Source organism: Lathyrus oleraceus, chromosome 3 (assembly GCF_024323335.1).
Source record: "Lathyrus oleraceus cultivar Zhongwan6 chromosome 3, CAAS_Psat_ZW6_1.0, whole genome shotgun sequence".
In the NCBI taxonomy this organism is placed as follows: Eukaryota; Viridiplantae; Streptophyta; class Magnoliopsida; order Fabales; family Fabaceae; genus Lathyrus; species Lathyrus oleraceus.
Genome location: NC_066581.1, coordinates 270,889,598 through 270,961,686, shown reverse-complemented (window position 1 = coordinate 270,961,686; position 72,089 = coordinate 270,889,598). Strand labels below are relative to the sequence as shown.

Sequence of the window (72,089 nt, the reverse complement as noted above, 5' to 3'; positions counted from 1 at the left end):
TGCTCAATCTTTGACTTCTGACAAGTCAAACAGGAATAAACAAAACTCGCAATTTCTTTCTTCATTCCCGGCCACCAAAATAACTTTTTCAAATCATGATACATCTTCGTAGCTCCAGGATGAATACTCAAGCCACTACGATGTCCTTCCTCAAGAATACTCTTCTTAAGCTCAGTAACATCCGGAATACACACCCGACTACCAAATTTCAAAATACCATTCTCATCAACTCTGAATTCACCACCTTGACCTTGATTCACTAAAGTCAACTTATCAACCAAAAGCATATCGGACTTCTGACCCTCTCTGATCTCATCCAGAATATTACTCGTTAATTTCAACATTCCCAATTTAACACTATTGTGAGTACTCTCACACACCAAACTCAAGTCTCTAAACTGCTCAATTAAATCCAATTCCTTAACCATTAACATAGATATATGCAATGATTTCCGACTCAACGCATCAGCTACTACATTTGCTTTACCCGAATGGTAATTCAAACCAAAATCATAATCCTTCAGAAATTCTAACCATCTCCTCTGTCTCATATTCAGCTCTTTCTGATCAAACAAATACTTTAAACTTTTATGGTCACTGAAAACCTCAAATCTTGATCCATACAAGTAATGCCTCCATAACTTCAGGACAAATACCACAGCTGCCAACTCTAAATCATGCGTCGGATAGTTCCTTTCATGAACTCTCAGTTGTCTCGAAGCATAAGCTATAACCTGCTTATTCTGCATCAACACACCACCCAAACCCAACAATGAAGCATCACAGTAAACCTCAAATGGTTCCGACGAACTCGGTAATATCAGAATAGGAGCAGTAGTCAACCTCCTCTTTAACTCTTGGAAACCCTCTTCACATTTTGAGTCCCAAACAAACGCTTGCCCCTTTCTAGTCAACATCGTCAACGGTAACGCCAACTTAGAAAATCCCTCAACGAACTTCCTATAATAACCTGCCAAACCAAGGAAACTTCGAATCTCAGCAACAGACTTAGGAGCTTCCCACTTAGATACCGCTTCTATCTTAGAAGGATCAACAACAATACCACCTCTTGAAATCACATGACCAAGAAAACTAACCTCTTCTAACCAAAATTCACATTTAGAGAGTTTAGCAAATAACTTCTTTTCTCGTAGAACTTCTAAAACCACTCTCAAATGCTCAGCATGCTCTTCTTCAGATTTCGAATACACCAAAATGTCATCAATAAACACCACAACAAACTTATCTAGGTACGGATGGAAAATCCTATTCATATACTCCATAAATACTCCAGGCGCATTAGTCACACCAAAAGGCATTACAGAATACTCATAATGTCCATACCTTGTTCTGAAAGCAGTCTTCTGAATATCCTCAGTTTTCACACGTATCTGATGATACCCCGATCTCAAATCTATCTTGCTGAACACACTCGCACCAACCAACTGATCCATCAAATCATCAATCCTCGGCAAAGGATACCGATTCTTGATCGTCACTTTATTCAGTTGTCTGTAGTCCACGCACAACCTCATAGTACCTTCTTTCTTCTTAACCAACAACACTGGTGCACCCCACGGTGACACACTCGGACGAATAAACTTCTTATCCAACAGATCTTCCAGCTGACTCTTCAATTCAGCTAACTCAACAGCAGACATACGATACGGAGCCATCGATATCGGTCTAGTACCAGGTACCAAATCAATCGAGAACTCAATTTCACGCTCTGGCGGCAATTCATTCACTTCTTCAGGAAACACATCAGGAAAATCACACACCACGGCTAGATCGCCAATCACCAGTTTATCTTTGGCCTCTAAAGTCGCTAGCAGCATAAACAACTCTGCCCCATCTACTACTGCCTCATTCACCTGCCTCGCTGATAGAAACAAACTTTTTCCTTCCTCAACCTCAGGAAATATCACAGTCTTATCAAAACAATTGATATAGACTCGGTTAGACACCAACCAGTTCATACCCAAGATAACATCAATCTGCACTAGTGGAAGACACACAAGGTCTATCCCAAAGTCTCTACCCAAAATACTCAAAGGACAATTCAAACAAACTGAAGTAGTAGTCACTGAACCCTTCGCAGGAGTATCAATCACCATACTTCCAAGCATCTCAGATATCTCTAACTTAAGTTTCACAGCACAATCCAAAGATATAAAGGAATGAGTAGCACCGGTGTCAATAATAGCTACAAGAGGAAAGCCATTAATATAACACGTACCTCGGATCAAACGATCATCTGCAGAAGTCTCAGAACCCGATAAAGCAAAGACCTTGCCTCCTGACTGATTCTCCTTCTTTGGCTTAGGACACTGTGGACTGATATGACCCACCTCTCCACAGTTGAAGCAAGTCAGAGTCTTCAACCGACACTCTGCAGCCAAATGACCACCTTTGCCACACTTGAAACACTTCATCTCAGCACTGGTACACTCATGGACACGATGTCCAGCCCGACCACATCTATAACACTTAGCAGGAGCACTAGAGTCTCCCCCACTAGGCCTCTTCATCCCACTCTGCTTCTGGAAACCTTTGTCAGTTGCATACGGTTTTCCACGATCATTCTGATTCTTGCCTTTCCTATCAACTCTCTGTTGATAGCTCTCTGCTCTGGCTTTGGAATCCTGTTCAAAAATCCTGCAACAGTCAACCAAGTCAGAAAACACTCTGATCCACTGATATCCAATAGCCTGTTTGATCTCGGGACGCAACCCGTTCTCAAACTTCACACATTTCGAAAATTCTCCAGCAGCCTCATTATAGGGAGTGTAATACTTAGACAGCTCTGTGAACTTAGCAGCATACTCGATAACAGACCTGTTACCCTGCTTCAATTCCAAAAACTCTATCTCTTTCTTTCCTCTTACATCCTCTGGAAAGTACTTCCTCAGGAATCTCTCTCTGAACACCGCCCAAGTGATCTCAGCATTCCCAGCAGATTCCAACTCAGTGCGGGTAGCAACCCACCAATCATCAGCTTCCTCTGACAGCATATGTGTACCGAACCTGACCTTCTGGTTATCGGCACACTCAGTCACTCGGAAGATTCTCTCTATCTCCTTCAACCACTTCTGAGCACCATCTGGATCGTATGCTCCCTTGAACATTGGAGGATTGTTCTTCTGGAACTCACTCAGTTGACGAGCAGCTCCCATTCCCACAACATTCGGGTTTCCTCCAAGTACTCCAGCTAGCATACCCAGAGCCTCAGCAATTGCAGCATCGTCTCTACCTCTTCCAGCCATCTCTATTCTGAAAACCCAAACAAACTGAACAATAAGGACTGATAGGGTTACACAACACCTATCCCGTACAGGGAAAACAGAATAATTACGACTCGACTCGACCGACTATGCTTTGATACCACTAATGTAACACCCTTCTAAAATACCCCAAAATTTAATTAAAATAATAAACATATAACAATCAGAGTAATTATGCCATTCAAGGGTGTCACACAATTATTCAAATTATTCACCAATTATAAATGTCATGCTCTTTATTAATTCAAACATAAGCATTTGCATAAAACGCAACGGATAGAGGTCTCATCAATCATGTACAACATGTAACATTCACATGTAAATTATTCAACAAAATAAAACGTCCCATCCCGATGTTACATCTATCAGAGCACGACCCACTAAGGAGACTACACTAGACTCCAATCATTCGCTCCTACTCAACTCAGTTCTCGTTACCTGAAAAACAGTTGTAAGGGTGAGTTCCTCAATCGATATAATAAGCATTATAAAATATCATGCAATGTTAAGTAATTTAACACATTAATCACCCTAATCACAACATACAATCAGTAACAGCACATCAGCTCACATCATATTCAACATTCCATCACACACAAGTATAATCTCAAATCATACTCTACAACAACACAAACACACGTATAATATTGGAATACATCCATTCATATTATACGCCATACATACATTATGCAATGAGACTCAACACATGCGGTACCGACTATTCTTGAACATATAGTTCAAGCTCACCGATCAAATCCAGATACGGCTACTAAGCTCACTAGTCCCACTCATTTGAGATCTAATGACTCACTCACCAATTCCTCACCATGGGAATTAGCTACAGCCCCAAAGGCTATGCTATGCACACTAATCATCTAGTATGCAAACATCAACAACAAATCCACAATGATTCACTCACTAATTCCTCACCATGGGAATTAGCTACAGCCCCAGAGGCTATGCCATGCACGCTAATCATCTAGCAATGCAACATCAACAACAATTCAAGAATAGACATATGCTCATACTCTAAGCCATACAACAGCCCATTCACACATACATGCATAATATATACATTCACGTCAGTATGCATATCATCATACATCATCAACACATGTATCAACACATCATTATCATGTAAATCAATTAAACACAGTATTAGCACACTCTACTAATACCGATACTGCTCAAAACAGCGGGATATAATCCCTATTACATCATACGCCAACATAGGCCACTCTCAATTATGTACACAACATTAAAAGCCAATTTTTCCACTCTGCAACAGTGTTAACCGGTTAACGCAGCATAACACGCCTCCTGTCCTAAAACTTAACAGTGTTAACCGGTTAACGCCCTGGGTTAACCGGTTAACGCAGCACAAACAGCAATATTTCAGCAATCATAACAGTGTTAACCGGTTAACGCCCTGGGTTAACCGGTTAACGCAAGCAAAACAGCACATTTTCACAATTCCAAACAGTGTTAACCGGTTAACACCCTGGGTTAACCGGTTAACGCAAGACAGAAACTGTTCCTGCGCTAACTCAAGACAGAATGCAGAATTTTCCGCATTTCCCGCCGTTGGAGGACTTCCGGACCTCCGATTCCAATTCCGTAAAAAGCTACACTTTCGGAATTTTACAACCAACCCAAACACAGACTCAATTACAGTCTAATACAACTTATTCATCAAAATTCCTCAGCATTTCAAAATCCCAATTAGGGTCAATTCACGGTTTATCACTACCCATTACATGCTAACCCATAATACCCATTAAACGACGATAAACCCCCCTTACCTGAGTTAATCGACGAATCTCAAGCTCCAAGCTTTTCTCTCTTCAACCTTCAGCCCTTGCTCTGCCTCTTTGCCCTTTTCCTCTTTCACGATCGCTTCTTCTTCTGTTTCACGTGAAAAGTTTCTTTTCCAAATGAGACTCTTTTCCTTATTCCAACTTTATATATTTTCCAAATTATATTATTCCAATAATAATAATAATTCAATAATTCCAAAATAATAATAATAATAATCCAATTATCTAATTAAATTAATAAATATATTATTAACTTAATTTAAATAATTATCATATTATTATCGGGGTGTTACACTCTGGGTATGCTAGCTGGAGTACTTGGAGGGAATCCGAATGTTGTGGGGATGGGAGCTGCTCGTCAACTGAGTGAGTTCCAGAAGAACAACCCTCCAATGTTCAAGGGAGCATACGATCCAGATGGTGCTCAGAAGTGGTTGAAGGAGATCGAGAGGATCTTCCGAGTGACTGAGTGTGCCGATAACCAGAAGGTCAGGTTCGGTACGCATATGCTGTCAGAGGAAGCAGATGATTGGTGGGTTGCTGCCCGCACTGAGTTGGAAGCTGCTGGGAGTGCTGAGATCACTTGGGCGGTGTTCAGAGAGAGATTCCTGAGGAAGTACTTTCCAGAGGATGTCAGAGGAAAGAAAGAAATAGAGTTCTTAGAATTGAAGCAGGGCAATCGGTCTGTTACTGAGTATGCTGCTAAGTTCACAAAGCTGTCGAAGTATTACACTCCCTATGATGAGGCTACTGGGGAATTTTCAAAATGTGTGAAGTTTGAGAACGGGTTACGTCCCGAGATCAAGCAGGCCATTGGGTATCAACGAATTAGAGTGTTTTCTGACTTGGTGGACTGTTGCAGGATTTTTGAACAGGATACCAAGGCCAGAGCGGAGAGCTATCAGCAGAGGGTTGATAGGAAAGGCAAGAATCAGAATGATCGTGGGAAACCGTATGCAGCTGGCAAAGGTTTCCAGAGACAGAGTGGGATGAGGAGACCTAGTGGGGGAGACTCCAGTGCCCCTGCTAAGTGTTACAGATGTGGTCAGGCTGGACATCGTATCCATGAGTGTACCAGTACTGAGAAGAAGTGTTTCAAGTGTGGAAAAGGTGGTCACTTGGCTGCAGAGTGCCGGTTGAAGACTATGACTTGTTTCAACTGTGGAGAGGTGGGTCATATCAGTCCACAGTGTCCTAAGCCGAAGAAAGAGAACCAGTCGGGAGGCTAGGTCTTTGCTTTATCGGGTTCTGAGACTTCTGCAGATGATCGTTTGATCCGAGGTACGTGTTATATTAATGGCTTTCCTCTTGTAGCTATTATTGACACAGGTGCGACTCATTCCTTTATATCTTTGGATTGTGCTGTGAAACTTAAATTAGAGATATCTGAGATGCATGGGAGTATGGTGATTGATACTCCTGCGAAGGGTTCAGTGACTACTACTTCAGTTTGTTTAAATTGTCCTTTGAGTATTTTTGGTAGAGACTTTGGGATGGACCTTGTGTGTCTTCCACTAGTGCAGATTGATGTTATCTTGGGTATGAACTGGTTGGTGTTTAACCGAGTTTATATCAACTGTTTTGATAAGACTGTGATCTTTCCTGAGATTGAGGAAGGAAAGAGTTTGTTTCTATCAGCAAGGCAGGTGAATGAGGCAGTAGCAGATGGGGCAGAGTTGTTTATGCTGTTAGCGACTTTGGAGGCTAAAGATAAACTGGTGATTGGCGATCTAGCCGTGGTGTGTGATTTTCCTGATGTGTTTCCTGAAGAAGTGCATGAATTACCGCCAGAGCGTGAAGTTGAGTTCTCGATTGATTTGGTACCTGGTACTAGGCCGATATCGATGGCTCCGTACCGTATGTCTGCTGTTGAGTTAACTGAATTGAAGAGTCAGTTGGAAGATCTGTTGGATAAGAAATTTATTCGTCCGAGTGTGTCACCGTGGGGCGCACCAGTGTTATTGGTTAGGAAGAAAGAAGGTACTATGAGGTTGTGTGTGGACTACAGGCAACTGAATAAAGTGACGATCAAGAATCGGTATCCTTTGCCGAGGATTGATGATTTGATGGATCAGTTGGTTGGTGCGAGTGTGTTCAGCAAAATAGATTTGAGATCGGGGTATCATCAGATACGTGTGAAAACTGAGGATATTCAGAAGACTGCTTTCAGAACAAGGTATGGACATTATGAGTATTCTATAATGCCTTTTGGTGTGACTAATGCGCCTGGGGTATTTATGGAGTATATGAATAGGATTTTCCATCCGTACCTAGACAAGTTTGTTGTGGTGTTTATTGACGATATTTTGGTGTATTCAAAATCTGAAGAAGAACATGCTGAACATTTGAGAGTGGTTTTAGGAGTTCTACGAGAAAAGAAGTTATTTGCTAAACTGTCTAAGTGTGAATTTTGGTTAGAAGAGGTTAGTTTTCTTGGTCATGTTGTTTCAAGAGGTGGTGTTGCTGTTGATCCTTCTAAGATAGAAGCGGTATCTAAGTGGGAAGCTCCGAAGTCAGTTTCTGAGATAAGGAGTTTTCTTGGACTTGCAGGTTATTATAGGAAATTCATTGAGGGATTTTCTAAGTTGGCGTTACCGTTGACGATGTTGACTAGAAAGGGGCAAGCGTTTGTTTGGGACTCAAAATTGGAAGAAGGTTTCCAAGAGTTAAAGAGAAGGTTAACTACTGCTCCTATTCTGATATTACCAAGTCCGTCGGAACCATTTGAGGTTTACTGTGATGCTTCATTGTTGGGTTTGGGTGGTGTTTTGATACAGAATAAGCAGGTTGTAGCTTATGCTTCGAGACAACTGAAGGTTCATGAGAGGAACTATCCGACACACGATTTAGAGTTGGCAGCTGTGGTATTTGTTCTGAAGTTATGGAGGCATTACTTGTACGGGTCAAGATTTGAGGTTTTCAGTGACCATAAAAGTTTAAAGTATTTGTTTGATCAGAAAGAGCTGAATATGAGACAGAGGAGATGGTTAGAGTTTCTGAAAGATTATGACTTTGGTTTGAATTACCATCCGGGTAAAGCAAACGTAGTGGCTGATGCATTGAGTCGGAAATCATTGCATATGTCTATGTTAATGGTTAAGGAATTGGATTTAATTGAGCAGTTTAGAGACTTGAGTTTGGTGTGTGAGAGTACTCACAATAGTGTTAGATTGGGAATGTTGAAGTTAACGAGTGGTATTCTGGATGAGATTAGAGAGGGTCAGAAATCCGATGTGCTTTTGGTTGATAAGTTGACTCTAGTGAATCAAGGTCAAGGTGGTGAATTCAGAGTTGATGAGAATGGTATTTTGAAATTTGGTAATCGGGTGTGTATTCCGGATGTTACCGAACTTAAGAAGAGTATTCTGGAGGAAGTACATCGTAGTGGCCTGAGTATTCATCCTGGGGCTACGAAGATGTATCATGATTTGAAAAAGTTATTTTGGTGGCCGGGAATGAAAAGAGAAATTGCGAGTTTTGTTTATTCTTGTTTGACTTGTCAGAAGTCAAAGATTGAGCATCAGAAGTCGTCTGGGCTAATGCAACCGTTGGCTATTCCAGAGTGGAAGTGGGATAGTATCAGTATGGATTTTGTTTCTGGTTTACCGAGGACAATTAGGAATTTTGAAGCTATTTGGGTGATTGTTGACAGATTAACAAAATCGGCTCATTTCATTCCGATCAGAATGGATTATCCGTTAGAGAGATTAACTGAGTTGTATATTGAGAAAATTGTAAGTTTGCATGGTATTCCGTCGAGTATTGTTTCGGACAGAGATCCTAGATTTACATCGAAGTTCTGGGAAGGTTTGCAGAGGGCTTTGGGAACTAAGCTGAGATTGAGTTCTGCATATCATCCGCAGACTGATGGTCAGACTGAGAGGACGATTCAGTCACTGGAGGATCTTTTGAGGGCTTGTGTTTTGGAAAAGGGAGGTGCTTGGGATTGTTATTTACCTTTGATTGAGTTTACCTACAACAATAGTTTTCATTCGAGCATTGGTATGGCACCGTTTGAAGCTTTATATGGTAGGAGATGTCGGACACCTTTATGTTGGTATGAGTCCGGTGAGAGTGTTGTGGTTGGACCGGAGATTGTTCAACAAACTACGGAAAAGATTAAGATGATTCAGGAGAAGATGAGGATTGCTCAGAGTCGTCAGAAGAGTTATCACGACAAGAGAAGGAAGTCATTTGAGTTTCAAGAGGGAGATCATGTGTTTCTTCGTGTTACTCCGATAACTGGGGTTGGTCGAGCTTTGAAGTCGAAGAAGTTGACACCTCGATTTATTGGTCCTTATCAGATTTTGGAGAGGATAGGGGAGGTAGCCTATCGTATCGCTTTACCGCCGTCACTTGCGAATTTGCATGAGGTTTTTCATGTGTCTCAGTTGAGGAGGTACATTCTTGATCCGTCGCATGTGGTCCAAGTAGATGATGTACAAGTGAGAGATAACCTGACTGTTGAAACATCACCTATGAGGATCGAGGATCGAGGATTGAAGCAGTTGCGGGGTAAAGAGATTGCTTTGGTAAAGGTAGCTTGGGGAGGACCAGCAGGTGGCAATGTGACTTGGGAACTTGAGAGTCAGATGAAGGAGTCTTATCCAGAGTTATTCGCTTGAGGTATGTTTTCGAGGACGAAAACTCTTTTAGTGGGGGAGAGTTGTAACACCCCGATAAAATATGATAATTATTTAATTTAAGTTAATAGTATATTTATTAATTTAATTAAATAATTGGAATATTATTGGATTATTATTATTGGAATAATAAAGTTGGAATATATATAAAGGGTTCCATTTGGTAAAAAAGGTTTTTCACGTGAAAGCAGAGAACACGTAACAATTGGGAGAAAAGAGAAGAAACTGAGAAAGGGAGAAGAAGAGGCTAGGGCTCAAGAGGAGAATTCACGATTGTTGAAGGTCAAAGAAGGATTTGCCGGATTAACTCAAGTAAGGGGGATTTATCGTCGTTTAATGGGTATTATGGATTAACATGTGATGGGTAGTAATAAGCCATTGATTGACTCTAATTAGGTTTTGAGAAGTACCTTTGAATTGGGATGAATGATTTGCGTTAAAACTGTGAATGAACCTATGTTTGGATGAGTTGTGATTTCCTGGACGTGTAGCTTTTTACGGAATCGAAATCGGAGGTCCGGAAGGCCTCCAACGGCGAAAAATGTGGGTAATCCTGCATTCTGTTTTCGTGTTAGCGCAGGAACAGCTTTCTGTCTTGCGTTAACCGGTTAACCCAGGGTGTTAACCGGTTAACACTGTTATGATTTAGAAAAATTAATTTCTGTTCTGCGTTAACCGGTTAACCCAGGGTGTTAACCGGTTAACACTGTTAAAAATTGCCAGAAAGCGTGTTCTGTGTTGCGTTAACCGGTTAACCCAGGGCGTTAACCGGTTAACACTGTTTGGAAAGTGGAAAATTGATATTCAAATATTGTGTACATATTTGACGTTTGGCCTATATTGGTGTATGATATAGTAGGGATCATTTCCCGTTGTTTTGAGCAGTATAGGTATTAGTAGAGTGTGCTAATACTGTGATTTATTATTTGGCATGATATGAATATGATTCTGTGATAAATATGCTGATGATGTATGATGGTATGCATAATGCTGTGAATGTATCTGTTATGTATGCAATTGTGAATGGACTGTTTATGGCTTAGAGTGTGAGCATATGTCTATCTTGGATTGTTGTTGATGTTTGCATGCTAGGTGATTTAGCGTGCATAGCATGGCCTTTATGGTGGTAGCTAATTCCCATGGTGAGGAATTAGTGAGTGAGTTGTTGTGGATTGTTGTTGATGTTTGCATGCTAGGTGATTTAGCGTGCATAGCATGGCCTTTATGGTGGTAGCTAATTCCCATGGTGAGGAATTAGTGAGTGAGTCACTAGGTCTCAAATGAGTGGGACTAGTGAGCTTGGTAGCCGTATCTGGGTTTGATCGGTGAGGTTGAACTATGTGTTCACGAATAGTCGGTACCGCATGCATGGAGTCTCATTGCATAATGTATGTATGGCGTATAATATGAATGGATGTATTCCAATATTATACGTGTGTTTTGTGTTGGGTTGAGTATGATTATGATTTTAAGTTGATGTTGCCGTTGCTGAATGTGTGATCTGATTTGGGTGATGAAATGTGTTAAATTACTTAGCATTACATGATATTTTATAATGCTTATTATAACGATTGAGGAACTCACCCTTACAACTATGTTTCAGGTAACGAGCAGTGATTGAGTAGAAGCTAGTGCTTGAAGTCTAGTGTAGTTCCTTAGTGGGTCATGCTCTGGTCTATGTAACATCGGGACGGGATGTTTACTTTGTTTTCATTTGTGGTTGTTGAACAACTTTACATGTAATGTGTTACATGGTTTGCATGTTGTTAGATTTCTATCCGCTGTGTATTGTGCAATGTTTTATTTTGATTAATAAATGAGCATGACCAGTTATTTTGGTGAACGGTGTGAAGTGTCAAGTGTGACACCCTGAAATTGCATATCTACTCTGATTTATATTATGTTGTTTTAATTAATTATTGGGGTATTTTAGAAGGGTGTTACATTAGTGGTATCAGAGCATAGTCGGTCGAGTCGAGTCGTAATTATTCTGTTTCCCTGTATGTGATAGGTGTTGTGTAACCCTATCAGTACTTATTGTTTTAGCTTGTTGGATTAACTCAGAATAGAGATGGCTGGAAGAGGTAGAGACGATGCTGCGATTGCTGAGGCTCTGGGTATGCTAGCTGGAGTACCTTGAGGGAATCCGAATGTTGTGGGGATGGGAGCTGCTCGTCAACTGAGTGAGTTCCAGAAGAACAACCCTCCAATATGTTCAAGGGAGCATACGATCCAGATGGTGCTCAGAAGTGGTTGAAGGAGATCGAGAGGATCTTCCGAGTGACTGAGTGTGCCGATAACCAGAAGGTCAGGTTCGGTACGCATATGCTGTCAGAGGAAGCAGATGATTGGTGGGTTGCTGCCCGCACTGAGTTGGAAGCTGCTGGGAGTGCTGAGATCACTTGGGCGGTGTTCAGAGAGAGATTCCTGAGGAAGTACTTTCCAGAGGATGTCAGAGGAAAGAAAGAAATAGAGTTCTTAGAATTGAAGCAGGGCAATCGGTCTGTTACTGAGTATGCTGCTAAGTTCACAAAGCTGTCGAAGTATTACACTCCCTATGATGAGGCTACTGGGGAATTTTCAAAATGTGTGAAGTTTGAGAACGGGTTACGTCCCGAGATCAAGCAGGCCATTGGGTATCAACGGATTAGAGTGTTTTCTGACTTGGTGGACTGTTGCAGGATTTTTGAACAGGATACCAAGGCCAGAGCGGAGAGCTATCAGCAGAGGGTTGATAGGAAAGGCAAGAATCAGAATGATCGTGGGAAACCGTATGCAGCTGGCAAAGGTTTCCAGAGACAGAGTGGGATGAGGAGACCTAATGGGGGAGACTCCAGTGCCCCTGCTAAGTGTTACAGATGTGGTCAGGCTGGACATCGTATCCATGAGTGTACCAGTACTGAGAAGAAGTGTTTCAAGTGTGGAAAAGGTGGTCACTTGGCTGCAGAGTGCCGGTTGAAGACTATGACTTGTTTCAACTGTGGAGAGGTGGGTCATATCAGTCCACAGTGTCCTAAGCCGAAGAAAGAGAACCAGTCGGGAGGCAAGGTCTTTGCTTTATCGGGTTCTGAGACTTCTGCAGATGATCGTTTGATCCGAGGTACGTGTTATATTAATGACTTTCCTCTTGTAGCTATTATTGACACAGGTGCGACTCATTCCTTTATATCTTTGGATTGTGCTGTGAAACTTAAATTAGAGATATCTGAGATGCATGGGAGTATGGTGATTGATACTCCTGCGAAGGGTTCAGTGACTACTACTTCAGTTTGTTTAAATTGTCCTTTGAGTATTTTTGGTAGAGACTTTGGGATGGACCTTGTGTGTCTTCCACTAGTGCAGATTGATGTTATCTTGGGTATGAACTGGTTGGTGTTTAACCGAGTTTATATCAACTGTTTTGATAAGACTGTGATCTTTCCTGAGATTGAGGAAGGAAAGAGTTTGTTTCTATCAGCAAGGCAGGTGAATGAGGCAGTAGCAGATGGGGCAGAGTTGTTTATGCTGTTAGCGACTTTGGAGGCTAAAGATAAACTGGTGATTGACGATCTAGCCGTGGTGTGTGATTTTCCTGATGTGTTTCCTGAAGAAGTGCATGAATTACCGCCAGAGCGTGAAGTTGAGTTCTCGATTGATTTGGTACCTGGTACTAGGTCGATATCGATGGCTCCGTACCGTATGTCTGCTGTTGAGTTAACTGAATTGAAGAGTCAGTTGGAAGATCTGTTGGATAAGAAATTTATTCGTCCGAGTGTGTCACCGTGGGGCGCACCAGTGTTATTGGTTAGTGTAGCACCTCAAATTTGCACCTATCATTGTACATACATTTTCATATTAGGTCATAGCATATCATGGTCCATTGCATAGCATTTGCATAATCCTCAGTTGCCTCAAGAGCAAGCAATCAAGAAATTAGGTCAAACTGATCAGGAGATCAGTCAACCAAGCAAGCAAGTGCAATTCTCAAGGAGCCAAGGCCCTAGGGTTTGTCCAACAAGTTCACATGACTTGGAGGTCCATTTGAAGTGTTAAAGTCAAGGTTTGAAGGCTCAGAGGTCATCAGTTCATACACAGACAGTCAAAAAACCCTAGACAGTCAACAGTCAGTCAAAGCAGTGGATGGTGGCCATTCTTGTGGAATTTGGGCACCATGCTCATTAATCAAGAGTTCATATGTCTTGGGACATCATTTGAAGTCAAGGTCTCAAGGAATTAGGGTTTGGAATTCACCAGAAGAGGTTCAGTCATCCAAAACCCTAGAAAAGTCAACTGTTGGTCAACTGTTCATTTAATCAGTGATTTGTTGATGGAAAATGGTTTGAGAGATCTTATTCATGTCCAAATAGTCTTCATATATCATGTCAAACACCATCATGGAAGAATTTGAAGCCAAATCAGAAATTTCCAAAAATGGAAACTGGACCTGTAACTGAAACTTACCAAAAATGGAAAGTCTTGATCCTCAAAATTACATCATGATACAAGCTTCAAATGAATTTTTGCCCAACATGAAAGTTGAAGATCTTGTTCTCCCATTTCCAAAAAGTCCAAGAACTCTCAATTCCCATGTGTGGTTGGCAAGTTATGATCGAATCGATTTCAGAAATTCTTGAACTTCAAAAGGCCATATCTCTCAAACCGTTTGGCCAATTTTGGTGGGGTTTTTTCCTACAAGTCACATTTGATCCCCTCTTTCCAAAAATATAAATTTCATGTGCCAAAACTTCACCAATCAAAATGACATTTTTTGACTTGTCTCATTTAAATTCAAGTTTGACCAAGGGTTGACTTTTTGATATAATCATCTTTAAACCATTTGGCCAATTAAAATAGTTCAGAAATATGGTTTTGGACATGTTACCAAGTCAAATTATGCAGTACTTACACCCATTCCCATGAAGTACATGTATCCATGCTAGCTTGCTTGGACATTGGAACAAAAGGACACTTTCACCATATCTATCCATACTTCCTTGCCATGCTTGGTACTTCCAACAGCAGGTCCTTTCCTCATTTTCTGTCAAAGGAGACCCCAAACTAGCAGCAAAAAGAAAACACATTGCAACACAAAAAATCACTCATGCTAAAAAACTTCATTTTTTCACACTTTTCCAAAACCAGTCAGAAAACTCCAAAGAACCAAGCCTGGCCATTGTTGTTTCATCATCCAAGCATCATTTTAGACTCATGGCAAGCTTCATTTTACTGCTGTAACAGCATCTTCATGGTCTGTTTTACCAAGCACACATCAATGGTGGAATCCGATTTGAGCATTTCCAAGCACTCTTGAGCCAAAGTTCTTCAACTATTCTTCATTTATAAGCTTAAGGTACAACTGTTTTGAGTCAAAGCTACCAAATAACAACCGAATCAACACTGTTCTTCCAACTTGGTAAAATTTCGACTCTCACCTTTTCCAAAATCATGATACACACTTTGTAGATCACCTTTCCCTGATCATTATGAGCTTTGAATGGTTGAAAATGGTTTAGTATTTAGCAAGTTATGTTGAGTTGAAGTTTCACATCCAAACTTGTTTTTGCTTATTTCTTTTTGTTTAGTTTGATTTAGTGAATATGGAGTTTGGTTTAGGTCTGAGCAAGCCTGGCCATTGTTGTTTCATCATCCAAGCATCATTTTAGACTCATGGCAAGCTTCATTTTACTGCTGTAACAGCATCTTCATGGTCTGTTTTACCAAGCACACATCAATGGTGGAATCCGATTTGAGCATTTCCAAGCACTCTTGAGCCAAAGTTCTTCAACTATTCTTCATTTATAAGCTTAAGGTACAACTGTTTTGAGTCAAAGCTACCAAATAACAACCGAATCAACACTGTTCTTCCAACTTGGTAAAATTTCGACTCTCACCTTTTCCAAAATCATGATACACACTTTGTAGATCACCTTTCCCTGATCATTATGAGCTTTGAATGGTTGAAAATGGTTTAGTATTTAGCAAGTTATGTTGAGTTGAAGTTTCACATCCAAACTTGTTTTTGCTTATTTCTTTTTGTTTAGTTTGATTTAGTGAATATGGAGTTTGGTTTAGGTTTGAGCATGTTTAGATGCACATATTGGTGTTTTTATTTTTTAATTTCGAAGCGAAAAAAAATTCGAACTGGGTTTGGTGATGAGCGCCTGTACTGGCATTTTTTCTTCCTGCAACGTTGCTGCTACTGTTTTTTATTTCACTGTTTCCATTTGTTTTGCCACCTGAATGCTGGAAATTCCTTCTTGTACTGTAGCTAAGCCATTAAATAAATGCCAAAAGGCCTGGGGCGAGGGGGATTCGAACCCCAGACCTTTGCTTCAAATACCAAGCGTTTTACCACTGGGGCGCAATGCCAATTCATTTATTTAACGCCTTCTATAAAATATATATTAAAAAGAGGCGCTGACTTTACAAATTAAATGAAACGCTGAGTTTCATACTCAGCAAAAGGGCGTTTTGGTCTTTTAGTTTTTTAAATATTCATTCCAGCAATAATCAATTAATTCATTTTTCATTTCAATATTTATTTCATTTAATTACTCAAACTTTGAAAAATCATAAGTTCCTCATTTTAATTCCAAATTCATTGGGAATTTTTGCACCATGTCCATCTTGATCTCTAGTTTTTTGTCATATATTTTCCAGAATTTTTGCATGGTCGAATTTTAAATGGTGCTAGGGTTTATGACATGTGACCAAATATTGTACACTTTGCCAAAACATTTGTGAAATGATGATGCTTTATCCAATGGCTCCCAAATGTTTTGTGCTTAAACTAGACACACTCATGGTGATTTTGGTGTAGAGTTTGTGAATTTATCATTGCTGGTTTGTGAGATATGATTTTTTGAATTAGGGTGTGACAATTTGTGTCACACCATTGATGTCCAACTTCATGATTTTCATTACCATGCCTCTTGACCTCCAATTGATCCAATTTTTTGCATGAACCTACTTTTGTATGTCTAGTTTACATGTGAATTTTCTTGGAATTATTTGTGGCATTTCCTAATTGTTTGAGATTTTCTCCCCTGCCTAGTCAATTATTGACTTTGTGTGACACATGTTCCCATTTCATTTGTGAAATTCTCATACTTTATTAGATGGTCATGAAATTTTACATGAGATAATTAGACATCCTCATCTTTGCCATGGTTTTAGTCCCATTCATTTATCATACACCATTCTTGACTTATGATTTTTCTAAGTTGATGCATGTTTGGTTGACTTCTTTGAGCATGTTCAAAATTGCTTTGACTTTCTGATTTTCATTGACTGCCTTCCACTTGTCCAAATTGGATGAAATTTGACATGCTTACCATGCTATGTGTTAGGTTTGACCATGATTTATTTGGTGATTTTTGGAAATGTTTGAGATTGGTTTTGATGCAAGTCTTGCTGTTGACTTCTATGAGCTTCTGAATGCCATGTTTTGACCTAAATGGTTCATGAAATGATGATAGTGATTGATATGAGTGTGAACCCAATTGGTTTTGTTTCCTAATTGTTTGAACATGATTTTGGATGCTTACCCCTTGCTGTTTGGACTCTCTCATTCATCTTTGACCCTAGGCTTGACCTAGTGGTCCTGTTACTCACTTTTGAGCTTGTGTTTTCAGGCTGACCATCAAATGGCCATTGAGACCAATTCTTTTGATTGAGCTTGCTTAAATATCATTGTCTAACTTGTTTGTTTTGTAGGTGGCTTGGCTCACATGCCTTAAGCTTTGTGCCTTGCACATCCATTTGCTCCTGATTAACTGTTGGTGTCTGTTTCTGTTTGTTTTGTTTGAAGTTGCATACTAACATCTGCTTGACTGTTTCAGGTGCTTTAGTTGCTTAGTTCCTTGTGAACTTTTTGCTTTGCTTTGCTTGTATAAGCAATTTGCATTGAGGTATGTCTCCTTTACTTCATGTAGTCTGGAAGACCTGGCCTGTTACTTGGCCAGGCAACTGTCTGAAGTCCTCCTTAAGAGGCAATGTTTGTGGATGTTTAATTTTGTCCTTGCATAGAGTCAAAGACCTCCTAAGTGAAGAGGCAATTGGTGGAAGGTAGGGATATGCAATCTATCCCCCACTATTCAGTGTGTCATCTGCTTTGCTCACACCACTGTGTTGATGCATTGCAGATACCAACCCAAGATCTTGTACAATTGTACAGTTGAGTCAGTTTTAAATGTGTAGAAGGGTTCCCACTTTCTGAACCCACACATTCTTGTCTTGAGCTCTCCCAGGCCAGGGATAAGAGCTGTGAAGTCTTATCTTCACTCACCTTTCATCTGCTTCACCTTAGTCTCTCAATGGCAAGGTTAAGAGCAACATTTACCCTATTCCAGTTGGCCTCAGTGCCTAACCCTTGTGTGAGCCACTTGCTTGTGTATAGTGTGTGCTATCTGTGCTTGTAGGATTGTTTGACTTGCTTCCTGTGCAAGTTAGGATTGTTTGACTTGCTTCCTGTGCAAGTTAGGTTTTGCTTGGCTTGCTTCCTGTGCAAGTTAAGTATGTGTGGCTTGCTTCCTGTGTGAGCCATGCTTAGGATAGGTTGGCCCTTGTGCCATTTAGCTAGAAACCTTAACTTAGGGTTGACTTTGCATGATAACATCTAGGCTCGAGTCGTAGTCTCCCTAGTTGTGTCTCCCTCTGTTATCTGGTTAGGCTAATCCTTTATCCCTGCGTAGGGGAACTACATCGCCCTGATCTTCATACCAGATGAAGTATGTAGGCAGGAGATTGAGCTGATCTCTCCGGGCGCCCTTTTCTTTTTTGTGTGTGTTGTTTGACAGTTGCTAGGCTCGAGTGCCTGACTCCTTAGCAATTTGTTGTCTGTCTGTTTGAGTGTGTGCTTGACAGTTATAGGCCCGAGTCCCCGACTCCCTATCAACTTGTTGTGTTGTTGTGTGCTTGGAAGCTGATGTAAGTCCATCGAGTGGAATTTGGGTTCCAGTGTGCGTGTGTTTGGTTCGGATGCTGACATAAGTCCAGTGATTGGCAGTCGGGCTCCACGTTTGCCTTTGCCTGTGTTTGTTTGTGCGCGTGTCAGCCGAGCTACGAATGCTCTGATTCTTCTCTCGTCCGAGAAGATACGTATGCATAGGATGCGATATCCTAGCGAGCATGTGTCGTTTCCCCAGTCCGAACTACTTCGACTCTGATGTCTATGCCTGATAGACTAAGTAGGCCCAGGATGCGACATCCTGCCGAGTCAGTTTCAGTCAGTTTCTTTTGTCTCCTTCAGCCAGTGTGTGTATGTTTGAGCAGCGTTTAGCAACCAATTTTCCTTTCTAGTGTGCGTGGATCCCGTAGAGTACTACGGATGCGTAGGGGTGCTAATACCTTCCCTTCGCATAACCGACTCCCGAACCCATCCTCTTTGGTCGCGAGACCATGTTCTTTTCCAGGTTTACTCTGAGCGTTTCCTTTCCCTCTTTTGGGATAAATAACGCATGGTGGCGGCTCTGCTGTTGTTCTTCTTTTCCCGCCGGTTTTTCGCGCGATGCGACAGCTGGCGACTCTGCTGGGGACATAGAGAAGTTGACCTATGCTGGTCCATCTTCCCTGAGCGAGTCTCTCCTAGCGCTCTCTGGGTTAGGGTTTTGGCTGCTGTTTGCTGTTGTATCGTATTGCATTCATTTGTATATATTTGCATTTACTGTTTGCATTTATTAGTTGCATAAAATGTTTGCATTCATTCATATTCATCTGCTGTGCTGCCTGTGTTTCTCTGTTTGGGGGTGGGAGTTACTTGAGGTAAAAGGCCCAATACCCAGGCTATGAGTGAAATCTAGGGAACCTAGGAATAGAGTGATTCATGGGAAGCGGGTGGTATTGCGCCACTTAGCGGAACATTGATATCACGAGCAGTTCAGACCCTGGTGGGATATTGTCGTTACATACTTCAGGTGTGTATATGATGGTATTCTGCGAAAGGTTATTTATGCTGTGTTTCTCTTCGACTTTACCCTGGCCTAGATAACACCCGTGAGTGGGGAGGGTTTGATCATTACAGGTACAGTTGCTGATTGGTTGGTGATGTGTTGGTGACTCTTGGTACTGATGGTGACTGTGAATTATGGGGCATTTATTTCTGGGACGCCAGAATTCTGTCCGTGGTTTATCAGCGGGTTCCGTTTATTTCGGATCCCCGGGCTGAGTTGAAAGTACTCGTTCAGAGGATCCGTTTGTCATCCGTTCAGTGATTGTTCCTGTGAAGATAAGTGATATAATCTCCGGTTCCGTTTATTTCGGAACCCCCCCAAGTTGGATTTATGGTGACTTGGTCCCGCAAATTGACTGGTTCAGAAAAGCAGAGGGTCTACAGTTGACTTGGTGGCACAGGGGCCTGCATTCATGCATTTGCATCATATCATCTCGCATTCATCTGCATTCAACTCATGTCTGTCCGTACTCAGGGTCCATTATTTTTAAATTAAAAACCCCGGTTGAGAGACATCCAGATGTCAAAATGTTGTTGATGAAATTTTATCTGTCTCAATGAAACCAAAAAAAAAAGAGGACTGAATATTCCTAGTACGGACAGACATTGCATGTGTGAGTCATACTAACCCATTTGCTGTTTTGTAGGTTTCAGTATTCAACCGGTACGCATAGCTCGTCTGTTCAGATAACCTGCTGAGGGTCAACAAATCCAAGCTGATGGATCTTCCCAACGCCGATATCCTTGAACTGAAAGAGATGATGAGGGAGTTGTTCAGTGTTGTGCAAGGACTTGCCTCGGGGCAGAAAGCCATGTCTGAGAGATTGGAGAAGATTGAGAAATGGCTGATAGTGGAGAAAGTCCAGGGGAAGGCTCCGTCCTCCGAAGTGAACAAACCTTCTGGTACTGTAGCAGAGAAACCCTCCGACAGTGGTCCATTCAAGAAGAGGGTTGAGCCAGTTGGTGTGCCCGCAAAGAAAGAGCGTAGCAAAGATCGTTATCATCCTTATGCTGCCACTGTAACCACTCCTGTCAATAATCCACCTGCTCAACAGCAACAACTGCCACCTCAACAGAAGATACCGGGAGCTAAGAGCCAGGTGAAGAAGAAGAATGAGGATCGTCAGTTTGAGGAACCACCCGTGACTTACGCCCTTCTGTTCCAAAGGTTGATGGATCTTGCTTTAGTACGGCCAAGGATATTGATTCCCATAGAACAGCAGAAGAGGCCACCAAACCATGATGAGAACGCCAAGTGCGAGTTTCACTCTGGGGCACCCGGACACAACATTGAGGGCTGTAGAGCTTTTAAGCATGTCGTCCAGGACATGGTGGACTCCGAGACCATTAACTTGGCCCAGATTATGAAGGGGGATGTCAACCCTGCGCCCAGAAGGGGTCCTGCAAAAGTCAAGATGGTGAAGAAGGCCAAGAAAGGATTGAAGATGACTGAGGAGTATCAGCTAAAGGTTCCAATGGCGGTGGTCCCAAAACCTCTGGAGCAGGATGGAGTTTTCCCTGTTAGTGATAATTCTTGTGCGACCGTCGCCATAGAGGGAAGTGTATTGATGAAAGACACGACCCAGAAGATGAAGGAAGTAGAAATGGACGATGTAAGGTGTGGAGCACCCCGTCTAGCAGTTGAAACCGTCCAGGTAGAGAAGGCCCTTGTTGCTGAGAAAGAGAAGAAATTGTCCATTTCTTCTTATAAACAAGCTCTGGAAGTGGTGAGAAACAAAGAGGCGCAAGGCTGGGGAAGGATCATTGACATCGTGATAAAAGCAGACATGTTTGGGGTCGGATATCAGCCGGATCAAGAGTCGTCCAGACCAAATAGAGGATGTCGCCCACCATACACCTTCGTCAGTGCAGGGATGTTGGATCCTGGTCATGCCCGTTCAGTGGGTGAGGATGTTGACAACAACCGCGAGCTTGAGGCGTGGATAAAGTCGTGCGTACCAAGCAACTGGAAGGCCTCCAAGAGCATCACTGTCACTCATCCAGGAGTGTAGTATTTCTGTGTTTTAATCTTGTTCGCATGAAAGCCATACGTTTTGCCCGAAGCGTAATGGTCCATTGTAAGGGCCATCTCATGTGTTTCATTATGCAACATTTTGCATCAGTAATGAATGGATGTTTTTGTAGTTAAAAGCGGTGTTCCCTGTTTTTCATTTAATTTTGCAATTTAAAAAAAGGAAAAAAACAAATAAAAATGGCAACGTTTTTTCGTTCTCTTTCCTTTTGATTTTGTCTCGTTCCAAAGTGATTACTCTCCTGATCTCACCGATAACGATTTGGTTACACCTCTGTATGACTTCGACAATTCGATCTATCATGCCAGAGAAAAAGGCGAAGAAGATTGTGATTTGCTGGAATTTGCCAGGTCATTGAAACAAGAGGAGAAGGTGATTCAACCGCACGAGGAGCGATTCAAGATTGTTACTCCAAGCTCCGCCAAGGTTAGAAAGCGAAAAGTTGAGGCCGCTTCAGAGGCAAGTCGAGAACAGAACGGTAGCCCTGTTAGAAGAGCAGGTTGATACGTATGACTGATTGTATTTAGATACACCAGGGCGGAATACCAATGACTTGGGGCACGAGCTACCCTTAAGAGAAGACTGTCCTCCAGTGAAGCGGAAACTGTTGCTGAAAGATGAGAAGGCGTATGGACCACCAAGATGTGAACAAAGCTAACTTGAAGGATGAATTCCTGGTACTTCACAATGAGGTATTGGTTGATTATATGGCTCAGATCTCAATGTTTATCTTCATGGATGGCTTCTTGGCCAAGACCAGATTGAATTGTTTCCAGATGATATGAAGTAAACCAGGTCCATCACACAAAGGGCACCTTCTTGTTCTAAGTTAATATCGTTCCGTCACGTGAGGCCGGTGCCACGTATCAGAGGTCTACGGTGACTTTGTTTCATGAGATGATTCATCGTGAAAGCAAAAGCCATGTTGATGACATGATGGCAAAGTCCCAAGCAGAACAGGGGCATCCGGTAGACTTGGGGCAAGTTGTTTGACCGTTTTAGATAACTCATACTGTTGAGTCTGAAGCAGTGCACTTATGGAGTGTTGTCCATCAAGCTACCGAGGCTTGTTGTGAGCGAATCAGAGGAATCGAGGTCAATCCTGCTAAAAAAAAAAAAAAAAAAAAAAAAAAAAAAAAAAGAGAGAGATAAATTGCAGGAACCTCTGATTCCGATACCTCAGTGAAAGAAATAACTGTTAATCCGGTACTTAATAACCCTCGAGGGGTCTATGCGGCGCGTATTGAGTCAGCATGACTAGACTTGTCGAAAAGAGTATGCAATTTACCTAAGCAAAAAGTTTATCGACTGTGAAACAATACACTCACTGTTCGAAAAAGCTTGATGTACTTCGGCATAGGCTGCTCGCCGACTGAGACAGTGTATGCTGATTCATACCACTTTGTGGATGTCAAAAATAGATCTGATCAGATATGTGTTTGAGAAGCTAGTAGCAACCCATGGAAAAGTTATCAACCAAGGAAGTTTGAGGTCCCTGATGAGGACATCTCAAGGTACTCAAATCGAAAGATTGAGAGTGACTGATCCCGGAGGAGGGGTCTGACCCTGAATCCGAACGGATTCCGATGTCTGAGGGGGAAGGAGATGAGGTGAATAAGTTAGTGCTTCCCGGATCACAGTTGGTTGCACCAACAATGGTGGCTGAACATAAAGTCTGTATCCTGGATATTGAACCTAGGGATGTGCATCTACCCGGGGCAGTGTCTCCCTCACAGATGTGTGAGAAATCAGAGAAGACTGAATGGATAAAGACTCGGAATGACACGTTGAGCCCAACTGAGGAAGAGGGCTGACGGTTACCTGGCATGGAGCAATTGTACCCAGTGAACGAAGCATGCTGTTAACCAAGAAGTATGACCTCGCGCGTACCACGTGGAAGAATTGGTTGAAAAGGATCCTTCCTCCTCAAGACGATTGTGGGGCAAATGGACAAACAGTTATGAATGTCCATTCGTGGTCAAGAGGGTCCCATCGGACAGAACCTTGTTGTTTACGACCACGGATGACGACGATTTTCCATTCCCTGTGAACGCGGACGCAGTTAGAAAATACTTCGTGAAAGAAACCCGCTGGACAAAAAAAAAAAAAAAAAAAAAAAAAAAAAAAGAGAATAAGGAGTCCAGGCAAAAAATGGGCATCCCGGCGAACCAAGAAAAAAGAGAAAGGTTCGGGCAAAAGTTAGGGATAAAGATAAAAGAAAAGAACTGTACACCCGGCAAGTTGAAAACCCGTAAGGGCGACTTGGGCAAAAAAGGGTATCCCGGTGGACTGAAACCCGAAAGGGCGGTCCAGGCAAAAGAGGGAATGAAACGAACAACTGCGTCTAGCATGATCATTTGTGCTCATGATGACTTGGATAATCTCCGACAGAGACCAATCGGAGGCGTCTTGTTCAGAAGACAGAAAGTGCGGAAAGTCCTGAGGACATATGAGGTGTAACTGAGTTGGAACCCGATGAGATCGCAGTTTCACGTTGCCATTAGGATAGATTTTTTCTTTTATGTGCAATCACCTCTTTCCAGGGTTTGCTTCCTGTGTGTTGCTCAATTGTGAGCCATCTTTTATTCCAGTCAAATAAAGCGTGTGTTCGATCAAGTAAATTTTGTTTTTGTGTCATTACTGTTTTGATTACGAAAACATCTATTCATTTTGATAAGAATATTTGCATTTTTGAAACATAGAGGTCCCTTCTGATGCATGCTTGTGAGATTGAAATCTGGAAATCTTATTTGGAAGTCTGAGTGACCTAAGTGTTGAAATATCAGAACACCTGGGACATACCTGGGGCACGTTTTTATCTGACGATCTCTTGTGCAGGTGATGTTAGACATCTTCATTCACTTGCCAGTTGTAACATGAACCCTTTTGACAAAGAGATCCCCTCAGAGTCCAACCAGGGGCAAGGGATAGATGAACCGTGAAAAGACGGTGAAGGATTACGACAACGATCCTAGAAAGTTAATCAAGAAGACTCTTCAAAGTCTGATGATTGGAAAGTATGTATAAATCCCAAGAGTTCAACCTCCGTGAAGTACGAACGAGTTGGGAATACAAGATGATGGAGCAGAAAAATCCAGAAGAGTCTGGGAGTTCTTAAAAGTGGAGAGTCAACACTATGGGTGGATGATGGATACCAGTGTTCGACGAGTCGACCGATATCCCTGTCAAACAAGCTGTATCTCCCCAGAGGATTAAAAGTGTGATCTCCCTGGCAGATTCGAGATCGTTGTCTCCTCAGCAAGCCTGAAGGTTATCACGTCCCCAGCCCAAGTCAGTATTGAAGTTATCAGAGTTATTTCCCCTGCAGAGATGCCTGTAGACAGTACCTTCTTTCCCCAGCAGATCTAAGGATTGCTTCCCCCCAGCAGGCCTATGCTTGCAGATTTCCCCAGTTGAGAGTCCCCGCTGAGCGCCTGGCAGTTATTTTACTCAGGAGCACCCCAGTGGAGTTTATCTGTAGACCGTTGGTGTGTTCCCCAACAAATGGTTTTGTGATGCTATCATCTCCAGTGTGGCCGTGAGTGCTTATCCCAAGCAGGTTTGTGGGAATTCATCTCCAGTATGATATGACGTGCCATCATCCTCAACAGAGTTGTTACTCTATGGTTGTCCTCTCCGCTAGGATTGTTCTCCTCAGCAGAATGGCATGGTTTTTCCTCAGCAAGTTCCCCGAGTGGAGCGGGTATCATAAAATACATCTCCAGCAGTGATTCTCCTACATATGGATTGGTTGGGTCGTCCCTAATGGAGTAGCATTTATTTCTCCAGCAGAGGTCATCCTACCAGTGGATTGGACGAGTTTCTGTAGAAGACTGATATCTGCATCCCCAGCTGAGTTGATTCTACCCATGGATCGCGTGGGTTATCCCTAGCGGAGTAACAGACATTCTCCAAAGCAGGGTTTATCCTATCTGAAGATTGGTTGAGTCTTCCTCCCAGTGAAGTCGCTTTACCATTCCCCAGCACAGTTCCTGGAATTCCCCGGTGTTGTCTCTGAACGAGACGTGTGTTTATGCATTCATCATTTAGATAAGCATAGCATATTGCATCATTAGTGCATAGCAGTTCCATGATCATGGGGCATTGTGTAAAACAAGGAAAAACTCATGCATCAACATAGCAAGCATATCCATTAGCCCTAGGCCGTGGTGACCAGCCGAGGTTGGGTTGTTGGAAAGAGTTTAGCATCGCGCCACTGGATCGGCTTCAGAATCGGGTTCATCAGCATGGTTGAGAGGTTGGTGTTTTCCCAACGAGTGACTCCTCAGTCGAGTGGGTATCCCCAGCAATGTTACTCCCCAATTGTTGGCATCTTGCCAGCTTGGGTCTTTTTTCCTTAAGCAGATATGGGTGTGTCCGATCTCTCCATGTAGAGTCTACCCCTTAAGCAGAAAGTGTCAATCTTTTCCTGCCATTTCCCCACTGAGATACGTCCTCGTGGATGACGGTTGCTTCCGTTCCCTCCCAACACACATTGGGATGGGTTTTCCCTATTGAGTTCTTTCCTCATTAGGATGAGTCTTGTTTCAGTCTGCCTTTTTGGATCGATCCTAAATTGGCTTCCTGTTGGCTGTCTCCTGTACTTCCCTGGGGCATAAATGAATAGTCGCTCACTAACCGACACTCATTCATCTTATCCTCAGCGGAATTTGTTTGGCCTCTACCACCAAACCGGTAGCTGTAAGTCCTATCTTTGTGGTTTTCTACCCACTAGCTGGTAGTTGTAAAATCCCACTTTCCTCCCCTTGTTGGAATTAACCCTTTGTGCTCATCCCGATGATGACTGATTACTTTTCCGTGGTTTTCTGCCTACAAACCGGTAGATGTAATCCCCTCTTTGTGGTATTAATGGTCTTGTCCCCCTTTGGATACTTGTTTTGATCAAGCAGTATTGTCCCCATTGGGTCTTCACTTTCTTTTTGGATACTTGCTCCAAGTTAACAACTTTATCCTCTTTTGATTGGTCATCTTTTGCATACCTAGTCTGGTACCCAGATGCCTTTCTTTTCGGTCGATTGTTCATTTAGCAACCTACAACCCGGTTATGGATAATCTTCCATGCGAGTGTATTATCTACGTTTTGACGGTTATAGATAATATGTACTTATGATTTTCCGGTATTCAGACCGAAGGAGTTTCCGACGATCAGGTCGATGTACTCATGGCACAAGGCCAATTTTCCGGTATTCAAACCGAAGGAGTTTCCGACGATCAGGTCGATGTACTCATGGCACAAGGCCAATTTTCCGGTATTCAGACCGAAGGAGTTTCCGACGATCAGGTCGATGTACTCATGGCACAAGGCCAATTTTCCGGTATTCAGACCGAAGGAGTTTCCGACGATCAGGTCGATGTACTCATGGCACAAGGCCAATTTTCCGGTATTCAGACCGAAGAAGTATTCTCCTCTCCGTTGGTGTCGATAAACGTCGAGTTTTTCCCGATCATCCGTTGATGATTTGGTTGTGTCCTCCTTCCCAAGTGAAGTATTCTCCTCTCCGTTGGTGTCGATAAACGTCGAGTTTTTCCCAATCATCCGTTGATGATTTGGTTGTGTTCACTCTCCCCAGTAGAGTTTCCTCCTCTCCGTTGGTGTCGATAAACGTCGAGTTTTTCCCGATCATCCGTTGATGATTTGGTTGTGTCCTCCTTCCCAAGTGAAGTATTCTCCTCTCCGTTGGTGTCGATAAACGTCGAGTTTTTCCCAATCATCCGTTGATGATTTGGTTGTGTTCACTCTCCCCAGTAGAGTTTCCTCCTCTCCGTTGGTGTCGATAAACATCGAGTTTTTCCCGGTTATCCGTTGATGATTTGGTTGTGTCCTTCTTCCCTAGTGAAGTTTTCCTCCTCTCCGTTGGTGTCGATAAACGTCGAGTTTTTCCTATTCGTCCTATGACGTCTAGTTGTACCTATCCCCACGTGGATTTACCTCTCCGTTGGTCTTGGTAAACGTTGAGTTTTTCCCATTTCGTCCGTTGACGTATGGTTGTATCCCTTCCAGTCATTCATTAATATTTGATTACCTCTCCGTTGGTCTTGGTAAACGTTGAGTTTTTCCCATTTCGTCCGTTGACGTACGGTTGTATCCCTTCCAGTCATTCATTAATGACTGGTTACCTCTCTGTTGGTTCCGGTAAACGCTGAGTTTTTCCTAGTTGTCCGTTGACATCTAGTTGTGATTTCTTTTCCCATTCATCGTCGTTGCGATGTCTGGATGTGGCAGTACCCTTTGAAAACAAAACCAAAAAATATATACCCAGCAATAAATATCAAATCCCAGTGGACGTTTCCATTGGTGGATCCCTGTATTGTGCAAATTCTACGGTTCTTGGTATTCAATCCCTGTTTACCCTGAAAGTCTGACAGCCGTTGCTCTCATCCATTCGGGTTCCCAGTTGATTGAATAGGGGCAGCTGTAGCACCTCAAATTTGCACCTATCATTGTACATACATTTTCATATTAGGTCATAGCATATCATGGTCCATTGCATAGCATTTGCATAATCCTCAGTTGCCTCAAGAGCAAGCAATCAAGAAATTAGGTCAAACTGATCAGGAGATCAGTCAACCAAGCAAGCAAGTGCAATTCTCAAGGAGCCAAGGCCCTAGGGTTTGTCCAACAAGTTCACATGACTTGGAGGTCCATTTGAAGTGTTAAAGTCAAGGTTTGAAGGCTCAGAGGTCATCAGTTCATACACAGACAGTCAAAAAACCCTAGACAGTCAACAGTCAGTCAAAGCAGTGGATGGTGGCCATTCTTGTGGAATTTGGGCACCATGCTCATTAATCAAGAGTTCATATGTCTTGGGACATCATTTGAAGTCAAGGTCTCAAGGAATTAGGGTTTGGAATTCACCAGAAGAGGTTCAGTCATCCAAAACCCTAGAAAAGTCAACTGTTGGTCAACTGTTCATTTAATCAGTGATTTGTTGATGGAAAATGGTTTGAGAGATCTTATTCATGTCCAAATAGTCTTCATATATCATGTCAAACACCATCATGGAAGAATTTGAAGCCAAATCAGAAATTTCCAAAAATGGAAACTGGACCTGTAACTGAAACTTACCAAAAATGGAAAGTCTTGATCCTCAAAATTACATCATGATACAAGCTTCAAATGAATTTTTGCCCAACATGAAAGTTGAAGATCTTGTTCTCCCATTTCCAAAAAGTCCAAGAACTCTCAATTCCCATGTGTGGTTGGCAAGTTATGATCGAATCGATTTCAGAAATTCTTGAACTTCAAAAGGCCATATCTCTCAAACCGTTTGGCCAATTTTGGTGGGGTTTTTTCCTACAAGTCACATTTGATCCCCTCTTTCCAAAAATATAAATTTCATGTGCCAAAACTTCACCAATCAAAATGACATTTTTTGACTTGTCTCATTTAAATTCAAGTTTGACCAAGGGTTGACTTTTTGATATAATCATCTTTAAACCATTTGGCCAATTAAAATAGTTCAGAAATATGGTTTTGGACATGTTACCAAGTCAAATTATGCAGTACTTACACCCATTCCCATGAAGTACATGTATCCATGCTAGCTTGCTTGGACATTGGAACAAAAGGACACTTTCACCATATCTATCCATACTTCCTTGCCATGCTTGGTACTTCCAACAGCAGGTCCTTTCCTCATTTTCTGTCAAAGGAGACCCCAAACTAGCAGCAAAAAGAAAACACATTGCAACACAAAAAATCACTCATGCTAAAAAACTTCATTTTTTCACACTTTTCCAAAACCAGTCAGAAAACTCCAAAGAACCAAGCCTGGCCATTGTTGTTTCATCATCCAAGCATCATTTTAGACTCATGGCAAGCTTCATTTTACTGCTGTAACAGCATCTTCATGGTCTGTTTTACCAAGCACACATCAATGGTGGAATCCGATTTGAGCATTTCCAAGCACTCTTGAGCCAAAGTTCTTCAACTATTCTTCATTTATAAGCTTAAGGTACAACTGTTTTGAGTCAAAGCTACCAAATAACAACCGAATCAACACTGTTCTTCCAACTTGGTAAAATTTCGACTCTCACCTTTTCCAAAATCATGATACACACTTTGTAGATCACCTTTCCCTGATCATTATGAGCTTTGAATGGTTGAAAATGGTTTAGTATTTAGCAAGTTATGTTGAGTTGAAGTTTCACATCCAAACTTGTTTTTGCTTATTTCTTTTTGTTTAGTTTGATTTAGTGAATATGGAGTTTGGTTTAGGTTTGAGCATGTTTAGATGCACATATTGGTGTTTTTATTTTTTAATTTCGAAGCGAAAAAAAATTCGAACTGGGTTTGGTGATGAGCGCCTGTACTGGCAGTTGCTAAGAATGGTCTTCCTAGTATAATAGGTGTCGTATCATCTTCTCTAATGTCCATAATTGTGAAGTCAGTGGGAATGTAAAACTGACCTATGCGTACGGGAACGTTTTCAAGGATTCCTACAGGATATTTGATGGAACGATCTGCTAATTGCACAAACATTTTGGTCGGTCTTAATTCTCTCATCTCCAGTTTCTTACATATGGATAAGGGCATAACGCTAATTCCGGCTCCTAAATCGCATAAGGCTTTGTCGATGACAAATTTTCCTATGTGACAGGGTATAGAGAAGCTACCCGGATCCTTGAGTTTAGGGGGCATGTTTTGGATTATAGCGCTACATTCGGCAGGGAGTGTAACGGTTTCGCTATCCTCAAGTTTCCTCTTATTAGAAAGAATTTCTTTTAAGAATTTAGCATATGAGGGCATCTGCGTAATAGCTTCGGTAAACGGAATTGTAACGTTTAATTGTTTAAGGAGATCAACAAATTTTCTAAATTGACCTACATCTTTGGTTTTAACAAGCCTTTGAGGGTAAGGTATAGGTGGTTTGTAAGGTGGTGGAGGTACATAGGGTTCCTTCTTTTCTAGGGTTTCCTTATTACTCTCTTCCTTTTCCTTAGGTTCACTTTCCTCAGTGGATTTCTCAGGGTTTTGGTTTTCTATCCTTGGGTCAGACGGTCCTTCCACTTCCGTTCCACTTCTCAATATAATTGCATGAGCTTGGCTTCTCGGATTGGGTTGGGGCTGTCCAGGGAATGTACCAGTTGGTGCAGCAGTAGGTGCTTGTTGTTGAGCTACTTGAGATATTTGCGTTTCCAGCATTTTGTTATGGGTAGCCAAGGCATCTACTTTGCTTGCTAGTTGTTTAAGTTGTTCGCCAGTGTGTATGTTCTGGTTTAAGAAATCTTTATTGGTTTGTTGTTGGGAAGCTATAAAGTTTTCCATCATGATTTCCAAGTTGGATTTTCTAGGGGTATTATTGTTAGGATTCGGTTTCTGATATCCTGGAGGTATAGATGGGGCTTGATTTGGAGACTGTCCAGGTGCGTATAAAGCATTATTACTCTTATATGAGAAGTTTGGATGGTTCTTCCAATTTGGGTTATAGGTATTCGATTAGGGGCTTCCTTGAGCATAGTTTACTTGCTCTGTTTGGATTCCAGTCAAGAGTTGACATTCCGCAGGAGTGTGGCCTTGGATTCCACAGACCTCGCAATTCTGAGTTATAGCAACCACGGCTGCTGGAGGTGATACGTTTAAACTTTCAATCTTCTGGACCAAAGCATCCACTTTTGCATTGACGTGATCAAGGTTACTTATCTCGTACATGCCAGTTTTCGGTTGAGGTTTTTCCACTGTTGTTCGTTCGGTTCCCCACTGATAGTGGTTTTGGGCCATGCTCTCGATAAGCTGGTAAGCATCAGCATAAGGTTTGTTCATTAGTGCACCACCTGCAGCGGCGTCTATTGTTAACCTTGTGTTGTATAAGAGACCATTATAAAATGTGTGAATTACTAACCAGTCTTCCAAACCATGGTGTGGGCAAAGTCTCATCATGTCTTTGTATCTTTCCCATGCTTCGAAAAGAGACTCGTTGTCTTTCTGTTTAAATCCGTTTATCTGGGCTCTTAACATAGCTGTTTTGCTTGGTGGAAAATATCGGGCAAGAAAAACTTTCTTCAACTCGTTCCATGTGGTGACTGAGTTGGAAGGAAGAGATTGAAGCCATCTTCTAGCGCTATCTCTTAATGAGAAAGGAAAAAGACGAAGTCGAATTGCCTCTGAAGTGACACCATTAGCTTTAACAGTATCAGCGTATTGGACAAATACGGATAAATGAAGGTTTGGATCTTCGGTAAGATTTCCAGAGAATTGGTTCTGTTGCACAGCCTGCAACAACGAAGGTTTAAGTTCAAAGTTGTTTGCTTCGATTGCGGGCGGAGCAATACTTGAATGCGGTTCATCTTGCGATGGAGCGGCGTAATCTCTAAGAGCACGAGCTGGTTCTGCCATCTCGGTTAAAGAAGGAATGGGTTTGGTGATGAGCGCCTGTACTGGCATTTTTTCTTCCTGCAACGTTGCTGCTACTGTTTTTTATTTCACTGTTTCCATTTGTTTTGCCACATGAATGCTGGAAATTCCTTCTTGTACTGTAGCTAAGCCATTAAATAAATGCCAAAAGGCCTGGGGCGAGGGGGATTCGAACCCCAAACCTTTGCTTTAAATACCAAGCATTTTACCACTGGGGCGCAATGCCAATTCATTTATTTAACGCCTTCTATAAAATATATATTAAAAAGAGGCGCTGACTTTACAAATTAAATGAAACGCTGAGTTTCATACTCAGCAAAAGGGCGTTTTGGTCTTTTAGTTTTTTAAATATTCATTCCAGCAATAATCAATTAATTCATTTTTCATTTCAATATTTATTTCATTTAATTACTCAAACTTTGAAAAATCATAAGTTCCTCATTTTAATTCCAAATTCATTGGGAATTTTTGCACCATGTCCATCTTGATCTCTAGTTTTTTGTCATATATTTTCCAGAATTTTTGCATGGTCGAATTTTAAATGGTGCTAGGGTTTATGACATGTGACCAAATATTGTACACTTTGCCAAAACATTTGTGAAATGATGATGCTTTATCCAATGGCTCCCAAATGTTTTGTGCTTAAACTAGACACACTCATGGTGATTTTGGTGTAGAGTTTGTGAATTTATCATTGCTGGTTTGTGAGATATGATTTTTTGAATTAGGGTGTGACAATTTGTGTCACACCATTGATGTCCAACTTCATGATTTTCATTACCATGCCTCTTGACCTCCAATTGATCCAATTTTTGCATGAACCTACTTTTGTATGTCTAGTTTACATGTGAATTTTCTTGGAATTATTTGTGGCATTTCCTAATTGTTTGAGATTTTCTCCCCTGCCTAGTCAATTATTGACTTTGTGTGACACATGTTCCCATTTCATTTGTGAAATTCTCATACTTTATTAGATGGTCATGAAATTTTACATGAGATAATTAGACATCCTCATCTTTGCCATGGTTTTAGTCCCATTCATTTATCATACACCATTCTTGACTTATGATTTTTCTAAGTTGATGCATGTTTGGTTGACTTCTTTGAGCATGTTCAAAATTGCTTTGACTTTCTGATTTTCATTGACTGCCTTCCACTTGTCCAAATTGGATGAAATTTGACATGCTTACCATGCTATGTGTTAGGTTTGACCATGATTTATTTGGTGATTTTTGGAAATGTTTGAGATTGGTTTTGATGCAAGTCTTGCTGTTGACTTCTATGAGCTTCTGAATGCCATGTTTTGACCTAAATGGTTCATGAAATGATGATAGTGATTGATATGAGTGTGAACCCAATTGGTTTTGTTTCCTAATTGTTTGAACATGATTTTGGATGCTTACCCCTTGCTGTTTGGACTCTCTCATTCATCTTTGACCCTAGGCTTGACCTAGTGGTCCTGTTACTCACTTTTGAGCTTGTGTTTTCAGGCTGACCATCAAATGGCCATTGAGACCAATTCTTTTGATTGAGCTTGCTTAAATATCATTGTCTAACTTGTTTGTTTTGTAGGTGGCTTGGCTCACATGCCTTAAGCTTTGTGCCTTGCACATCCATTTGCTCCTGATTAACTGTTGGTGTCTGTTTCTGTTTGTTTTGTTTGAAGTTGCATACTAACATCTGCTTGACTGTTTCAGGTGCTTTAGTTGCTTAGTTCCTTGTGAACTTTTTGCTTTGCTTTGCTTGTATAAGCAATTTGCATTGAGGTATGTCTCCTTTACTTCATGTAGTCTGGAAGACCTGGCCTGTTACTTGGCCAGGCAACTGTCTGAAGTCCTCCTTAAGAGGCAATGTTTGTGGATGTTTAATTTTGTCCTTGCATAGAGTCAAAGACCTCCTAAGTGAAAAGGCAATTGGTGGAAGGTAGGGATATGCAATCTATCCCCCACTATTCAGTGTGTCATCTGCTTTGCTCACACCACTGTGTTGATGCATTGCAGATACCAACCCAAGATCTTGTACAATTGTACAGTTGAGTCAGTTTTAAATGTGTAGAAGGGTTCCCACTTTCTGAACCCACACATTCTTGTCTTGAGCTCTCCCAGGCCAGGGATAAGAGCTGTGAAGTCTTATCTTCACTCACCTTTCATCTGCTTCACCTTAGTCTCTCAATGGCAAGGTTAAGAGCAACATTTACCCTATTCCAGTTGGCCTCAGTGCCTAACCCTTGTGTGAGCCACTTGCTTGTGTATAGTGTGTGCTATCTGTGCTTGTAGGATTGTTTGACTTGCTTCCTGTGCAAGTTAGGATTGTTTGACTTGCTTCCTGTGCAAGTTAGATTTTGCTTGGCTTGCTTCCTGTGCAAGTTAAGTATGTGTGGCTTGCTTCCTGTGTAAGCCATGCTTAGGATAGGTTGGCCCTTGTGCCATTTAGCTAGAAACCTTAACTTAGGGTTGACTTTGCATGATAACATCTAGGCTCGAGTCGTAGTCTCCCTAGTTGTGTCTCCCTCTGTTATCTGGTTAGGCTAATCCTTTATCCCTGCGTAGGGGAACTACATCGCCCTGATCTTCATACCAGATGAAGTATGTAGGCAGGAGATTGAGCTGATCTCTCCGGGCGCCCTTTTCTTTTTTGTGTGTGTTGTTTGACAGTTGCTAGGCTCGAGTGCCTGACTCCTTAGCAATTTGTTGTCTGTCTGTTTGAGTGTGTGCTTGACAGTTATAGGCCCGAGTCCCCGACTCCCTATCAACTTGTTGTGTTGTTGTGTGCTTGGAAGCTGATGTAAGTCCATCGAGTGGCATTTGGGTTCCAGTGTGCGTGTGTTTGGTTCGGATGCTGACATAAGTCCAGTGATTGGCAGTCGGGCTCCACGTTTGCCTTTGCCTGTGTTTGTTTGTGCGCGTGTCAGCCGAGCTACGAATGCTCTGATTCTTCTCTCGTCCGAGAAGATACGTATGCATAGGATGCGATATCCTAGCGAGCATGTGTCGTTTCCCCAGTCCGAACTACTTCGACTCTGATGTCTATGCCTGATAGACTAAGTAGGCCCAGGATGCGACATCCTGCCGAGTCAGTTTCAGTCAGTTTCTTTTGTCTCCTTCAGCCAGTGTGTGTATGTTTGAGCAGCGTTTAGCAACCAATTTTCCTTTCTAGTGTGCGTGGATCCCGTAGAGTACTACGGATGCGTAGGGGTGCTAATACCTTCCCTTCGCATAACCGACTCCCGAACCCATCCTCTTTGGTCGCGAGACCATGTTCTTTTCCAGGTTTACTCTGAGCGTTTCCTTTCCCTCTTTTGGGATAAATAACGCATGGTGGCGGCTCTGCTGTTGTTCTTCTTTTCCCGCCGGTTTTTCGCGCGATGCGACAGTTAGGAAGAAAGAAGGTACTATGAGGTTGTGTGTGGGCTACAGGCAACTGAATAAAGTGACGATCAAGAATCGGTATCCTTTGCCGAGGATTGATGATTTGATGGATCAGTTGGTTGGTGCGAGTGTGTTCAGCAAAATAGATTTGAGATCGGGGTATCATCAGATACGTGTGAAAACTGAGGATATTCAGAAGACTGCTTTCAGAACAAGGTATGGACATTATGAGTATTCTGTAATGCCTTTTGGTGTGACTAATGCGCCTAGGGTATTTATGGAGTATATGAATAGGATTTTCCATCCGTACCTAGACAAGTTTGTTGTGGTGTTTATTGACGATATTTTGGTGTATTCGAAATCTGAAGAAGAACATGCTGAACATTTGAGAGTGGTTTTAGGAGTTCTACGAGAAAAGAAGTTATTTGCTAAACTGTCTAAGTGTGAATTTTGGTTAGAAGAGGTTAGTTTTCTTGGTCATGTGGTTTCAAGAGGTGGTGTTGCTGTTGATCCTTCTAAGATAGAAGCGGTATCTAAGTGGGAAGCTCCGAAGTCAGTTTCTGAGATAAGGAGTTTTCTTGGACTTGCAGGTTATTATAGGAAATTCATTGAGGGATTTTCTAAGTTGGCGTTACCGTTGACGATGTTGACTAGAAAGGGGCAAGCGTTTGTTTGGGACTCAAAATTGGAAGAAGGTTTCCAAGAGTTAAAGAGAAGGTTAACTACTGCTCCTATTCTGATATTACCAAGTCCGTCGGAACCATTTGAGGTTTACTGTGATGCTTCATTGTTGGGTTTGGGTGGTGTTTTGATACAGAATAAGCAGGTTGTAGCTTATGCTTCGAGACAATTGAAGGTTCATGAGAGGAACTATCCGACACACGATTTAGAGTTGGCAGCTGTGGTATTTGTTCTGAAGTTATGGAGGCATTACTTGTACGGGTCAAGATTTGAGGTTTTCAGTGACCATAAAAGTTTAAAGTATTTGTTTGATCAGAAAGAGCTGAATATGAGACAGAGGAGATGGTTAGAGTTTCTGAAAGATTATGACTTCGGTTTGAATTACCATCCGGGTAAAGCAAACGTAGTGGCTGATGCATTGAGTCGGAAATCATTGCATATGTCTATGTTAATGGTTAAGGAATTGGATTTAATTGAGCAGTTTAGAGACTTGAGTTTGGTGTGTGAGAGTACTCACAATAGTGTTAGATTGGGAATGTTGAAGTTAACGAGTGGTATTCTGGATGAGATTAGAGAGGGTCAGAAATCCGATGTGCTTTTGGTTGATAAGTTGACTCTAGTGAATCAAGGTCAAGGTGGTGAATTCAGAGTTGATGAGAATGGTATTTTGAAATTTGGTAATCGGGTGTGTATTCCGGATGTTACCGAACTTAAGAAGAGTATTCTGGAGGAAGTACATCGTAGTGGCCTGAGTATTCATCCTGGGGCTACGAAGATGTATCATGATTTGAAAAAGTTATTTTGGTGGCCGGGAATGAAAAGAGAAATTGCGAGTTTTGTTTATTCTTGTTTGACTTGTCAGAAGTCAAAGATTGAGCATCAGAAGCCGTCTGGGCTAATGCAACCGTTGGCTATTCCAGAGTGGAAGTGGGATAGTATCAGTATGGATTTTGTTTCTGGTTTACCGAGGACAATTAGGAATTTTGAAGCTATTTGGGTGATTGTTGACAGATTAACAAAATCGGCTCATTTCATTCCGATCAGAATGGATTATCCGTTAGAGAGATTAGCTGAGTTGTATATTGAGAAAATTGTAAGTTTGCATGGTATTCCGTCGAGTATTGTTTCGGACAGAGATCCTAGATTTACATCGAAGTTCTGGGAAGGTTTGCAGAGGGCTTTGGGAACTAAGCTGAGATTGAGTTCTGCATATCATCCGCAGACTGATGGTCAGACTGAGAGGACGATTCAGTCACTGGAGGATCTTTTGAGGGCTTGTGTTTTGGAAAAGGGAGGTGCTTGGGATTGTTATTTACCTTTGATTGAGTTTACCTACAACAATAGTTTTCATTCGAGTATTGGTATGGCACCGTTTGAAGCTTTGTATGGTAGGAGATGTCGGACACCTTTATGTTGGTATGAGTCCGGTGAGAGTGTTGTGGTTGGACCGGAGATTGTTCAACAAACTACGGAAAAGATTAAGATGATTCAGGAGAAGATGAGGATTGCTCAGAGTCGTCAGAAGAGTTATCACGACAAGAGAAGGAAGTCACTTGAGTTTCAAGAGGGAGATCATGTGTTTCTTCGTGTTACTCCGATAACTGGGGTTGGTCGAGCTTTGAAGTCGAAGAAGTTGACACCTCGATTTATTGGTCCTTATCAGATTTTGGAGAGGATAGGGGAGGTAGCCTATCGTATCGCTTTACCGCCGTCACTTGCGAATTTGCATGAGGTTTTTCATGTGTCTCAGTTGAGGAGGTACATTCTTGATCCGTCGCATGTGGTCCAAGTAGATGATGTACAGGTGAGAGATAACCTGACTGTTGAAACATCACCTATGAGGATCGAGGATCGAGGATTGAAGCAGTTGCGGGGTAAAGAGATTGCTTTGGTAAAGGTAGCTTGGGGAGGACCAGCAGGTGGCAATGTGACTTGGGAACTTGAGAGTCAGATGAAGGAGTCTTATCCAGAGTTATTCGCTTGAGGTATGTTTTCGAGGACGAAAACTCTTTTAGTGGGGGAGAGTTGTAACACCCCGATAAAATATGATAATTATTTAATTTAAGTTAATAGTATATTTATTAATTTAATTAAATAATTGGAATATTATTGGATTATTATTATTGGAATAATAAAGTTGGAATATATATAAAGGGTTCCATTTGGTAAAAAAGGTTTTTCACGTGAAAGCAGAGAACACGTAACAATTGGGAGAAAAGAGAAGAAACTGAGAAAGGGAGAAGAAGAGGCTAGGGCTCAAGAGGAGAATTCACGATTGTTGAAGGTCAAAGAAGGATTTGCCGGATTAACTCAAGTAAGGGGGATTTATCGTCGTTTAATGGGTATTATGGATTAACACGTGATGGGTAGTAATAAGCCATTGATTGACTCTAATTAGGTTTTGAGAAATACCTTTGAATTGGGATGAATGATTTGCGTTAAAACTGTGAATGAACCTATGTTTGGATAAGTTGTGATTTTCTGGACGTGTAGCTTTTTACGGAATCGAAATCGGAGGTCCGGAAGGCCTCCAACGGCGAAAAATGCGGGTAATCCTGCATTCTGTTTTCGTGTTAGCGCAGGAACAACTTTCTGTCTTGCGTTAACCGGTTAACCCAGGGTGTTAACCGGTTAACACTGTTATGATTTAGAAAAATTAATTTCTGTTCTGCGTTAACCGGTTAACCCAGGGTGTTAACCGGTTAACACTGTTAAAAATTGCCAGAAAGCGTGTTCTGTGTTGCGTTAACCGGTTAACCCAGGGCGTTAACCGGTTAACACTGTTTGGAAAGTGGAAAATTGATATTCAAATATTGTGTACATATTTGACGTTTGGCCTATATTGGTGTATGATATAGTAGGGATCATTTCCCGTTGTTTTGAGCAGTATAGGTATTAGTAGAGTGTGCTAATACTGTGATTTATTATTTGGCATGATATGAATATGATTCTGTGATAAATATGCTGATGATGTATGATGGTATGCATAATGCTGTGAATGTATCTGTTATGTATGCAATTGTGAATGGACTGTTTATGGCTTAGAGTGTGAGCATATGTCTATCTTGGATTGTTGTTGATGTTTGCATGCTAGGTGATTTAGCGTGTATAACATGGCCTTTATGGTGGTAGCTAATTCCCATGGTGAGGAATTAGTGAGTGAGTTGTTGTGGATTGTTGTTGATGTTTGCATGCTAGGTGATTTAGCGTGCATAGCATGGCCTTTATGGTGGTAGCTAATTCCCATGGTGAGGAATTAGTGAGTGAGTCACTAGGTCTCAAATGAGTGGGACTAGTGAGCTTGGTAGCCGTATCTGGGTTTGATCGGTGAGGTTGAACTATGTGTTCACGAATAGTCGGTACCGCATGCATGGAGTCTCATTGCATAATGTATGTATGGCGTATAATATGAATGGATGTATTCCAATATTATACGTGTGTTTTGTGTTGGGTTGAGTATGATTATGATTTTAAGTTGATGTTGCCGTTGCTGAATGTGTGATCTGATTTGGGTGATGAAATGTGTTAAATTACTTAGCATTACATGATATTTTATAATGCTTATTATAACGATTGAGGAACTCACCCTTACAACTATGTTTCAGGTAACGAGCAGTGATTGAGTAGAAGCTAGTGCTTGAAGTCTAGTGTAGTTCCTTAGTGGGTCATGCTCTGGTCTATGTAACATCGGGACGGGATGTTTACTTTGTTTTCATTTGTGGTTGTTGAACAACTTTACATGTAATGTGTTACATGGTTTGCATGTTGTTAGATTTCTATCCGCTGCGTATTGTGCAATGTTTTATTTTGATTAATAAATGAGCATGACCAGTTATTTTGGTGAACGGTGTGAAGTGTCAAGTGTGACACCCTGAAATTGCATATCTACTCTGATTTATATTATGTTATTTTAATTAATTATTGGGGTATTTTAGAAGGGTGTTACAGCATCCGCGTCAGCCTCATCCTCCGGAGGTGACACTAGATCAACAACATCAATAGTAAAAGGTGGCACGAACTCATAAGCATCTACAGTAGGAGGTGACACTAGTGAATCGGGTACCTCTAATGCCTAAATATGGGAAATCTGGCGCCTGCACGAGGATGGAAGGAGTGATGTGTCAGTAGGTGAGTCATGTCTCCTACGGAAAGAAGAAAATGAAGTAGCTTGAGCAGAAGCATGAGCCCCAAAAATAGATGGTTATGTATGGCTAAAGGGACTAGCTCCGAAACCTACTAACTCTTCTCTCGCCTCACGGATGCGTGCTGTGCAACTCTCATGTGCCTTAATTTATCGTGTCTATTAACCATTATGCTTGTAAGTTAAAGCAAAACAGACAATTAGTATACCACAAACAAGAAAATAAATAAATAAAACAAATACTAAGAAAGCTCTGAAATCTAGGAAACTAAAACGTTGAAAAATTCTAGAGATGCATATCCAGAATTTTCTACAACTCAGCAGTTGCGTCAATAGCGGCAATGTACACATGCAATCCCAAAAAAATGATTTGATCATCCATTTTCACCAACAAACATGTAATACACTTAAACTATCATACATGCAATTTCTACTCATTTCTAACCTTAATCATCAATTTCTATTCATTAACACAAAAACTCAAAAACTTATAAAAAAACTTATAAATTTCAACTTTCCTTAAGGGTTGGATGATGTTTGTAATGTTGATTGAAGTTCCCTTAAGCTTCGTTGATTGATTTTTGAATTGGTGAAGAGAAAAAAGTTGAGTATTGAAGTTGATTTTGAAAAAAAATGAGAAATGAGGAAGGAGAAGGTTCTAGTGCGATTTAACCTCCAAAATATTTCAGATATACATCTCCGAAATATTTTAACGTTAACTGAGCATTTGATGTATTCGGAGATACATCTCCAGAAACAGTAGATAACTATGTATTTTTGCATTGAGGCTAAGAAACATATAAAATATATTAAATGCCTAAAATTTTTATGCTAATAATTCCTATATTAGATCAATTTATACATCATTTTGCTTTGGCTTTCAATGAAGCCCCACAAATGAACTTGGAATTTGTCCCCTTTAGATTAACTTATCGTATGGCCGGATTCAAACTTTCAAAAACAAAAAGAAATTGAATGTATTATCTAATATTTTTAAGTGACCGAATGGTTTGGAGGGGGAAGAAAGTTGTTACCTTCATTTTGTCTTATCAAAAACTATTTCACTTCTCATTCTTGCTAAGATTCTGTCGCAATTAATACATTTGCAGGAAATCAAGCCTTTTGATGAGGTGCAGTTATTAAACAATCGGAACCAGATTAACATTTTGTAAAGTTTAAGTCGAATACATACTTTACACTATCTCTAAAATTCAACAAGTAGAGAAAGAATGTTTGTGTGAATTAAAAAAGTCACCAAATTAAATCGTCCTGGAATAAATAATTTTTCTCCAAAGATTCTATGGTATAGCTAACATCATCATTGTGGCTTTGATGGAGTTGGAGATGATGGGGGCTTTAAATCTGGGTACTGCAAAGAAAAAGAAAAAATGATGAAAGAGTTATTATTTTAATAAAGAATAGGATCCTAAAAAGTTCAAACGAAAGAAATCAGTAAGAGGAAATATCGTAAACATAGATGTTCACTGCAGTGTGGTTCCTTTTTATGTTCTAGAATCATAACTAAAAGTTTAGTTTAATAAAATTGATCAAATTGACAAAATAACAACGATAAAACCTTATTCCATTAAATGGAATCGACTACGTGAATCAAACTACGCCATAATTCTATAGATGTTACCTTAAACCTCTCTCTAGATATAAACAAACCACTTAAAAACCTAATTTTCACCATCTTTTTAACTATAGGTGTTACCTTAAACCTCTCTAAAATTGTCATTTCTAATTCTATCTTATCTAATATTACCATGCATCAAATGCAACATCCTCGTTTCGTATTGGTTCTTTACGGCCTAAGAATGTCTAGTGCAATATCATCCTTCTTACAGTTGTAAGATAAGAAATTTCCTTCAATTTGAGTGGTACTTTCGTATCACATAAAACACTCGAGATCTTCCTCCATTTCAACCACCCAACTTGAATTTGATGGCTAACGTCATCTTCTATTTCTCCGTCATTTTGTACTATCTGTACTCAAGATATTTAAATTATATAACTTATGATATGATATGGTCTCCAATTTTTACTTCTAAGCTCAAAATGTTTTAGTCTATTGCTAAATTTACATTCCATATACTTCCTCTTACTTCTACTCAGGCAGAAGCCATGGCTTCTAAACTTGTCTCCAACCTCCTATTTAATTCCTCCATCGACTCTCCAAATAGAACTATATCATCTACAAAATGCTTACATTTTGATGCTATCTCATGAATATTTCGTAAATACATCTAAAATTAAAGTAAAAAGATAAGGGTTTATGGTTGAATCTCAGTGCAATCCTATTATTATGTAAAAATCGCATGTGTCTCCACCCTTTGTCCTCACACTAGTCAATACCTCTTCATACATATCTTAGATAGTTTGAATATTCAATCCTAATCCCTTTCATCTCTAGGACTTTCCACAAGAAGTCTCTAGGCCCTCTAGAATACGTCCTCTCCAAATCAATGAAAACTATGTGTAAGTCTCTTCTATCCATCCAATACTGCTTCATCACACGTCGTAGTAAATAAATCGCTTCCATGATCGACCTCCCAGACATAAAACCAAATTGACCAAGTGGAAATCTCAAATATACATCTCCATCCTCCGCCATTAAATTTATTTAACTCTTATGTGAGATATGTGAGATAACTTACCATTAGTACGAACAAGTTTATAGACTAAAAACATGTTTAACCCTTCTTGTATTTCATAATGATTTCACTCGAGATAAAGTAGTTTTACGCATATGTAAATGATTGCTTAAGATACAATTACTATCAAGATTCAAAACTTCTATCTAAAAGTGTGATAGATATTGCATATAAATAACTAGACATGAAGTGAATCAGAATCCTAAACACCTAAAGCTTTCAGGTAGTGAAGGAACTTGATTGGAATAGAAATAAAATTACAGAAACAAGTTAATAGCAAGCAAGTCATTACTTTCTTTTCATATTCAACAAGATTTTCTATAATTGATATCAAACTATCTGAAAAACAATGTTCTTTCTAACTCTCATGAATAGCACTATTACTTTGAACCGTTCTATTTGACTTTGAACTCTTACATCGTGGAACTATTGTTTCAGTGTTAATGTTGTCAATCACGGATTGCAAAAAATAGCAGTTTCTTCAAATTCTGCTACACGGCAGAACTATAGTGTCACTGTAGCCTCTATTGGCAATATTTTAAACTAAATAGTGTATTATTAACCGCTACACTATAGAAATTCTTCAAATTTAACAAAACTGTCAATGAGGGGACTTAAGGATGGTTTGGTAGCTGGAGTGACAGAGTTAAGGAGTCGAGTGATAAGATGGTCAATCAAGAGGTCGATCCCTACCCTCAGTATACAAACTAACAAAACTAACATTGACCATTTCTCAAAATAAAAACTGCCTATGTCCCTCTATCAATGGGTTATAGCACAACTAATGCAGGTGCAACTTCATTTTAAATTTTTGTTTGCTCTCAAATGGTAACAAGAGTACTATCAATCAGAGGGTTAACAACATGCTTAGGATCCAAAAGGAAAGAGCAAAGGTGCACCTAGAGATTATAATTCCTGAACGGATGCTATTCAGCTAACCTCTAGGAGCCAGGATAAACTTTGGTAATGCGGGTTTTCTAGGTTATATACTTCGGTCTCTTGTTTTTAATTTTTATATTCCTACAACAGTAAAGTTCTCATCCCATTCCAACAACCTAACCAAATATGGAATGAAATGGGAATTGGTCATTTAAAGTCTCATTATCATTCCTTCCCGGATTCAACCAAACATGCTCTAAGGTCATGCTCTACAAGGTAAAACTAGAGTGCTAAAGAAAGAACTCTTGCATAAGCTGCGTATTATTCCAACCTGCTATAAGTAGGGACAAACAAATCACAGTACTACAGTACTAATATGGCCTGAATATTGATATTCTGAGTGTGACCCCAAGTATGATTCTACACTTTCTCTTTTCCTCCTTGTCTGTTAGTTCTATTACATAATAATTCAAAAATCAATATTAACTAATTGATATTTTCTGCTTAAACCATCGAACATGCACTTCTACATACGAAGGGTCACAATTGAAAAGGAAATGAGAGCAAAAGGCATAGAGAGTTGAGAGTAACATACATTGGGATAGGGAGAATAGGAAACTACCGATCCGAGTTTCATTTTCGGATTGGACTCAACAGACCTTTTCACATGACCATTTTCTGTCTCTTGGTTTCCAACTGCAGGGATATCTGAGGATAACACACTTTCATTATTACTATCATTCTGCTGAATGGACCCATTTCCATTTGTACTGAGCTCTTGTGGCACTTTAGTCTTTTTCCTTTGGTTCATATGCACAGGAGGGGGCAAAAGGGTATCCTGTATAGCCTGCAACAACAAACACCCTACATGAGAAATCTATTATTTACTTCAAACGAATTTCCAACATCTGATAACGGAATCCCCTGTTTACATCTTTATATTCTCAAGCAAGTAAGCAACTTTTAAAGCTCCATCGGGACTTTGATATATACAGTGAGAAATGCTAACTTATATCCAACTTCAATGGTTTTCTAAGGTTAACAAACAGAGTTTAATAATAACACATACCCAGTGTAAAAAATACTATAATATCTTAAAATCACAACCAATAGTATAAACGGCATTTTAGATATTTATAATTAAAGCCAATCTAATGATTAAAATTGAATTAAATTGTTATGCATTGACGGTCATAGACGTTGGATGTTTGAAAATGTTTGACTTTTATTTTAACCACGTGTAAATAACACAAAGAATGGTTGTGATGGATTAACAAAACTTTTTATACTTGCATCACATAACAATTTAATCTAATTATAATTTATACCAATTAAATAGTAAGACATATACGAATAATGCATAAGGATGTTTGATCTATGAAGCACGGACACTCCAAATACGACACCGACACGGCAACACCGATAATAATTTGCAAAATGAATAAATTAAAGGTAATTACAAGTGTCGGTATCCGACACGGACATGGACACACTGTTTTTCAGAGGTGTCGGTGCTACATAGTGTTTGATGCCTTTTGCAAGACAAAAAAACAGGCATAATAGAAGAGAAAGCCCATACCATCCACCCTTGCTGGCCTCTAACTCCACCTTTGATTGCATAGGCCTCTTTGAAACCATTCTTGAATAACAATTCAGCAACTTTCAAGGAATTACCGTCGAAACTACCTTACATTCAAAAGAGTAACAAGTGAGAAATTTTCACACTTTTATACTCCATGGGTAAAAAAAATTGCAAATTTCAATTTCATCAAGATTAAAATCACTGCAAAAGAACTTTCTTTCTCTCTTTTTCTCCCTACTTTACCTGTCCAAAATAAATACAACAGTATTAGAAGCATCCTGGAATCTCTCCAAAACTTTCTTCACAAACCCATCTTCATTCCCTTCATTAAACTCAACCTGCACCACTTCCTTCTTCAACATCATCAAATTAGGCGACCGAAGAAACTTCACATTCTTCCTATCCCTTATATCCAACAACTGCGACTCCGGTTCATCCCGGAGCTTCCTGAAAGCATCAATAGCTGACACAAATTTATACTTCCTGAAATACTCTTCTGCTAAAGGGATACCAACGAGATAAACTAAGAAACATGCAGCAACAAAAAATGGATAACGGTTGAAGAAATCATCAATGGAGACAAGAATTGTTTCCAAGTTGATTCGGCCTGCGTCTGATTCGAGTAATGTGGGTTCGACGGCGAGGGATTGGAGTGGAGTGAGAAGGTTGATTGTAGCAAGTGAAAAGCATGATTTTGTGAGGGGATTTTGAAGTGAGAATGGAGAATGGGGTTTGAGGGATGAAATTTGGGGTTTTTTGTTGGGAGGTGAATTAGGGTTTGAGAGAAAGGAGAAGGGCTTTGTGGGGGAGAGTTTTGGATAAGAGAGGAGAAGAGAAAGGGAATCCATTAGAGAAAGGATAAAGAGCTTAGCATTATCATATGCATCTTCTATTCTTCTACATAGGTAGGAATTTATGATTTTTGTTTTTTTTTAATATATTATTTATATATGCATTTTATTTTTCTGTCAAGTAAATGTATGTTTTCTTTTTCATTTATTTATGGAGACTTTCTATTTTAGGAGAGCTTAATTGTTTTGATTGAAAATATGAATATATAAAATTTATGTGTAAAAAAAAAAAAAAAATTAATAACCTACCTGTATTAGGCTAATTATAGAAATATTTTAAAATTCTTATATGAAGATGTTTGTTCCGTTAAATATGATATTCATATTTATTTTATATACATGAAAGTTAAATAAGTGATTAACATGTTTTAAGATATCCATAAAAATTTATAAAGTTTCATGAATAATATTATTTTTTAAAATTATTTTTGAAAAAAATATTTTTAATGTTTCTAAAACACAAAAAATTATTATCATATAATATCTATATAATTCACTATTAGTTTAACAATAACTTTTTTTTTCACCAAAATATAATATTAAAAATAATATCAATATATTTTATTTTTAACCAAAAGAAATGATAGATATTGTGATGGTGAGTTATAGGAGGAAGAAGTGGAAACCGAAGCTATCCGGGAGATAAAAGCTCTTGGGACTGTTTTTTAAGGAATTGTGAACTAATTGGTGAGTCCCTTTAATGTAGTTCCCACCTTGGGGTAGTTCTGAGCCTATAATGATTTTAGAATAACTTAGACTTAATTAGTTTGGTATGCATGTGAATTCTGATATGTTAGACTAAATGTTTAGAAATTATGAGGATTTGAAAATAGAGATTTATTTATAAGTTTAATCCCCCAAAGGCAATTTTAATGGTTAAAGCATGTTCAATTCTAGTTTAGGGAACTGGACTATATTTTTAAATTGTTCTAGAACACAATTTATAGTCTTAAAATGATTTTTAACTAAAGTTTTATGTTAATCTTTTCTTCAATTCTTTTTAAACGTATATGTTTCAGAATGAATAAGAAGTTCGTGTCTAGAATTAAAGTATATGTAAAAGACTTAGAGTATTATAAATAATTATGATTTTAAGTAAGAAAAGTTATACTAAGAGAGTAGTTAAAGGTATGTGACAGGATTGATCTAGAAGGAATTAATGGATTTGGACCATGCTAAGGATGTAACTGATTTAATTTGATAATGGATTTAGGTCATGCTAGTATGTATATACGAAGTTATAAACTAATAATCAGTTTGGACCATGCTAAAAGTTTATAAAGTTTTATTAAGTTGTGGCTTACGAGACTTCAGAGGTTGCTGCATGAGGTTCCTAGATTGGGAACCTACATGGTAAAAGATGAGTACCGTGATCTAGCTCTGATTGATTGGGAAAACTCTCTGTTTGTATAGGAATGTGTCGAGACTAATATAGGATATGTGGAACTCACTGAGACATTATGTCTCATCCCACGACTTTTTTTATTCTTTTCAGATGAGCAGGTGGATAAGGCTCTGAGTAAGAAAATATCTGAAGATTGATGGAGTCTTCAAGTTTTATGTTGTTCCATTTTATATTAAATTTGTATAACTGTTGTATTTCTATGACAATTTCCTAATTCTGTCGTATTATGTTGGAACTTTGTTATGTACTAGTAATGTATTTTAGTGCATTGTCATACCTTGAGACTAGTCATTGTAATATTTAATGTATCCAGTACTAAATTTATTGTCCCTAGTTATTATAGATTTATTAGATATAGATGTTACATTTGGTATCAGAGTTGGTCGGTTCAATTCGGACCATGCAATGGGTCGTTAATATTCCAAAAAATAAAAACTATGAATTGATAACCATTCGGATTCCAAATATTAATTCTTATGTTATGACATATTGAGTGTGATCAACTTGATATTGTTTATGGCAGTTAGAACACAATGTCAGGAAACCAAAGAGAAAGACCGTAAAGGAATCAGAATCAGATCCCTGGAGTGGATCCTAATGTCGATGCATGGACTCAAATTTTGCAGCAACAACAACAAATGTTATACCAACAACAACAACAGTTCCAAGAACAACAGGCTCAACAACATCAATAGATGATGCAAGTATTCATGAATCAATTCATACAGTCTATGTCGGGATAACACTATCAAGCTCCTCCGCCACCGCATGTGGTGGCAACCTTTAGAGAATTCAACAAACATCACCCTCCAAAATTTGATGGAACGGGAGATCCAAAAGAAGCTAAGCAATGGATAAAACAAATGGAGAAAATTTTCCATATGGCAAATTGTTCAGAAGAGGATAAAGTTGTTTATGCCACGTTCCAAATGAGTGGTACAGCTGAAGAATGGTAGGATGAGGCTAAGAGACACATGGAAGCTAATGAAGTCACCTTAACTTGGACAAACTTCAAGAAAGTTGTGCTAGACAAGTACCTGCCAAGGACTTACAAAATCCGAAAGGAACAAGAATTCTTAGAGTTAAAACAAGGGAGTATGGCGGTTGCTGATATTTCTCTCACACCCGGTATGCTAATGATGAGGACTGGAAGATAAACCAGTATAAGTATTCCCTGTATGGTGATATTAAACACTCAGTGGCTCAATAAGATTTCACCTCCTTTAATGATTTGGTGCATAAGAGTTTGGTTGTCGAGTCAAGCATTGCAAAAACAAACAAGGAAAAGAGCTTGGCTTATGATAAAAGAAATGAGAAGTACCACCAGCAGCTTAAGCCAAAAGGATTACCAAGTAAAGGGAAGCAAGTCTCTTCCTCGAAGGGATCCCCCTCATGCTCAAATTACGGGAATCCCCATAAGGGAGAATGTATGAAAGGCAAGGGGCTATGTTTTTTTATGCAAACAACCAGGTCACTTTGCATCTAAATGTCTAACTAGAAAAGATAAAGGTGGAGCTAGAGTTACTAATAGCAAGGGTCGAGTATATTCCTTGGATGGAAAGAAAGCCAAAGTTAATAATGATTTGATTGTTTGTACGTGTCATCTTTACCAACATGAAGTTATTGTGTTATTTGATTATGGCGCATCTAATTCATTCATTTCATTCAAATGTATTGAAAGACTTAACTTGGAAATGTTGTTGTTAATTCCCCTCATGACAGTGTCCACAACCACAAATGGTGGAATATGGCCAATCTTGTATGTCATAATTGTTCAATCACTGTTACTTCAAGGACTTACTACATTGATCTCATTTGTGTGCCAATCAGAGGGTTCAATGTGATATTTGGTATGGATTGGCTCTCTGCCAACTATGTGTACATCAGGTGTGCAGAGAAGAGTCTATATATTCCCACTAATAATACCTATGAAGGAGTAGCCTTTTCGCAATTGCTCACCAATGCCTATCAGATGATCTATTTTTGATGTACATCAGACACAAATTTCTATCTAATGTTCACTATGGTGTCTGACTCGAATATTGGTCCCATGACATCCCTATAGTGAACAAGTTCCTAGATGTTTTTCCAGATGATATCACCAGTTTTCCTCCAGAAAGAGAAATTGAGTTTTCAATTGACTCCTACTGAACTTAAAGAATTAAAGGCTCAATTAGAAGAATTACTCCAGAAACATTTTATTCGACGGAGCGTGTCGCCTTGGGGTGCACCTGTATTATTGGTTAAGAAGAAAGATGGTGGTATGAGATTGTGTATTGATTACCGTCAACTAAATAAATTACCATCAAGAATAGGTATTCCCTTCATCAAATAAATGATTTATTGGATCAACTAAAGGGAGCTACATTGTTCTCTAAGATTGATTTGAGATCCGGTTATCACCATATTCATATTAAATCTTCCGAAATATCCAAAATTGCTTTCAGAACTAGATATGGGCATTATGAGTTCCTAGTTATGTCGTTTGGTGTAACGAATGCTCCTGATGTGTTTATGGACTATATGAATCAAATTTTCCAACCATACTTAGATCAGTTTGTTGTAATCTTCATATATGACATTCTGATTTATTCTAAGACTAAAAAGAACATGCCAATCATCTGAGAATTATTTTGAACATCCTCAGAGAGAAGCAATTGTACGTGAAATTCAATAAGTGTGAGTTTTGGCTCTCAGAAGTGAAATTTCGGGGAGATGTGATTTTTCAAGGAGGCATTGCCGTCGACTAGTCTAAGTAGAGGCAATGCTAAATTGGGAAAGACCCAGAAGTGTATAAGAAGTTCGAAGCTTTTGGGGATTAGCAAGTTATTATAGAAGGTTCATTTTCAGATTCTCTCAAATCTCCTTGTCCTTGACTAAATTGACTAGAAGAGACACACCCTTCGAATGGGACGAAAAGTGTGAGAAGAGTTTTCAGAACCTTGAAGAATAAGTTAACCAATGCCATAGTGTTAGTAATTCCTGGTCCAAAAAAGACATACACAATGTACTGTGATGTTGGTGTAAGCCCTAGAGGCCAATACTTTTGGTAATTGTATCGAATTATTTATTAATAATAAAAGGCTTTTTCTTTATTATGTTTGTTTAATAGAGTCCCTAGAATAGCTAGTCCGTTTAATGTATCAAGTGTGACTTAATCATGAGATCACATTAAACATAAGGACACTATTCTTAAAGTATCCGTAGTCGAGCTTTATTGTGAAGTGGGATAACATTAAAGCATTAAGACTATTATGTATATAGACCGATGATCACATCTCATGGATCATGGATAAGGAGTTATCAAAGTCTTAAACATAGGTATGGATATTAAGAGTAATATTTATACTGGATTGACCCGCTATGAGAATACTATATAGAATGTTATGCAAAGTGTCATAAGTTATTCTCATGGTGATAATGGTGTATACCACCCTTCGACCTGAAACCACTATGGACCCTAGATGTAGAGTCGAGTGCCTTATTACTGATCAAACATTGTCCGTAACTGGATGACCATAAAGACAGTTGACGGGTACTCCACGAAGCATGCTAAGGGACATGAGTGACCTAGATGGAATTTGCCCATCCTGCGTAACAGGATAAATGTCTATGGGCCCAATATTAAACTGGACAAGGATGAGATGGTCTATGCCTTGTGTTCAATATAGACATAAGGGCAAAAGGGTAATTGTACACATAAGTATTATCACAAAAGGATTTATAATATCACATGACATTTTCGTGTCTTGGGTAGCAGTGATGTGTTGCTAGATACCGCTCATTGTTTATTATGTTAAATATGTGATTTAATATAATTGCCAATACCGCGAAAACCTACAGGTCACACACAAAAGGACGGATTGATGAGAGATAGAGTAACTAAGGAACACTGTAAGATACGGTGCACTTAAGTGAATTGTGGAGCATCGTAAGGTACGGTGTACTTAAGTAGAATACGAAATATGGTAAGGTACCACGCGCTTAAGTGATTTTGACATATTATAAGATATGGGCCACATACACTTAAGTGGGATTTTTAGCTTATAGCCCACGCAAGTGGTTCTATAAATAAAACCCTTGTGCAGAAGCATTTGTGCAGTTGCAATTTCGTTTCTCTCTCTCTCTCTCTCTCTCTCACTCACTCACTCAAAGCCTTCATTCTTAGCAGCTAGCACTGAGATCGAAGGAATCCGTTCGTGTGGACTGAGTAGAGGCGTTGTCATCGTTCAATGTTCGTGATCGCTCAGTAGATCTGCATCAAAGTTTACAATCGCCACAAGAGGTAACGATTCTATCACTGATCATGCCCATTCGTAAGGATCACTAAAGGAGAAAATTTTAAATTCCGCTGCATTTTGGATCGCTCTTCTCCTTCATGTGATGCATCTGTAAAGGGATTAGGAAGTGTTTTAATGCAAGAAGGACAAGTGGTGGCTTATTCCTCTAGACATCTAAAACCTCATGAAGCGAATCATCACAAATATGACCTTGAACTAGCAACTATAATGTTTGCATTGAAGGTGTGGAGACACAACTTGTGTGGAGCTCAATTTGATCTGTTTAGTGATCATAAAATCTTGAAATATATGTTCGACCAAAGGGAGTTGAACATGAGGCAGCGAAGATGGATGAAGTACTTGAAAGATTTCGACTTTAATTTAAAATACCATCCTGGAAAGGCAAACATAGTAGTTGATGCTTTAAGCAGAAAATCATTAGGTAGTTTGGAACTATTGATGCACAAGTGCAGCCTCATTGAGGATTTCATAGATTTGAACCTCAATGTGATTGAAATAGAAAATGGATTAATGATGAACCACATGGAGATATCATATGACTTGAGGTTCCGGATCACCTAGGCTAAAAAATTTGACATGGACCTAGAGAGGATAATGGGTTAGCCTAAGTATACAATAGTAGATGACGGTACATTGATGTTTGAAAGTATAATTTGTGTACCTAATGACCAAGAGTTAAAGAGATTGATTTTAGAGGAAGCTCACAAGAGTAGTTTTTCTATTCATCCCTGATCGACCAAAATGTACCATGATTTGAAAAGATATTATTGGTGGCCCATAATGAAAACTAACATAGCAAAAGTTGTAGCAAGATGCATAGTGTGTCAGCAAGTGAAGATAGAACACCAAAGGTCGACAGGACTACTACAACCATTGGAAATTCCACAATGGAAGTGGGAACAGATTGCTATGAACCTCATAGTAGGATTGTCGCGCACTCAGAGATGACATGATTCAATAAGGGTGATTATGTATCGTTTAACCAAGTTTGCTCACTTTATACCTGTGAAAATAGTGTATAAAGTGTCGTAGTATGCAACAATCTTTTTATCCAAAATTGTGAAGCTACATGGAGTACCAGTTAGTATTGTATCTGATAGAGGGAAATATTGGTTTGTCAACATGAGTCCCTAGAGGAAGAACAAGATGAAATTCATAAATGACAATGCCCTGGATGCTGAAAGTATTGGTGATGTTCTAATCTTGAGGAAAAATGGCATGAGATCAGAAAACCAGGCATGAAAAGTAATTTACTCAGCATAGGGAAACTAGTCGAGAAGAATTACAAAGTGTTGATTGAAGATAAGATGATGAGAGTTCTTGACTTGGGTGGTAGGTTAATCTTGAAGGCGCCTGTAACACCCTAAACCCCGACTCTTAATTTAAAAGAATAAAATCATCATTTTATGAGGTTACTCAAACATAACATGAATACTTTGCAATTAATTTTAAAACTCGCAACGGAACTCAAAATAATTAACATAAAATTTCAATATCTCTTCAATGAGGTACTTAAAGAATTTAATAAAATTCACACATTAACTTAAAACAAATAAGATGACTTGTTCCCCGATGTTATATATCAGAGTCTGGTAGTGATACCTTGCCTAGAAGGTTGTGAACCTTGACACTCTTCTTTCTGCCTTGAAGGGTTGTGTATCCTGGAAATCAATATATCTTCCTTTGTTTCATCTGTAGTATGTTGAACTACGATTGCTCTGATTTTCTCATTGCACGATGAGAATATGTATAAACGAGGGTTCGAATCCTCCGGGAGCATACTTATTTATTCTTCCTTCATTCATCTCCATGATACATTCATATACTACCTTCATTCACTTCATGTGATATACATGTTATCTTTGAGCCAAATACATTATCTCTTTGAGCTCCATCTTGTATCTCCTTGTGAATCAAGAGTTGTTTGTGCTGTGAAACCAAACACTTAATTCTTTTTCTTTTCGGTTATTCAAATACAGTGATACCATGTCGTAGGCCCTTCACTTGTTGGTTCATATCATTTTTACTCTTGGGTTCAGATTTCATCCATTGGTGGAGTTCAAACAATATAATCCCTTGGTTTAGACCATATCATTATCACAACTTCTTTTCATCTCCCATCATTAGCTCTATAAACTCCGAAGCTCTGAACTCCTTATTGTACTATAAGGATATGTAGGTATGAGGGCCCCAATCCTCACTGAGTACTATATCTATTTTTTTCCTTTTCCTTTATTCTTTTGCGAGTATCTTTAGATATAACACCAATTCGAGCAAGAACAATCAAAACGGTTCCCATTGAGTACAACGGATTTTAGGGGTGCTAATATCTTCCCCTTGCATAACCGACTTCCTTACCCAATTATCTCTTTCCCCTGGTTTTATCGATGTTTTCCACTTCAAAAATAAATAAAGTAAAGTTTGATGACGACTATGTTGTATGTTTGAGCGTGCGACGCGTTCGAGTATATTTCCACTAGCTTCACTAGTTTTTTGAGGTTTTGGCCTAGTCCCTGTAAGACCCTAATTTTGACCCTAAGATCCCTCATGATATCTCATTATATGCATTGACATTGGGATCACACCTTGGCATCCTCCTTACCCATCATTCATTGGGTTTACATTGGGAGAGATTACCAAACACATTTGATTGTATCATACTTCATTTTTTTATTTACTATCCAAAATACCAAAAATATTTCAATGTATAGTTTGTTGCTTTTGTAGGTAGTGTGTATGCTCACCTATACTCCGTCAAGCTCATGTTTAGAGTTTAAGACCCTCGGTGCAAGGAGTGTAATCAAGAAATGGTTCAAATTGGTTCTAAGCATCATATATGGAACCCCATGATCTTTACATGTTATTTTGATCAAGAAATCATCAAGAGTTTAGAGTTTGTTTGCCTTGGAAACCCTAATTCATTTGAGTATCTTGTGTGACTTCTTTAATAATTTTCTTCAACAATTTATCAAATATTTCAATGTATACTTAACATTACATCATCCTACACATATATGATCCTCAATGATCCCCGAAAGTCAAGAGAATATCAAACTAGCAAGATGGTTCATGGTGTTTGACTAGAGAAAGTCAACTGGTCAAAACAGGGGTTCCCTAGACCCTATCTCCTACAAGTTTTGTCATATTAAAGTTATTACAAGAGAAAATTTACTCAAAATAACATTCCAAACAACTTTCATGTTGAAGTCAGGAGCTAGTTTTGCTTGGAAAGTCAATTTTTATGGTGAACGATTATAGGTCATTTTGTCTGAACCCTAGTTTGGAGGTCAACTTCCCAAGACCATAACTTGCTCAATTTTTATGATATGAAATCCATTAAAATTACATGATCAAATTCAAGATGTCTACTTCAACGTTTATGTTTGGAGTAAGCTCAAATTCAACTTTCAAATGCATGTGCCAAGAGGAAAGATTATAGGTCATTTTGGGCCAATACCATTGAACAAGTGATTTTCCTCAACTTCTAAATTGCATAACTCCTTCATGTCAAATCTAAATGAGGTTATATTTGTGACTAAATTTAATAAGTTTGGAATATCTACAACTTTTATAAAGGAATCTTTCTCATTTGAAGTCCATAGAAAATGTTATTCAAGGTGGAAGAAGTGAACATTTGACTTGGGACTTAGAAAATTTTCAAATATGTTTGATTTCCCAAACTTCCACCTCAAAATGCATCATGATCCAAGCTTTAAATGAAAAAGTGTTCAACATAAAAGTTGTTCCCCTTGATCTCACCTTTCTAAAAAAGTCCAATATCACCTCATTTGGCCAAAGAATGAAGGATTTGCGCATGGGTGTAAGTTGAAGGACCATTTGGATGTTTTCCACTTCCACTTTTCATACACAATTGCATAGCCTTCCAACATGAATTCAGCATGACTTTCACTCAATTTTGGATCAGATTGCGTCACTTGATAGGCCTATCACACGCCCATGCAAGCATACAAAGGAATTACTCAAGATTTTCCAAAATTGGAAGTGTGTGGAAATCAATCTCATGGCCTATAAATAAGACTCTCATTGCTCAGAATTAAGGACCTCATGCCCAAGCTTTGAACCTGCAACCCAAAACCCTCACCATTGAAGGATGAGCTTGAAGATTTTCTTTAAAAATCGAGTTTCAATTCTCCATCTGTTTTGAGATTGAAACTCCAAGAGTCCATACATTTCCTTGATCTATTTCACTTCCAACAAGCATCTGAAGCAAGGCCAAGCATAATTGAAAGTAAGATCATGTCAATCTGAAGCTCCATTGAAGTTCTATCAATGTAGGCAAGAAGATTGAGTTTCTTTGAGGTCAAATCGAAGCAACTAAATTCATGATCCTCAAAATTCAAATCCCTGTATCTTTTTATATACTTGAAATTGGAGAAAATTGAGGTTAAATTCGTGCTCCTGAGCATTTTTCCTTCAAATTAGTGTATTCACTTTTCATTTTCCTTTGAGTTGAGCTTGAACCAGACCAGTGGCTCTCATCGGAGAAGATGACCGGCGCTAGGGCTCTGGTAGTGTGTTGGCTTGTCCAGGACCATCTAATCTGAGTCTCATCTTCTAATCTCACGTGTCCAATGTAATTACCATGCCTGCAACGTGTTTGACTCATGCGCACGTGGAACGCGCGCTCTTGACCATCTGATCTTCCACCTCAATTAATGAGGGAGATCAGATGGCCCTTATTTTTTTGATTTTCTGTTTATTTAATTTCATCCCTTATTTTTAATTAATTCATATTAAATTCATTTTTAATCCAAAAATATGGGACTTTCACCAAATATTTTCAAATATTATACTCTTTCATTTCTGAATTAAAATTATTTTTTGGATTAATTTTGATATTTTTCATGATTTAATTGTTTTTGTGCATATTTTTAATTGTTTAAAAATACTTCCGACTTTTCAAAAATTATGAAATTTTTTGTCTAAGGTCCTTTGACCCTGTTTGACCTAGGATAAATCTCTTGGCCATTTATTTGGTGTTTTGAAGAGGTTTTAGGTTTTTGATCAAACATAATTTAATTTAAATGCATTTTAATTTGATTTTTAATTGATTAATTGTGTAGAAATTATGTTGAGCCATTTTTATTAACTTGTGAAGTTTGACTATGTGTTTAGGCCTTGATCAAGGTTGATTTGAATTTTGCTTAATTAAAATCATTGGATTTAGGGGATTGATGAAATGGACATTTCATCTCCTAAAATGAATGAATAATTTTAATTTGATAAAATTCCTCCCATGACCAATTTGTGTTTCTCTCATCTCCCCTCCCTCTTCATCTTCAATCCCATTTTATCCCATCCCTTTCATTGACCAATGAAGTCTCAATATCCTAAGGCTAATTGGTTCATCAATAACTTTATGTTAGATGAACCAATACAAGTATGGATGAGATTAGGTCCATCCTTTGATCATTTTCTTTTTGAGTATGGTATGTTTTAGGAGTATGGTTCATTATATCATATCTCTAACATGCATTAACACGAAAAAATTTATTTCCCGACCTCAGATAGTTGTGACTTCTACATAAGTCCAATTACGATTGTTTAACATAACGCTAAATTTTGACCCAAAGACATAACATTCTAGTAAGTGAGATTGTAAGTCTCCCCCCTTTCATGGTATTTTGTGGAAACTTGACCTTTTTTCCTTCCTTTAGAAGATGTCTTAGTTCAAGGATCCATGCTTGTGAATAGAGGGTTGAGTGTTCTCCAAGAATGACTTAATCAATTTAAAAGCAAAACACCAATAACATCTAATCAACTAAGATTTGACTAACTTCTATTATTATTGCTTTTAATTTCAAGTCATTTACCCTATGTCATTTAAATTCAAGTCATTTACCATTTCATTTGCCATTTACATATCATTTAACTTGTTCATGTTTATGCCATTTTCACTTTGCTCACTTGAGTCATATATTGTGATTGTATATATTTGTTTGTGTATCTTGTTTGTGTTTGTGGTTTTAGGACCTTAAAATACTTAATAAACAACAAAAACCCTAAAAAATGTTTGTGTGAACTGTTGAGTTGATCTGAGCTTTGGACTTAGAATTAGGCAACATTCCCTATGCAAAAGGACTTGCTCAATGCCAACATTTCTAAGACCAAGTTATTGTGAACTGAGCCTTCATCTAATGCAAGTCTTGGGATTTATTTGAATTCATCTGCTACCTTCTCTTGATGCAAATGTTACTTTGAACCTGTGTCTAAAGCCTTATTCTGAGCAAATCAAGGAGTATGTCATCTGATACATTGGAAGATTAAGAAGAAGATTGCGAAGTTGCTTGCTTGGATATGGCTATCTTTATTTGAAGCCTTGCTCTTCATATTGATACTTTCTTATTGATATTGCTTGATTTAAAGTCCAAAGGAAAAGTGGGTTTCTATATGACATTCTTGTCTATTGGATGACATCTCATTGGTCAGATCTTTTCAACTCTCAAATTTTAATTTTTGCTTAGGATTAGTCATTGCATCTCCTCTCATCTTCTTAAATTTCAAAATCTTTCCCCCTTTTCAAAAATCTTCTTTGCTTGTGATTTCTAAACATAGACTTTATTGCAAATTAGAAACTTTGGCCTTATGCCATTGCATTTTTAAACTCTTTTCTTAAATCAAACTTGTAAATGAATCTAATCATATTGACTTAAAATTTCAAAAGGCAAAAAGAACCAACACTCACTCAAACTCTTTTAGGCCCTTTGTACCTCTTTTAAAATTAAATTTTGATTAAAAGAAATCCACTCATTTTGAAATTGATACCACGGACTACGAGGTTTTGATCCCTCATTTTTATGTTGGTACGTAGGCACAAGTCCGAAGGTCTTGTCAAACACAAAAGTATAATTAATGAATTCTCTTCTCATCCATACACTCTATTTATTGCAAACATCTTTTATACCAAAAACACATACACACATAAAAAAGGGCTCTCTAGGAGTACCTAGGACACGTTGGGTGCTAACATCTTCCCTCTATGTAACCAACCCTTTTACCTGTAATCTCTGGCATTTTATTATTTTTGATTTGAAAACTTCTTATCTTTAGGTTTTGTTCATGCTTTTCCCATTTCCTTTGGAAACAATAAAAGCGCGGCGGTGACTCTAGTTTGATTGACAATACGCTTATCCATAGCTTGATGGTCATGAATTTATCGCTACAGAAATTAAGTGGCGACTCTGCTAGGGAGTAGTCCTCAGTGGGTTTAGCCTACTTTTTTATGTGTATAATTGTATATTTGATGTTTGTATACTTGTTTGTGTGATATAATCTGCTTGTTGTGCTTGGTGATCTCTGAGTGGTGAGATAAGTTCTAACCCTAACTTGAGTGCAATTAAGATAGGAGGATGGTATAGCCATGTTCGACTTGTGTGGAGTAGTCCTTAACAAGTTGGCTTGAGACCCATCTACTCAGTGGAGACCCTTTTGGAGCTATTGATGTCACATAAGTTATTTGTGGTTAGACACTACTTTCTCTGATTTGGGGTCCGAGAAGCTGAGGACCGTAGAACATTTAACCCAACTTGGCCTATTTAGGACGTAGTGCGGAGACTGTTCAGGTGTAGACTTGATAACAATTGTGACGTGATACTACACTCAGACGAGTTTCTCTTGAGAATATTATGGGCCGATGAGTTAGTCATCTTAACCTTTAATATCCGATAGATGGAATTAAGACTCTGGGAACTTTTTTAGAACATGATCTACAGGTTTTTATCCTTAGTTCACTCCTTTGGGATGGTTCTTACCCAGACTCCATGCTTATGACTTACAACAAACCCTTGATTCTTGGTTGATCCAATCAAGTCTTGTCAATATCAATTGAACTTGGGTGTTGATAAGGTGTAAACCATAATCCACCAAAACGGGTGATTGATCTTGACAATGACTTGATTCATCCCTTGACCTTTATTTTGTTTGCCTTGTGTGTGATCCCTTATTTGTGATTGTTGCATTCATGCATTCATGAGCATCATGACATTCATCATACGAAAAGTAACTTCAAGGAACTAAGGTCTTATTTGCAAATATTTTCAGACCATGGATTGTGGATGAAGGAACACTAAGAAGTACAGTTTCAGATGTCCTGATTTGAAAGAGTTAAGGAAGCTATCATCCTTTGTATTAGATCCCTTGGACTTCAAGCAACGCCATGGAAAGCTTTTATCTATCTTATCTACTGATGTAGTGGAAAGACTCTTGAGTGTGTTGGTTCAGTTTTATGACCCTCTCTACCGTTGCTTTACTTTTCCTGATTATCAGCTTATGCCTATGTTAGAGGAGTATGCCCATCTATTGGGAATACATGTTTCTGATAAAGTTCCCTTTAGTGGATTGGAGGAGATTCCCAGATCTCACATTATAGATGAAGCTCTTCATTTGAAGAAGTCTGAGATTGAGGCTCATTGGGTGAAGAAAGGAGGAATGTTTGGGTTGACTTCTGAGTTCCTTATTGGGAAAGCTACTACCTTTGCTCAAGCTGGTAGCATGGACGCTTTTGAATCCATCTTTATGTTGCTCATCTATGGTTTAGCTTTGTTCCCTAACATTGACGATTTTGTTGATGTTAACGCCATTAGAATCTTCTTGGTTGGGAATCCTATACCTACTCTGTTGGGTGATATGTACTTATTTTTGCATTTGAGAAATTCTAAAGGTGGTGGAATTATTGTGTGTTGTGTTCCTCTTCTATACAAGTGGTTTATTTCACACTTCCGCCAGACGTTGCTTTCGTGAACAACAAGCAATGTCTTCGGTGGTCTCAGAGACTTATGGCTCTCACTAATGATGATATTGTTTGGTATGACTTTGCATTGAATAGCTTGGATATTATTGATAATTATGGTAAATTCTCTAATGTGCCTCTCATTGGTACACAAGGAGGAATCAACTATAACCCTGCTTTGCCTCGTCGTCAACTTGGGTTCCCCTTGAGAGACAGACCTAATAACACTCAGTTAGAAGGTATTTTTCTATCAAGTGGGTAAAGATCCCCAACATTTGAAGCAGAAGATGATACATGCTTGGAATAATGTGCATAGGAAAGGAAGATTTGAGCTTGGTCCCTGCAACTGTGTACCTTTGGAAGCTTACACTACTTGGGTGAAGAAGAGAGCTTTAGAATTGAAGATGTCGTATGCTTGTGAGAGACCTCTGTCTTTGGTTGTGGCTGACCCATCAACTCTCCCTAACCAAGACGTAGAGGAGTTGAAAGACGCACTTGTAACACCCTTCTAAAATACCCCAAATATTTAATTAAAATAACAACATATCAATCAGAGTAATCATGCAATTAAGGGTGTCACACAATCACTTCACACCATTCGTCATAATATTTAGTCATGCTCATTATTTAACTCAAAACATAAAGTTTTGCACAATACGCAGCGGATAGAGATCAAATCGATCATTCAAAACATGTAACATATTACATGTAAAATGGTTCACAACCAATCAATAAAACATTCAAAACATCCCATCCCGATGTTACATCTATCAGAGCATGACCCACTAAGGAGACTACACTAGACTCCAAGTACTAGCTTCTACTCAATCACTGCTCGTTACCTGAAAAATAGTTGTAAGGGTGAGTTCCTCAATCGATATAATAAGCATTATAGAATATAATGTCATGTTAAGTAATTTAACACATTAATCACCCTAATCGTATCACACATTCAGTAACGGCACATCAACTCAAATATCATACTCAATATCAACACAATTCATACTCATGCTCAATGCCAACACAACACACGTATAACATTGGAATACATCCATTCATATTATACGCCACACATATATTATGCAATGAGACTCCATGCATGCGGTACCGACTATTCGTGAACATATAGTTCAACTTCACCGACCAAATCCAGGTACGACTACCAAGCTCACTAGTCCCACTCATTTGAGACCTAGTGACTCACATCACTAATTCCTCACCATGGCAATTAGCTACCACCCCAAGGGCCATGCTATGCACGCTAATTCACCTAGCATGCATACATCAACAACAGTCCAAAATGACTAACATCACTAATTCCTCACCATGGGAATTAGCTACCACCATAAAGGCCACAATATGCATGCTAATTCACCTAGCAATGCAACATCATCAACAATAATCCACAATGGACATATGCTCACACTCTAAGCCATAAAATAGTCCATTCACAAACACATGCATAATATATACACTCATAGCATTATGCATACCATCATACATCATCAACACATTCATCAAAACATCATATCGTGTCAAATAATTAATCACAGTATTAGCACACTCTACTAATACCTATACTGCTCAAAACAGCGGGAATAATCCCTACTATATCACACACCGATATAGGCCAACCATCACATATACACATAACATTTAAAATATCCATTTTTCCACTTTTTGACAGTGTTAACCGGTTAATGCCCTGGGTTAACCGGTTAACGCAGCACAAACACGCTTCCTGCCCAAAACTTAACAGTGTTAACCGGTTAACGCCCTGGGTTAACCGGTTAACGCAGCACAAACAACAATATCTCAGCAATCACAACAGTGTTAACCGGTTAACACCCTGGGTTAACCGGTTAACGCAGATAAAACAGTAATTTTACACAATACAACACAGTGTTAACCGGTTAACACCCTGGGTTAACCGGTTAACGCAAGACAGAAGTTGTTCCTGCGCTAACACAAAGCAGAATGCAGAATTCTCCGCATTTTCCGCCGTTGGAGGACTTCCGGACCTCCGATTCCAATTCCGTAAAAAGCTATACGTTCGGAAAATCGCAACTCACACAATTACCGATTCAATTTCAGTTTTAACACAACTTATCCATCACAATTTTTCAGCATTCGACATCCCAATTAGGGTCAATTCAACGGTTTATCACTACCCATTACATGTTAACCCATAATACCCATTAAACGACGATAAACCCCCTTACCTGAGTTAATCCGACGAATCTTTTAGCTTGAAGCTCTTCCTTCTTCAACCTTCTTCCTCTTGCTCTGCCTCTTTGCCCTTTTCCTCTTCTCAGCCGCTTCTCAGTTTCACGTGAAAACTTTTCTTTACCCAAATGGGCTCTTTTCCTTATTTCCAACTTATATATATTTTCCAATTTATATTATTATTCCAATATTAATAATAATTCAATAATTCCAAAAAAAATAATAATAATAATCCAATTATCTAATTAAATTAATAAATATATTATTAACTTAATTTAAATAATTATCATATTATTATCGGGGTGTTACAACTCTCCCCCACTAAAAGAGTTTTCGTCCTCGAAAACATACCTCAAGCGAATAACTCCGGATAAGACTCCTTCATCTGACTCTCAAGTTCCCAAGTCACATTGCCACCTGCTGGTCCTCCCCAAGCTACCTTCACCAAAACAATCTCTTTACCCCGCAACTGCTTCAACTCTCGATCCTCGATCCTCATAGGTGATGTTTCAACAGTCAGGTTATCTCTCACCTGTACATCATCTATTTGGACTACGTGCGACGGATCATGAATGTACCTCCTCAACTGAGACACATGAAAACCTCATGCAAATTCGCAAGCGACGGCGGTAAAGCAATACGATAGGCTACCTCCCCTATCCTCTCCAAAATCTGATAAGGACCAATAAATCGAGGTGTCAACTTCTTCGACTTCAAGGCTCGACCAACCCCAGTTATCGGAGTAACACGAAGAAACACATGATCTCCTTCTTGAAACTCAAGTGACTTCCTCCTCTTGTCGTGATAACTCTTCTGACGACTCTGAGCAATTCTCATCTTCTCCTGAATCATCTTAATCTTTTCCGTAGTTTGTTGAACAATCTCCGGTCCAACCACAACACTCTCACCGGACTCATACCAACATAAAGGTGTCCGACATCTCCTACCATACAAAGCTTCAAACGGTGCCATACCAATGCTCGAATGAAAACTATTGTTGTAGGTAAACTCAATCAAAGGTAAATAACAATCCCAAGCACCTCCCTTTTCCAAAACACAAGCCCTCAAAAGATCCTCCAGTGACTGAATCGTCCTCTCAGTCTGACCATCAGTCTGCGGATGATATGCAGAACTCAATCTCAGCTTAGTTCCCAAGGCCCTCTGCAAACCTTCCCAGAACTTTGATGTAAATCTAGGATCTCTGTCCGAAACAATACTCGACGGAATACCATGCAAACTTACAATCTTCTCAATATACAACTCAGCTAATCTCTCTAACGGATAATCCATTCTGATCGGAATGAAATGAGCCGATTTTGTCAATCTGTCAACAATCACCCAAATAGCTTCAAAATTCTTAATTGTCCTCGGTAAACCCGAAACAAAATCCATACTGATACTATCCCACTTCCACTCTGGAATAGCCAACGGTTGCATTAGCCCCGACGGCTTCTGATGCTCAATCTTTGACTTCTGACAAGTCAAACAAGAATAAACAAAACTCGCAATTTCTCTTTTCATTCCCGGCCACCAAAATAACTTTTTCAAATCATGATACATCTTCGTAGCTCCAGGATGAATACTCATACCACTACGATGTCCTTCCTCGAGAATACTCTTCTTAAGTTCGGTAACATCCGGAATACACACCCGATTACCAAATTTCAAAACACCATTCTCATCCACTCTGAATTCACCACCTTGACCTTGATTCACTAGAGTCAACTTGTCAACCAAAAGCACATCGGATTTCTGACCCTCTCTGATCTCATCCAGAATACCACTTGTTAACTTCAACATTCCCAATTTAACACTATTGTGAGTACTCTCACACACCAAACTCAAGTCTCTAAACTGCTCAATTAAATCCAATTCCTTAACCATTAACATAGACATATGCAATGATTTCCGACTCAATGCATCAGCCACTACGTTTGCTTTACCCGGATGGTAATTCAAACCAAAGTCATAATCCTTCAGAAACTCTAACCATCTCCTCTGTCTCATATTCAGCTCTTTCTGATCAAACAAATACTTTAAACTTTTATGGTCACTGAAAACCTCAAATCTTGACCCATACAAGTAATGCCTCCATAACTTCAGAACAAATACCACAGCTGCCAACTCTAAATCGTGTGTCGGATAGTTCCTCTCATGAACCCTCAACTGTCTCGAAGCATAAGCTATAACCTGCTTATTCTGCATCAACACACCACCCAAACCCAACAATGAAGCATCACAGTAAACCTCAAATGATACCGACGAACTCGGTAATATCAGAATAGGAGCAGTAGTTAACCTTCTCTTTAACTCTTGGAAACATTCTTCACACTTTGAGTCCCAAACAAATGCTTGCCCCTTTCTAGTCAACATCGTCAACGGTAACGCCAACTTAGAAAATCCCTCAATGAACTTCCTATAATAACCAGCCAAACCAAGGAAACTTCTTATCTCAGAAACTGACTTCGGAGCTTCCCACTTAGATACTGCTTCTATCTTAGAAGGATCAACAGCAACACCACCTCTTGAAATCACATGACCAAGAAAACTCACCTCTTCTAACCAAAATTCACATTTGGACAGTTTAGCAAATAACTTCTTTTCTCGGAGAACTTCTAAAACCACTCTCAAATGCTCAGCATGCTCTTCTTCAGATTTCGAATACACCAAAATATCGTCAATAAACACCACAACAAACTTGTCTAGGTACGGATGGAAAATCCTATTCATATACTCCATGAATACTCCAGGCGCATTAGTCACACCAAAAGGCATTACGGAATACTCATAATGTCCATACCTTGTTCTGAAAGCAGTCTTCTGAATATCCTCAGTTTTCACACGTATCTGATGATATCCCGATCTCAAATCTATCTTGCTGAACACACTCGCACCAACCAATTGATCCATCAAATCATCAATCCTCGGCAAAGGATACCGATTCTTGATCGTCACTTTATTCAGTTGCCTGTAGTCCACACACAACCTCATAGTACCTTCTTTCTTCTTAACCAATAACACTGGTGCACCCCACGGTGACACACTCGGACGAATAAATTTCTTATCCAACAGATCTTCCAACTGACTCTTCAATTCAGTTAACTCAACAGCAGACATACGGTACGGAGCCATCGATATCGGTCTAGTACCAGGTACCAAATCAATCGAGAACTCAACTTCACGCTCTGGCGGCAATTCATTCACTTCTTCAGGAAACACGTCAGGAAAATCACACACCACGGCTAGATCGCCAATCACCAGTTTATCTTTAGCCTCCAAAGTCGCTAACAGCATAAACAACTCTGCCCCATCTGCTACTTCCTCATTCACCTGCCTTGCAGATAGAAACAAACTCTTCCCTTCCTCAATCTCAGGAAAGATCACAGTCTTATCAAAACAGTTGATAGAAACTCGGTTAAACACCAACCAGTTCATACCCAAGATAACATCAATCTGCACTAATGGAAGACACACAAGGTCTATCCCAAAGTCTCTACCAAAAATACTCAAAGGACAATTCAAACAAACTGAAGTAGTAGTCACTGAACCCTTCGCAGGAGTATCAATCACCATACTACCAAGCATCTCAGATATCTCTAATTTAAGTTTCACGGCACAATCCAAAGATATAAAGGAATGAGTAGCACCGGTGTCAATAATAGCTACAAGAGGAAAGCCATTAATATAACACGTACCTCGGATCAAACGATCATCTGTAGAAGTCTCAGAACCCGATAAAGCAAAGACCTTTCCTCCCGACTGATTCTCATTCTTCGGCTTAGGACACTGTGGACTGATATGACCCACCTCTCCATAGTTGAAACAAGTCACAGTCTTCAACCGGCACTCTGCAGCCAAATGACCACCTTTGCCACACTTGAAACACTTCTTCTCAACACTAGCACACTCATGGAAACGATGTCCAGCCTGACCACATCTGTAACACTTAGCAGGGGCACTAGAGTCTCCCCCACTAGGCCTCTTCATCCCATTCTGTCTCTGGAAACCCTTGCCAGCTGCATACGGTTTCCCACGATCATTTTGATTCTTGCCTTTCCTATCAACCCTTTGCTGATAGCTCTCTGCTCTAGCCTTAGTATCCTGTTCAAAAATCCTGCAACAGTCAACCAAATCAGAAAACACTCTAATCCGCTGATACCCAATGGCCTGCTTGATCTCGGGACGTAACCCGTTCTCAAACTTCACACATTTTGAAAATTCCCCAGCAGCCTCAGCATAGGGAGTGTAATACTTCGACAGCTCTGTGAACTTAGCAGCATACTCAGTAACAGACCGACTGCCCTACTTCAATTCCAAGAACTCTATCTCTTTCTTTCCTCTAACATCCTCTGGAAAGTACTTCCTCAGGAATCTCTCTCTGAACACAGCCCAAGTGATCTCAGCATTCCCAGCAGATTCCAACTCAGTGCGGGTAGCAACCCACCAATCATCTGCTTCCTCTGACAGCATATGCGTACCGAACCTGACCTTCTGGTTATCGGCACACTCAGTCACTCGGAAGATTCTCTCGATCTCCTTCAACCACTTCTGAGCGCCATCTGGATCGTATGCTCCCTTGAACATTGGAGGATTGTTCTTCTGGAACTCACTCAGTTGACGAGCAGCTCCCATTCCCACAACATTCGGATTCCCTCCAAGTACTCCAGCTAGCATACCCAGAGCCTCAACAATCGCAGCATCATCTCTACCTCTTCCAGCCATCTCTATTCTGAGTTAATCCAACAGGATAAAACAGTAAGTACTGATAGGGTCACACAACACCTATCCCGTACAGGGAAAACAGAATAATTACGACTCGACTCGACCGACTATGCTCTGATACCACTAATGTAACACCCTTCTAAAATACCCCAAATATTTAATTAAAATAACAACATATCAATCAGAGTAATCATGCAATTAAGGGTGTCACACAATCACTTCACACCGTTCGTCATAATATTTAGTCATGCTCATTATTTAACTCAAAACATAAAGTATTGCACAATACGCAGCGGATAGAGATCAAATCGATCATTCAAAACATGTAACATATTACATGTAAAATGGTTCACAACCAATCAATAAAACATTCAAAACATCCCATCCCGATGTTACATCTATCAGAGCATGACCCACTAAGGAGACTACACTAGACTCCAAGTACTAGCTTCTACTCAATCACTGCTCGTTACCTGAAAAATAGTTGTAAGGGTGAGTTCCTCAATCGATATAATAAGCATTATAGAATATAATGTCATGTTAAGTAATTTAACACATTAATCACCCTAATCGTATCACACATTCAGTAACGGCACATCAACTCAAATATCATACTCAATATCAACACAATTCATACTCATGCTCAATGCCAACACAACACACGTATAACATTGGAATACATCCATTCATATTATACGCCACACATATATTATGCAATGAGACTCCATGCATGCGGTACCGACTATTCTTGAACATATAGTTCAACTTCACCGACCAAATCCAGGTACGGCTACCAAGCTCACTAGTCCCACTCATTTGAGACCTAGTGACTCATATCACTAATTCCTCACCATGGGAATTAGCTACCACCCCAAGGGCCATGCTATGCACGCTAATTCATCTAGCATGCATACATCAACAACAGTCCAAAATGACTAACATCACTAATTCCTCACCATGGGAATTAGCTACCACCATAAAGGCCACAATATGCATGCTAATTCACCTAGCAATGCAACATCATCAACAATAATCCACAATGGACATATGCTCACACTCTAAGCCATAAAATAGTCCATTCACAAACACATGCATAATATATACACTCATAGCATTATGCATACCATCATACATCATCAACACATTCATCAAAACATCATATCGTATCAAATAATTAATCACAGTATTAGCACACTCTACTAATACCTATACTGCTCAAAACAGCGGGAATAATCCCTACTATATCACACACCGATATAGGCCAACCATCACATATACACATAACATTTAAAATATCCATTTTTCCACTTTTTGACAGTGTTAACCGGTTAACGCCCTGGGTTAACCGGTTAACGCAGCACAAACACGCTTCCTGCCCAAAACTTAACAGTGTTAACCGGTTAACGCCCTGGGTTAACCGGTTAACGCAGCACAAACAGCAATATCTCAGCAATCACAACAGTGTTAACCGGTTAACACCCTGGGTTAACCGGTTAACGCAGACAAAATAGTAATTTTACACAATACAACACAGTGTTAACCGGTTAACACCCTGGGTTAACCGGTTAACGCAAGACAAAAGCTGTTCCTGCGCTAACACAAAGCAGAATGCAGAATTCTCCGCATTTTCCGCCGTTGGAGGACTTCCGGACCTCCGATTCCAATTCCGTAAAAAGCTATACGTTCGGAAAATCGCAACTCACACAATTACCGATTCAATTTCAGTTTTAACACAACTTATCCATCACAATTTTTCAGCATTCGACATCCCAATTAGGGTCAATTCAACGGTTTATCACTACCCATTACATGTTAACCCATAATACCCATTAAACGACGATAAACCCCCCTTACCTGAGTTAATCCGGCGAATCTTTTAGCTTGAAGCTCTTCCTTCTTCAACCTTCTTCCTCTTGCTCTGCCTCTTTGCCCTTTTCCTCTTCTCAGCCGCTTCTCTGTTTCACGTGAAAACTTTTCTTTACCCAAATGGGCTCTTTTCCTTATTTCCAACTTATATATATTTTCCAATTTATATTATTATTCCAATATTAATAATAATTCAATAATTCCAAAAATAATAATAATAATAATCCAATTATCTAATTAAATTAATAAATATATTATTAACTTAATTTAAATAATTATCATATTATTATCGGGGTGTTACAACTCTCCCCCACTAAAAGAGTTTTCGTCCTCGAAAACATACCTCAAGCGAATAACTCCGGATAAGACTCCTTCATCTGACTCTCAAGTTCCCAAGTCACATTGCCACCTGCTGGTCCTCCCCAAGCTACCTTCACCAAAACAATCTCTTTACCCCGCAACTGCTTCAACTCTCGATCCTCGATCCTCATAGGTGATGTTTCAACAGTCAGGTTATCTCTCACCTGTACATCATCTATTTGGACTACGTGCGACGGATCATGAATGTACCTCCTCAACTGAGACACATGAAAACCTCATGCAAATTCGCAAGCGACGGCGGTAAAGCAATACGATAGGCTACCTCCCATATCCTCTCCAAAATCTGATAAGGACCAATAAATCGAGGTGTCAACTTCTTCGACTTCAAGGCTCGACCAACCCCAGTTATCGGAGTAACACGAAGAAACACATGATCTCCTTCTTGAAACTCAAGTGACTTCCTCCTCTTGTCGTGATAACTCTTCTGACGACTCTGAGCAATTCTCATCTTCTCCTGAATCATCTTAATCTTTTCCGTAGTTTGTTGAACAATCTCCGGTCCAACCACAACACTCTCACCGGACTCATACCAACATAAAGGTGTCCGACATCTCCTACCATACAAAGCTTCAAACGGTGCCATACCAATGCTCGAATGAAAACTATTGTTGTAGGTAAACTCAATCAAAGGTAAATAACAATCCCAATCACCTCCCTTTTCCAAAACACAAGCCCTCAAAAGATCCTACAGTGACTGAATCGTCCTCTCAGTCTGAGAATCATGGAACACTTAGAGCAAGAGAATCGAGAACTGAAGGATGAGATTGCTCGTCTAACTGCTGCTATGATGGAGTCTATTCTAGATGCTCAGAATCGGTCTTCTCCAACTCTCGCAAATCCTCCTCCTTAGAGGACCGTTATCTCAGAGGTTTCTACCTCAATTATGCATATTGCTGCTATTCAATCTGGTCCGTCTATTCCTGCTGGATTCCCGTGGGGAATGCCACCGAATTTTATGCCTGAAGGGTTTGCACCTACATTTTCTTCTATGTCGGCATCTGGCCGGTCATGTCTGTGCCGCCTCTAGTTGTTCATGCCCTGCCTTGGGTTAAGGACACCATCTACCATTCTAAGTCGTCTGAGGGCCCTGGTGTTTATCCGAAGATGGATGAAATGAAGGATCATTTCCTTGAGTTGCGTAAGGAATTGAAGACATTGAGAGGAAAAGACTTCTTCGGTAAGAGTGTTGATGAACTCTGCTTGGTACCAAATGTTAAAATCCCGATGAAGTTCAAAGTCCCTGACTTTGAAAAGTATAAGAGAAATACTTGTCCGCTTAGTTACCTTGTCATGTATGCTAGGAAAATGTCAACTCAAACTGATAATGATTAGTTATTGATTCACTACTTCCAAGACAGTCTGACTGGTGTCGCTTTGAGATGGTATATGGGACTAGATAATGTAAGTATTCACACATTCAACGATTTGGGTGAAGCTTTTGTGAAGCAGTATAAGTACAATGTGACATGGTGCCTGATAGAGACCAACCGAGGTCTATGTCTCAGAAGGACAAAGAGACATTCAAAAAGTATGCCTAGAGGTGGAGAGAGCTTGCTGCTCAGATTAATCCTCAGTTGAAAGAGAAAGAGATGACAAAGATTTTTCTTAAGACCCTGAGTTCGTTTTATTATGAACGCATGATTTCCAGTGCCCCTAGTGACTTTACCGAAATGGTAAACATGGGGATGAGATTAGAGGAAGGAGTCTGAGAGGGACGATTGTCTAAAGAAGAGGTGTCATCTAGTATGAAGTATGGGAGTGGTTTTGCCAGAAAGAAGGAAGGGGAAACCAATGCAGTATTTGTAGGGAGACAGAGGAGGCCTCATGTCAGAAAAAATCCGCAACCGCGTCAACATTAAAATCAAGTTTCATTAGTTATTCCGATATTTTCAAACAATCAATCAGTTCCAGTTCAACAACAACGTCAATAACAGCCGCCATAAAGAACCAACAACTACAACAACAACAATAATCAAAAACAACCAAACATAGAGAGGAAGAAGGTCTCTTTTGACCCTATTCCTATGTCATATGCCGAACTCTACCCATCTTTGGTTCTCAAGAACCTACTCTAGCCAAGAAATCCACCTCAAATTCCAGAACTCCTTCCATGGTGGTATAAGCCTGAACTCCGTTATGCCTTTCATCAGGGAGCTCCTGACCATGATATCGAGAACTGTTACCCATTGAAGTATGAGGTACA

The 72,089-nt window shown here is 39.5% G+C and overlaps 1 protein-coding gene and 1 pseudogene across 1 annotated transcript; one reads left to right on the top strand and one right to left on the bottom strand.

Moving 5' to 3' along the window:
- The first annotated feature begins 31,577 nt into the window (after positions 1-31,577).
- On the top strand, positions 31,578-31,677 carry LOC127133805 (uncharacterized; annotated as a pseudogene).
- A 9,729-nt stretch (positions 31,678-41,406) lies between these two features.
- Positions 41,407-46,311, bottom strand: LOC127130791 (rhodanese-like domain-containing protein 4A, chloroplastic; the record flags this gene model as incomplete). Its single annotated transcript, XM_051059755.1, has 4 exons — positions 41,407-41,639; positions 44,399-44,650; positions 45,383-45,485; positions 45,629-46,311. Coding segments are annotated over 4 exons (1,089 nt in total), but the record flags the coding sequence as incomplete, so codon positions are not given.
- Positions 46,312-72,089: the final 25,778 nt, after the last annotated feature.